This window comes from Podarcis raffonei, chromosome 13 (genome assembly GCF_027172205.1).
Source record: "Podarcis raffonei isolate rPodRaf1 chromosome 13, rPodRaf1.pri, whole genome shotgun sequence".
In the NCBI taxonomy this organism is placed as follows: domain Eukaryota; kingdom Metazoa; phylum Chordata; class Lepidosauria; order Squamata; family Lacertidae; genus Podarcis; species Podarcis raffonei.
Window position 1 is genome coordinate 47,069,291 of NC_070614.1, and position 71,434 is coordinate 47,140,724.

A 71,434-nucleotide genomic window follows, 5' to 3' on the forward strand; every position below is an offset into this window, starting at 1 on the left:
TGTCACTCTCATTTATTTATTTTTAATACTGATACCAAACTTCTACACTGCTCCTCAATTGAAAATAACAGGAGGGCTCACATGGACAATATTAATGAGTTAGAAGCAGAGTGTGGCCCCAGCCAAGATGAGGGCTTCTAAAAATCCCTCTTTCTGCTGCTTCTGGTGCTGGGAAAACAAGGACCAATGAAAGTGTGTGTGTGGACCAGAGGGCTTCTTTAAATGACGGACCCACTTTCCGCTGGTGGAGGAGGTGCTCTGAGCATATTCTCAGTTTAGATCACCTCTCTTTATCTGATTCCCACCACTGGATGCAAAGTTGATGCAAATTCCCTGTCCAAAAAGCTTTCTATTTAAAAAGCTCCACCCACACCAAGTCTTCAGGTGCTCAGCTGGACCAAATTAGTTGTCAATCCAAAGGGAGGAGTTTCTCTCTGCAAACAATGAAGGCCCCCTTTCTTTTCCTTTCCTTGTTAACAGTGCCGCTGTGTGAGTATCTTCCAGATAAACATTTTAAAAAATCAAATGTTACAGATGGACAAATGAGATGGTAACCCAAGTCTTATTGTTTTCTTTAGGTGTCCACTGCAGTGTCCAGCTTGTGGAATCTGGACCAAGAACTGTGAATCCTGGAGGGTCCCTGAGACTAACCTGCACTGTCACTGGGGATTCTGTCGAGAGTTATTACTGGGAGTGGGTCCGACAGGCTCCTGGAAAAGGACTGGAATGGATGGGCCAGATAGACTGGAGTGGCAGCAAATGGACATTATACTACAGCCCATCTCTCCAAGGCCGAATCACCCTGACTGCTGATGCCTCCAGAAATACATACGATCTGGAGCTGAGATCTGTGACAGCTGCAGACACGGCTATATATTATTGTGCCCGCAGACACACAGTGAGAAAATCCAAAGAAGAAAGTGTACAAAAGGGTAGAGGCATTTCTTACTGGGTGAAGTGTAGGAGCATCTCCTAAGATTCTTTGCATTTCTCACAAGGGGGCAGCAGTGATTTAAAGAATAAGAAGCCATTGACCACAACTGAAATACCGTATTTTTTGCTCTATAAGACTCACTTTTTCCCTCCTAAAAAGTAAGGGGAAATGTGTGTGCGTCTTATGGAGTGAATGCAGGCTGCGCAGCTATCCCAGAAGCCAGAACAGCAAGAGGGATTGCTGCTTTCACTGCGCAGCGATCCCTCCTGCTGTTCTGGCTTCTGAGATTCAGAATATTTTTTTTTCTTGTTTTCCTCCTCCAAAAACTAGGTGCGTCTTGTGGTCTGGTGCGTCTTATAGAGCAAAAAATACGGTAAATCCTAGTGTGATGTTTTGTGGTTACAGCTGTGAGGCCGACTATTGTTTTCTTAGCTGCCTCAACTTCACCAGCTGCATGATAGTTTGATTCCAAAACCAATTTCGGTCAGTATATTGAAGAATCACACAGTGCTAAAAAAGACCATAAAACTTGAGATATTATCATGCAGAAATAACCCCCCCTCCAAAAATTTGAAGATGAGGTAAGGGATGGGCCTGCAGACCTTCTAGGTGCATTCTGAGGAGCCACAGATTCCCCAGACCTCTAATTGTGAACCACTGCATTAAGCCACTGAGAGTTCATAAGACAGAAATTGATCCAAGCACATATACGCACATCTTTTTTTGAATCATCTGCAAAGAAGTTATGTATAAAGAGTCACACCACACCTTTTCTTCCAATTTAAACATTACTTTATAGCACGCAGAACCAAGTACAGTGGGACCTCTGGTTACAAACTTAATTCGTTCCTCAGGTCAGTTCTTAACCTGAAACCGTTCTTAACCTGAGGTACCACTTTAGCTAATTGGGCCTCCCGCTGCCGCCGTGCGATTTCTGTTCTCATTCTGTGGCAAAGTTCTTAACCCGAGGTACTACTTCCAGGTTAGCGGAGTCTGCAACCTGGAGTTTTGTAACCCGAGGAGTTTGTAACCCGAGGTACCACTGTACATTGAAATTTGGATAAAGAATGTATGCACAATTTATGAAATCACCATTCCAGGTTGATAAAATAAGTGCAAAAATCAAGGGCAGACTGTGGCCTTTCAAATTTCAGTGGTGCCTTGGGTAAGGCCAAAATTTGGTGGCCACAGCCTCTCACCTTCTGTTCTGCCCAATTCATTATATCATAGTTATTACATCCTGTAATAGGCTGAGCTCCCAGTGCAGCAAACCCAGTTGCACTGCCTGAACTCCACCTCTGCAAAAATCAGTACGACCCAAACCAATACAACCAAAGTTGTCAATGTGTTGCTCTTTTTATTCTGAGCTGTATGTAAATAGAGGGACAGTTTCCTGTTTAAAGGAGTCAAGCCCTCTTTTGCCCCAGCTCCATCCACACACCCTGTGTGACTGGGATCACTTTCAAGGCCACCTTTCCCAAAACAACTAGGGGAATGATGTGATTACTTCAATTAGCTTGCTTTTTGGCAATATTCAGAGGTTATTGTTGTGTTGTTACATCCAGTTCAGCGCATAATTTCTTATACTGATCCCAGTATAAGGGATGACACCTTAGATTATAAATATAATTCATCCTAGGCTTAAAATCAAAGCCCCATCCCTACTCCATTCCAGCTTCCACTAGCCCCAGACTGTTTGCTGGAAACCAACAAAAAGCACACATCCATTCTCTACAGCCTCCTGTCACTTGTGTGCTTCACCTCCCTGTTGCCTTCTGTAGCAGTGTGGGAGGGGAAAACCTTCCCTATTCCTTTGGCAAGCAGATGGAAGTGTGGATGGAAGTACCATGGTTAACCACATACCCACCTCCTTCTTGCTCAGAGTGCTCTGGAGGGGTATGTGGGTGGGACAATGCCAGAGGAGGGAAAGGAAAAACTCCAGGCAAAAAGGGTCCCTGTTCCTTTAAAGCAGTGATAGTGATGTAGAATAGAATGTCCCTATTTTCATTTGAGGAATGTTGGAGGTAATGGAAAGGTCTGGAGAGGTTTTGTGATTTGTACAGCTTGGAACCACAATAAGGATTGCCTCTCTCCACAAAGCTGACCCCTGGTTTCTGTGTTCATCATCTGAGGCCCTTCCTAGTTTGTCTTTCATGTGAGGTCTAGAAGGTGGCAATAGAAGAATGGGTCTTTTCTGCAGTGGCTCCCCATTTGTCGAATGCCCCCCCCAGCACGTCATTACAGTATATATATTTAAGGCAGCAGGCAAAAATGTTCCCTTTCAACCTCAAATCATTAATATTCAACAGCCTTTTAAATGTGTTTACTGTTTTGTTGCTTCTGTTTTGAGTATTGTTTGTGCTTTTATCTTGTGAACAACCCTGAGATCTTTTGAAGAAGGGCAGTATATAAATTTTATAGATAGATAGATAGATGATAGATGATAGATGATAGATGATAGATGATAGATGATAGATGATAGATAGATAGATAGATAGATAGATAGATAGATAGATGATAGATAGATAGATGATAGGTGTTGATCTGATGGGGGACATTGAGAAGCTGTATCAGGATCCCCTTGAAAACAGCAGGTATGGTGGGTTCCAGGGACCAACTCCTTTTTTGTTTGAGTTGAGGGCCTTCTTGGTAGTGGCGCCTGCCCTGAGGAATGCTTTTGCATCAGATGTCAAGGAAATAAACAACTATCTGACTTTTAGAAGACGTCTGGAGTCAGCCCTGTTTAGGGAAGTCTTTAATGTTTGAAGTTTTATTCTGTTTTTAATGTTCTGTTGAAAGCCACCCCACCCAGAGTGGCTGTAGAAACCCAGCCAGATGGGTGGGGTATAAATACTAAATTTATTATTATTATTATTATTATTATTATTATTATTATTATTATTATTATTTATTATTTATTACTATTGTAATAAGACTTCCACACTGGACCTCATATAAGCTTTGCCCAGGCCTGCTTCCAAGTCCATACCTTCCAACATTTATCCAATAAAAATAGGGACATCCAAAATAAAATAAAATAAGATGGTATGATAAGGTCAAAGCACATAAAGCATTTAAAAACCATATTGTCAGGAAAGCATTGTTTAATGTTTGGATAAGATATAAAGACTTGTTGGAAAATAAAACCCCAAGGTGGCTGTCACCAATGGAAGCAAAAGCTCTGAAAAAGCTCAATATGGAGGCCAAATGGCCGACATATTGGGAAATTTAGGAACAAGAAGGAGACAAATTGAAATTGCAGAGTTTCAAAAAATTAAAAAACAAAGTGAGAGATTGGCTTCATTACTATCAGATAATGGAGGTATATAATTTGGATAAGAAAATTGGCTTCCAGGTGGAAAAGTCAAAATTAGAAACAGAACTGTTAGAACCTAAAACTAAGAATCTGTCAAGAATGTACAACTTGCTGTTGAAATGGAATACTCAGGATGAAACGGTGAAATCTGTTATGATTAAATGGGCACAAGATCTTGGACATAATATTATGTTTGCTGACTGGGAACAGTTATGGACCACAGGTATGAAGTTTACGGCATGTAATGCCTTAAGAGAGAATATTATGAAAATGATATACAGGTGGTACATGACCCCCGTCAAGCTTGCAAAAATCTATCATTTGCCCGACAATAAATGTTGGAAATGCAAGGAAACTGGAGGTACATTCTTTCACCTTTGGTGGACGTGCCCTAGGATTAAGGCTTTCTGGGAAATGATATATAATGAATTGAAAAAGGTATTTAAATATACCTTTCTGAAGAAACCAGAGGCCTTTCTTCTGGGCATAGTCGGCCAATTGGTGCCAAAGAAGGATAGAACTTTTTTCATGTATGCTACAACAGCAGCAAGAATACTCATTGCAAAATATTGGAAGACACAAGATTTACCCACTCTGGAAGAATGGCAGATGAAGGTGATTGACTACATGGAATTGGCGGAAATGACTGGCAGAATCCAAGACCAGGGAGAAGAGTCGGTGAAAGAAGATTGAAAGAAATTTAAAGACTATTTACAGAAATATTGTAAAATTAATGAATGTTAGAAGGATGTTGGATAGAAAATAAGTGGTTTCCAGCTGTAATGCTTTAAGATATATGAAAAAAAGGTTTACAAATGGGTCAAAGTTTAATGGTAAGGATTTGCTGAACTAACAAACTGAACTGGAATACAAAAAAGGGAGGTATGAGGAGGTCTGGGGAAATAAGAGTAAGGAAGATATGTTATGAAAATTAATGTGTTTTTAACTGTTTTTATTTTGTATGTTTCTTTTTATTTTTCATTTTTTCATTTTTTTTTGTTATACCTTAAAAACTTTAATAAATATCTTTTTTAAAAAATAAAATAAAAAATAAGGACATCCCTACCATACCTTCCAACATTTCTCTGATGTCCTAAGGAAAAGTGGGACATTCTGGGATCAAATAAGGAATTGGGATGGCTTTTGTAAATCTGGGACTATGCCTAGAAAATAGGATTTGCAATTCATGTGTTTCATATGAGGCTAAACCAGTGGCGTAGAGTGGGTTGTCAGCACCCGTGGGCAAGGCAAGTAATTTGCGCCCCCTAACCTGTGGAGCCAGGTAGGGGCAGAGAGCTGCGAGTGCGAGCGCGCCCCCCCCCCAGATGTTGCGCCCGGTGCGGCCAGCCCCCCCTGCACCCCCCACGCTACGCCACTGGGCTAAACAGATCTGCTCCGTCAAAGACCAGTGTTGCTCTTTTATCCTGAGCTGCATGTAAATGCAGAGGCAGCTTCCTGTTTAAAGCAGCAGCCCAGCCTACACCCAGAGGTAGAACTGCTGAACCACTGTCCAGTCAGTTCCTCTCAGAGCAAAATCAGGAGACAAACATGACACTTTGGCTTCAATTTGTTTTTGTTTCAGCAATTTTGGGAGGTAATTTTATTCCCGCTTTAAACAGAGATGACTAGTATAATCCAGGGCTTCATATGTAGCAGATCTTTCAAATATGGCTTTCCCCCCTTTCTAGGTGTCCAATCAGCAATCCAGCTGGTAGAGTCTGGAGGGGATGTCAAAAGGCCTGGAGACTCCCTCCGCCTCTCCTGTCAAGCTTCTGGATTCACCTTCAGCAACTATGACATGAACTGGGTGCGACAGGCTCCTGGAAAGGGACTGGAATGGATTGCATGGATAAGCAGTGGTGGAGGCTCACAATATTATGCAGACTCAGTGAAAGGGCGCTTCACCATCTCCAGAGACAACCCTTCAAACATGCTGTATCTACAAATGAACAGCTTGAAATCAGAGGACACTGCTGTTTATTACTGTGCAAGAGACACAGTGAAAGGAAGTGAATCTGAACTCAGCCAAAAACCTTCCTTTGCCAGCTGTCTGGACTGGTTCAGCTGCAACCACAAAGAACTAAATGAAGAAGTTTGGAGAAGGAAGATAAATTCAAGATAAATTGTCTTGATTTTGTTGACACAAATGAGGCATCATGCGTAGTGTTCAAAATGGAATGCTCAGCGAAAACCTAGGCTGCATTCAGACACCACTTTATTCTATTTCCCCAGGAATTCATTTCTGACTTAGTTCCACTTCTTATGTGACCTTTTATACAATGTATAATTCATTTCTGGTAATCTAACAGAATCTTGTTGAAGCTTAGTACTCATTCCTATGTGAATGGCTTCCATGAAATGTGTGATTGCATGTTTGCAAATTTGCTATCTGAGAAGATTTTGGTAGATTTGAGTTATAATTTCTCTACTGTTTTAATGGCTTACATAATATGATGAAATTTGGGGAAGAATTCTGAAAAACCATGTTAGCCAGCTTTGGTGGCGATAGAGATGGACTGTTTAAGTCCACTTTGCCCCTCAGTTTCCCTGTCTCCAACTTTGTAATCCCACCATTCTGCTCTGTGTGTATATGAAACTGTGTAGGTCTTACTGTTCCTGACAGACAATCAGTGTAATGGACACAAAGGGAGAGCCATGATAATTTGGTTGGAAATTAAAGCAGACCTGATGCCTGAACACACAGATTTGAGCATAACTGGAATTAATCAGGGTCACTTTCATATATATATTTGTATGTGTGTGTGTATGGCCCCAGCCAAGCTGAGAGCTTGTAAAATAAATTCTTCCTGCTGCTTTCTGGTAATGGAAAGCAAGGACCAATGAAAGGGTGTGTGTGGTCCCGAGGGCTTCTTTAAATGACAGACCCATATCGCACTGGTGGTAGCAGTGCTCTGAGCATATTCTCTGTTTAGATAATCTCTCTTTATCTGATTCCCACCACTAGATGCAAAGTTGATGCAAATTCCTGTCCAAAAAGCTTTCTATTTAAATAGCTCGACCCACACCAAGTCTTCAGATGCCTAGCTGGACCAAATTAGTTGTCAATCCAGAGGGAGGAGTTTCTCTCTGCAAACAATGAAGGCCCCCTTTCTTTTCCTTTCGGTATTAGCAGTGCCGCTGTGTGCGTATCTTCCAGATAAACATTAAAAAAATCAAATGTTACAGATGGACAAATTGCATAGTAACCAAAGTCTTATTGTTTTCTTTAGGTGTCCACTGCAGTGTCCAGCTTGTGGAATCTGGACCAAGGATTGTGAATCCTGGAGGGTCCCTGAGACTAACCTGCACTGTCACTGGGGATTCTGTCGAGAATAATTACTGGGAATGGGTCCGACAGGCTCCTGGAAAAGGACTGGAATGGATGGGCCAGATAGACTGGAGTGGCAGCAAATGGACATTATACTACAGCCCATCTCTCCAAGGCCGAATCACCCTGACTGCTGATGCCTCCAGAAATACATACGACCTGGAGCTGAGATCTGTGACAGCTGCAGACACGGCTATATATTATTGTGCTCGTGAACCACAGTGAGAAAAACCAAAGGAGAAACTGTACAAAAGGGTAGAGGCATCTCTTACTGGGTGAAGTGTAGGAGCATCTCCTAGAATTCTTTCCATTTCTCACAAGGGGGCAGCAGTGATTTAAAGACTAAGAAACCATTGACCACAACTGAAACAAAGTCTAAAATAAATCCTAGTGTGATGTTTTGTGGTTACAGCTGTGAGGCTGACTGTTGTTTCCTCAGCTGCCTCAATTTCACTGGCTGCATGAGAGTTTGATTCCCCGAGAGACATTCTCACAACTTTCTATTTAGAACCAAGAAAACATTACCAATACTACCCCAACCATCATTTCCCAATGTATATACTAGGCAGAATTTCTATTTTACTACATATTTTCCAGCTCTTTGGCATATACTCCAAAAGGAGCAGAAAGGGAGATACAAATCTCTGTAAACATTATACTGTAATAAATGTCTTCATGTTGGCCTTAGATGTCCACTGCAATGTCCAGCTTGTGGAATCTGGACCAGAGACTATGAATCCTGGAGTGACTCTGAGACTAATCTGCATTATCACTTGAGATTTTGTCAGTAATGTTGACTGGGAATGGATCCGACAGGCTAATGGAAAAGGACAGAAATGGATAGGCCTGATACATCAGAATGGCAAATCATGACATGTTCAAGTGGAAGGGGATGGGGATGGGGGATGCATCAAGCCACCATCAGCTGGGCATACAGCCCTGGCAACCAGTGAAGATACATGCCCACTGTGGCTGCTGCTGCTTTCCTGCTGACTGAGAAAAGCAGCTCTGCCTCAGTGCCAGGAGAAAGTAGTGCCACAGTGCCTTGAAGTGAGAGCGATCAGCTTCCCTGTTCTCTATCAGCGTGAGGGGAAAGCAACACCTCACAATCAGCTATCCTGTTTTCCTTCAGTGTGAGGCATAGCTGCCATGGGGGTGTGTGCTGGGTGCTGCAGCCCCCACAATATTCCCCGTGAAGTGGCTGGCACCCACATTTTTTTGCACCAGGGCTGCACACACAAGGGGGGTGGGGCGCAGAGGGAGCCCACTGGACGCAGCCCAGCATGAGAACGCTGCCTGGGCAACATCCTTGGGTGGCACTGCCCAGCCGCAGAAACTGGCAGCAACACTGCCTGCTTCCTTATTTTTTCAACCTGGCACAGTTTTATTATATTTATTACACATACAACATCAAAGCAACATTATTCTTTGGTCATGGTACCTTTGTTTAAAAGCTAAAATCACTGGAAAGTTAAACATAATTAAAAGAGAAATGCAGTGCTTCTGGCTGAATATAATAGGACAAAATGGGCATGGGGAGGAGAAAGAGCATGCATCTATCTCCACCTCAGATCAAAGAAAAAGAAGCCTTGACTGCACTCAGTTCCACATGCTGTGGTACAGGTTTATTGAAAGCCCGGCTCCCAAGCGGAGCAAGTGATTAAGGCAGGAGGGTCCAATCCAGGAAACAAGGCCACACAAGAACAAGTAAGTTCTGTCCTTAGCAACTCAAGTCCTAGAGGGTATGTGCAAAGTGTTTTGAGGGTTCAGTTATGGAGAGAAATTGAAAAATGACACTTTGTTTTTTCTAGGGTTAGGAAAAGCATGCCCAGTAGTAACGTTTTATATTGCTTAAGTAAATAATAGTTTATTGCTAAGCAAGTCAATAAAATACAAATGTATCTATACTAAGAAGGGGGGACACCCCTGGTCTTTTCTTTCTGGCAGCATATCAGCACTGAAACCTTTTGGAAAGGTTTGGAGAGTGGGGCACTGAACTATCCTTCTTTGCACTATTCTTGATGCTTGCCCATCTGGAAGAGAGTCAACAAACAGGATCTGTGACTTCTGATCTATATCTTATTGAACCTTTAAGATATATCTGCCTTCCTTCCTCCTGCTTTAAACTCATACTTACAGGCCCATTCCAGCCTATAAATCTGGGTAACCATCTCTCAAGTTGTGTCTATTCTGTATGTACAAGGAACAGTTGCCAAAAAGCACAACAAAAAATTTTTTTCCTTCCAGTAGCACCTTAAAGACCAACTAAGTTAGTTCTTGGTATGAGCTTTCGTGTGCATGCACACTTCTTCAGATATACTGAAACAGAATGCCAACAGTGTCCTTCAGCTCTCTATATTGGACAAACAGGCCAAACCTTACGCCAAAGAATAAACGGACATAAATCGGACATCAAGAATCACAAGACAGAGAAACCAGTAGGAGAACACTTCAATCTCCCAGGGCATTCTATACAAGATCTCAAAGTAGCTGTTTTACTACAAAGGAATTTCAGAAATAGACTGGAAAGAGAAGCTGCTGAATTGCAACTCATTACCAAACTTAAAACCATGGAGAGACCTGGTCTGAACAAAGACATTGGATTCTTATCTCATTATACATGACAAAGACATTTTTCACCTTCTCACCCCTTGTTTTTTCTTGTAAGACCTATTGCAGTTGTTAAGAGTCGTCAACAGGCTCATCACAGCTATCTGCCAATCACCCATTCCCACCACCCTTCTGAGTAATACCCCTCCCCACCTTCTCACTATATAGAAGGATCTGGCAACTTCTGTTTCAGTGTATCTGAAGAAGTGTGCATGCACACGAAAGCTCATACCAAGAACTAACTTAGTTGGTCTTTAAGGTGCTACTGGAAGGAAAAAAAATTTTTTTGTTTTGACTATGGCAGACCAACACGGCTACCTTTCTGTAACTGGAACTACAAAAGGCACAGTGAGAGGATGTGAATCTGAAGGCTGGAAAACAAAGCCTGTTTGCCTTCTCACCATAAATAAGTCTTGAGACAAACTATGTTAAGAGCAAACAGGGGAGATTCATTCAAATATATATAAAAGACTAGGATCTGTAATTCAACCAACCTGAACCAATTAACCAAGTCACAATTCACATGCAGGTGAGCTTTAATCAATGGGGATACACAAGCCCCCCCCTTTCCTGACCAATTTACAGCCACATACTGTGATCATATAGGAAGGCTAGCACACAGCGAGATGTGGAGCCAACTGTCTCTGCCTAAGGCTGTTCCCACACCCCTAGTAAAGTTCAAACTGCTAATTTCTGGGGGATTAAGCTGTGCCCCTTCCTTCATTCATCATTTGTGTTGTATTGAGAGTATTATTATTATTGGGCACATGGAATCCTTAGGATGAATGAAAGCTCACTCTTGTATTCAAATAACAATCACCTGGGGGGGGATGTGGTTCATAAGCTTTACTTACAGCAGTTAACTTTGAAACAAATTTAAAAATAATTACGTGTTAAATAAATAAATAAAGGTTGATCTGATAGGGGACGTATCAGGATTCCCTTAAAGACAGCAGGTGTGGCGGGTGCCAGGGACCAACTCCTTTTTTTGTTTGAGTCCTAAGGAAAAGTGCGACATTCTGGGATCAAATCAGGAAACAGGAGGGCTTTTGTAAACTATTGACTGTACAACAGAACACTTGAAGGGTCAGCAAGTCATGTGTTTAGTATAAGGCTAAACAGATCTGCTCCGTCAAAGACCTGTGTTGCTCTTTTATCCTGAGGGGCATGTAAATGCAGAGGCAGCTTCCTCTTTAAAGCAGCAGCACACTCTCTGCCCAGCCTACAGCCAGAGGTAGAACTGCTGAACCACTTTCCAGTCAGTTCCTCTCAGAGCAAAATCGGGAGACAAACATGAAACTTTGGCTTCAATTTGTTTTTGTTTCAGCAGCTTTGGGAGGTAATTTTATTCCAGCTTTAAACAAAGGTGACTAGTATAATGTAGGGCTTCATATGTAGCAGGTCCTTTAAGTACTGTATGGCTCCCCCCCCCTTTCTAGGTGTCCAATCAGCAGTCCAGCTGGTAGAGTCTGGAGGGGATGTCAAAAGACCTGGAGAGTCCCTCCGCCTCTCCTGTCAAGCTTCTGGATTCACCTTCAGCAGCTATGGCATGAACTGGGTGCGACAGGCTCCTGGAAAGGGACTGGAATGGATTGCAGTAATCTGGTATGATGGTAGCCAACAATATTATGCAGACTCAGTGAAAGGGCGCTTCACCATCTCCAGAGACAACCCTTCAAACATGCTGTATCTACAAATGAACAGCTTGAAATCAGAGGACACTGCTGTTTATTACTGTGCAAAAGACACAGCGAAAGGAAGTGAATCTGAAGCCAGACAAAAACCTTTCTTTGCCAGCTGTCTGGACTGGTTCAGCTGCAACTACAAAAAACTAAATGAAGAAATCTGAAGAAAGAAGATAAACTGAAGTTAAATTATCTTGATTTTGTTGACACAAATGAGGCATCATGCGTAGTGTTCAAAATGGAATGTTCAGAGAAAGCCTAGACTGCATTCAGACACCATGTTATTCTATTTCCCCAGCAATTCATTTCCTACTAAATTCCACTTCTTATGTGATCGTTTATGCAGTGCAAAATTCAATTCTGGTAATCTAGAAGAATCTTGTTGATGTTTAGTACTCATTCCTATATTAATTGCTTCCATGAAATGTCTGTTTGCATGATTGCAGCTCTGTTAGCTCAGAATATTGTGGCAGATTTAAGCTATAATTTCCCCATTGCTTTAATGGCTTAATGGCTTACATGATGTGATGAAATTTGGGGAAGAATTTTCAAATACCATGTTAGCCAGTTTTGGTGGGGATAGAGATGGACTGTTTAAATCCACTTTACCACACAGTTTCCCTGTCTCCAACTTTGCAATCCCTCCTTTCTGCTCTGTGTGTATATGAAGCAGTGTAGGACTTAATGTTCCTGGCAGACAATCAGTGCAATTGATACAGTGGGAGAGTTGAGTTATATTGGTTGGAAATAAAAGCAAGCGGTTTTATGACCTGATGACTGAGCACACAGACTTGAGCATAGCTGGAATATAGCAGGGTCACTTTCATTATTCCTTTTATACTAATATCAAATTTCTATACCACCCCTCATCTGAAAATCACAGGATGGCTCACATTGGCAGTGTGTGGCCCCAGCCAACATGAAGGCTTGTAGAAATTCCTCTTCCTGCTGCTTTCTGGTAGTGAGAAAGCAAGGAACCCATAAAAGGGTGTGTGTCGCTGGGAGGGCTTCTTAAATGAGAGACCCACTTCCTGCTGGTGAAGGCATTGCTTTGAGCATATTCTCAGTTTAGATCACCTCTCTTTATCTGATTCCCACCACTAGATGCAAAGTTGATGCAAATTCCCTGTCCAAAAAGCTTTCTATTTAAATAGCTCCACCCACACCAAGTCTTCAGATGCCCAGCTGGACCAAATTCAGCTGTAAATCCAGAGGGAGGAGTTTCTCTCTGCAAACAATGAAGGCCCCCTTTCTTTTCCTTTCTTCGTTAGCAGTGCCGCTGTGTGAGTATTTTCCAGAGAAACATTTAAAAAATCAAATGTTACAGATGGACAAATTGCATGGTAAACCAAAGTCTTGTTTTCTTTAGATGTCCACTGCAGTGTTCAGCTTGTGGAATCTGGACCAAGAAGTGTGAATCCTGGAGGGTCCCTGAGACTAACCTGCACTGTCACTGGGGATTCTGTCAAGAATAATTACTGGGAATGGGCCCGACAGGCTCCCGGAAAAGGACTGGAATGGATGGGCCAGATATACTGGGTTATCCTCAAATGGAGCTTATACTACAACCCACCACTCCAAGACCGAATCACCCTGAGTGCCGATTCCTCCAGAAATACATATGACCTGGAGCTGAGATCTGTGACAGCTGCAGACACGGCTATATATTATTGTGCCCGCAGGACACACAGTGAGATAAACCATAAGAGAAACTGTACAAAAGGGCAGAAGCATCTGTTACTAGGGTGAAGTGTAGGAGCATCTCCTAAGATACTTTCTGTTTCTCACAAGGGGGCAGCAGTGATTTAGGGACTAAGAAGCTATTGACCATAACTGAAATAAAGCCTTGTGTGATGTTTTGTGGTTACAGCTGTGAGGCTGACTACTGTTTTCTCAGCTGCCTCAACTTCACTGGCTGCATGAGAGTTTGATTCCAAAACCGAATCGCATAGTGCTAAAACAGACCATAAAACTTGTGATACAAAAATCCCCCCCCCCAAAAAAGTTGAGGGGTAGGCAAGGGATAGACCTGCAGACCTTCTAGGTATATTCTGAGGACCCACAGGTGTCCTCAGACCTCTAATTGTTAGCCACCGCATTAAGCAATAGAGAGTTCATACGACAGAAATTGGTCCAAGCACATATACACACACATTTTTTTATTAGTCATCTGCATAGAAGTTATGTATAAAGAGTCACACCACAGCTTTTCTTCCAATTTAAACATTACTTTATAGCAGACTGACCCAAATACACTGAAACCTATTTCAGAATATGGATAAAGAATGCATGCACAATTTATGAAATTGCCATACCCAGATGATAAAATAAGTGCAAAAATCAGAGGCAGACTGTGTTCTTTCAAATTTCAGTGGTGCCCTGGGTAAGGCCAAAATTTGGTGGCCTCAACCTCTCACCTTCCCTTCTGCTCAATTCACTATAGATAGATAGATGATAGATAGATAGACAGATAAAGTTTATTTGCATTAGCCAACAGCCACAGCAACATAAAACAAGCAATATATACAATTAAAAAAGACAACAATGGGTAAAAAGGACAATCAAATGACCAAGATTATCATTCAGATAAAAGCTAAAGGGACCCCTGACCATTAGGTCCAGTCGTGACCGACTCTGGGGTTTCGGCGCTCATCTCCCTTTATTGGCCGAGGGAGCCAACGTTTGTCCGCAGACAGCTTCTGGGTCATGTGGCCAGCATGACTAAGCCGCTTCTGGCGAACCAGAGCAGCGCATGGAAACGCCGTTTACCTTCTCGCTGGAGTGGTACCTATTTATCTACTTGCACTTTGATGTGCTTTCGAACTGCTAGGTTGGCAGGAGCTGGGACCGAGCAACGGGAGCTCACCCCATCGCAGGGATTCGAACCGCCAACCTTCTGATCGGCAAGTCCTAGGCTCTGTGGTTTAACCTACAGCGCCACCCGTGTCCCTATCGTCCAGATAGTTGCCCTTAATATCATTTCACCCTTGATAAACCTAGCAACCTTTGCTGTTGTCTGATCATTTTGATCTGATAAAAGAAGGAACAATGTGGCTGCAGATGGGCGGCCTGGGATGGTAAGTAAGAGTGGGGTGATGATCTCATTCCTCAGATCTTTATAAAGGGGACAGGACAGGAGAACATGAGCCACTGTTTCCAGATTGCCATCTCCACAGGGGCAGAGTCGTTTCTCAGGTGGAATCTTTTGGTATCTGCCCTCAAGTACGGCAGAGGGCATCACATCCTATCTGGCCAGTGTGAAGGCACGTCTGTATATTGGGATGGTTAATTTATACAAATATGGTTCCATGGAATCAAACTGAGAAGAGGGGAAAAAGGCATAGCAAGGACAGAGTTTCTTTATAATGGCAAGATTGTTCTGTTCCTCTAAGTCCTTCAGACGCTGTCCAATTAGCCATTTTGCTTTAATAAAGCCCATCGTGAGAAGCTGATGTGGGTGGAGTCTGCAGGAGAGGAATTTTTGGTGCACAATTTTAGACCACGCACTTTTATGAGGGTCTTGTGTCACTAAGGGCAGTAGACCGGGTGGATGTAGATTTAGACAGAGCCAATAATTAAGAGTTCTTTGCCAGGACCGAGCTTCTACAGAGGGAAGACTTGCCTCTAGTCGTAATGCTGCAGTTGGGACACAAGGTGGTACAGAAAAAATCTGCCTTAAAATTTGGATTGGACAGTTTCAAGAATGCTACAATGCCCCATTTGTGGAGTGCCCCCCCCAGCACTTCATTACAGTATATATATTTAAGGCACCAGGCGAAAATGTTCCCCTTCAACCAGGTCCTTGACTCATTAATATTCTACAGCCTTTTAAATGTGTATACTATTTTGTTGCTTCTGTCTTGAGTATTTGTTTCTGCTTTTATCTTGTGTTTTTATCTTCTGAACAACCCTGAGATCTTTTGATGAAGGGCAGTATATGCATTTTATAGACAGATAGATACATGATAGGTGTTGATCTGATGGGGGACATTGAGAAGCTGTATCAGGATTCCCTTGAATACAGCAGGTGTGGCAGATTCCAGGGACCAACTCCTTTTTTGTTTGAGTTGAGGGCCTTCTCTGTAGTGGTGCCTGCCCTGTGGAATGCTTTCGCATCAGATGTCAAGGAAATAAACAACTCTCTGAATTTTAGAAGACATCTGAAGGCAGCCCTGTTTAGGGAAGTTTTTAATGTTTGAACTTTTATTCTGTTTTTAATGTTCTGTTGAAAGCCACCCAAACCGAGCAAGATGGGTGGGGGAGAAATAATAAATTTCTATTATTATTATTATTATTATTATTATTATTATTATTATTATTATTATTATATTATTATTATTATTATTAATTTATTACTATTGTAACAAGACTCCCACCCTGGGCCTCAGATAAGCTCTGCCTGGGCCTGCTTCCAAGTCCAACCTTCCAACATTTCTCCAATAAAAATAGGGGCATCCCTACCATACCTTCCAGCATTTCTCTGATGAAAATAGGAATGTTCTAAGGAAAAGTGGGACATTCCAGGATCAAATAAGGAATTGGGATGGCTTTTGTAAATCTGGGACTGTCCCTGGAAAATAGGGTCTGCAACTCATGTGTTTGTTATAAGGCTAAACAGATCTGCTCCGTCAAAGACCAGTGTTGCTCTTTTATCCTGAGCTGCATGTAAATGCAGAGGCAGCTTCCTCTTTAAAGCAGCAGCACACTCTCTGCCCAGCCTACAGTCAGAGGTAGAACTGCTGAACCACTTTCCAGTCAGTTCCTCTCAGAGCAAAATCAGGAGACAAACATGACATTTTGGCTTCCATTTGTTTTTGCTTCAGCAATTTTGGGAGGTAATTTTATTCCCGATTTAAACAAAGATGACTAGTATAATCCAGGACTTCATATTTAGCAGATCCTTTAAATATGGCTTTCCTCCTTTTCTAGGTGTCCAATCAGCAGTCCAGCTGGTAGAGTCTGGAGGGGGTGTCAAAAGGCCTGGAGAGTCCCTCCGCCTCTCCTGTCAAGCTTCTGGATTCACCTTCAGCAACTACTGGATGGCCTGGGTGCGACAGGCTCCTGGAAAAGGACTGGAATGGGTGGCATGGATAAGCTATGATAGTGGAGTTATATACTATGACAACTCTGTGAAAGGGCGCTTCACCGTCTCCAGAGACAACCCTTCAAACATGCTGTATCTACAAATGAACACCTTGAAATCAGAGGACACTGCTGTTTATTACTGTGCAAGAGACACAGTGAAAGGAAGTGAATCTGAAGCTACACAAAAACCTTGCTATGCCAGCTGTCTGGACTGGTTCAGCTGCAACCACAAAGAACTAAATGAAGACGTTTGGAGAAGGAAGATAAATTCAAGATAAATTGCCTTGATTTTGTTGACACAAATGAGGCATCATGCCTAGTCTCCAAATTGAATGCTCAGAGAACGCCTAGGCTGCATTCAGACACCATTTTATTCTATTTCCCCAACAATTAATTTCTGACTTAGTTCCACTTCTTATGTGACCTTTTATACAATGTAAAATTCATTTCTGGTAATCTAGCAGAATCTTGTTGAAGCTTAGTACTCATTGCTATATTCATTGCTTCCCTGAAATATGTGTTTGCATGTTTGCAACTTTGTTATCTCAGAAGATTTTGTTAGATTTGAGTTATAGTTTCTCTACGGTTTTAATGGCTTACATAATGTGATGAAATTTGGGGAAGAATTCTGAAATACCATTAGCGAGTTTTGGTGAGGATAGAGATGGACTGTTTACGTCCGCTTTGCCACACAGTTTCCCTGGCTCCAACTTTGCAATCCCACCTTTCTGCTCTGTGTGTATAGTCATACCTCATGTTAGGTTTGCTTCATGATACGTTTTTTTCAGGTTGTGTGCCGCAGCGACCTGGAAGTACTGGGAAGGGTTACTTCTGGGTTTCGCCGCTCGCACATGCGCAGACACGCAAAATGATGTCAAGCACATGCGCAGAATTGGTGAATCACAGCTCACGCATGCGTAGATGTGCCACTGCAGGTTGCGTTCCTTTCATGTTGTGAATGGGCCTCCGCAACAGATCCCGTTTGCAACTAGAGGTACCACTGTATATGTAGCAGTGTAGGACTTACTGTTCCTTTCAGACAATCAGTGTAATGGACACGAAGGGAGAGTCATGTTGATTTGGTTGGAAATCAAAACAGACCATTTCCTGACATGATGCCTGAACACACAGACTTGAGCATAGCTGGAATGCTGGGATATATATATATATATATATATATATATACACACACACACTGATATCAAATTTCTACAGGGCCCCACATCCAAAAGTCACAGGATAGCTCACGTTGGCAGAGTGTGGCCCCAGCTAAGTTGAGGGCTTCTAAATAAAATTCTTTCTTCTGCTTTCTGGTCATCGGAAATCAAGGAACCCATAAAAGGGTGTGTATGGCCCGGAGGGCTTCTTTAAATGACAGACCCATATTCCGCTGGTGGTAGCAGTGCTCTGAGCATATTCTCAGTTTAGATCATCTCTCTTTATCTGATTCCTGCCACTAGATGCAAAGTTCATGCAAATTCCCTGTCCAAAAAGCTTTCTATTTAAATAGCTCCACCCACACCAAGTCTTCAGATGCTCACCTGGACCAAATTAGTTGTCAATCCAGAGGGAGGAGTTTCTCTCTGCAAACAATGATGGCCCCCTTTCTTTTCCTGTCTTTGTTAGCAGTGCCGCTGTGTGAGTATCTTCCAGATAAACATTTTTTTAAAAAATCAAATATTACAGATGCACAAATTGCATGGTAACCCAAGTCTTGTTGTTGTCCTTAGATGTCCACTGCAGTGTCCAGCTTGTGGAATCTGGACCAAGGATTGTGAATCCTGGAGGGTCCCTGAGACTAACCTGCACTCTCAAAAATAATTTCTGGGAATGGGTCATTTCTGGGGATTCTGTCAAAAATAATTTCTGGGAATGGGTCCGACAGGCTCCTGGAAAAGGGCTGGAATGGATGGGCCAGATAAACTGGAGTGGTGGCAAATGGACATTATACTACAGCCCATTTTCCCAAGGCCGAATCACCCTGACTGCTGATGCCTCCAGAAATACATATGACCTGGAGCTGAGATCTGTGACAGCTGCAGACACAGCTATATATTATTGTGCCCGCAGGACACACAGTGAGAAAAACCAAAGGAGAAACTGTACAAAAGGATAGAGGCAACTTTTACTGGGTGAAGTGTAGGAGCAGCTCCTAAAATTATTTCCATTTCTCACATGGGGGCAGCAGTGATTTAAAGACTAAGAAGCCATTGACCACAACTGAAATAAAGTCTGAAATAAAGCCTTGTGTGGTGTTTTGTGGTTACAGCTGTGAAGCTGAGTATTTTTTTCCTCAGCTGCCTCAACTTCACTGGCAGCATTAGAGTTTGATTCCCCAAGAGACATTTTCATAACTTTCTATCCAGAACCAAGAAAACCAGCTCACCATCGTTTCCCAATCTATAGACTATAATAATAATAAATAATAATAACAAATATTTTTTATTTATACCCCACCCTTCCCGGTTCAGAAAGCCGGGCTCAAGGCATCTAACAACAAATTTAAAACACTTAATTGTAAAAACAGCATAAAATACAGTATAAAACATGAATAACAATAACATTCAAAAATCAATTTGGGGAAAATCCATCTAACAAGCATTAGATAGCCTTCAGGGCTAGCTGGCTGAATTAGTCCTACTTGGGTCGGCGAGGAGGCCAGGGGAGAATTAGCTGTGGGGTCTCAGAGTGGGTAATCTTCATAAAAGCAGAGGGGGAAGGAAGATCAGGCTGAATTCAAATTAAAGGCCAGGTGGAATAGCTCTGTCTTACACCCTGACGGAAGGAGGTTAAATCCTGAAGGGCTCTAGTCTCATGGGACAGAACATCATTCCACCAGGTCGAAGCCATCACTGAAAAGGCCCTGGCCCTGGTGGAGAATAGTCTGGCTTCCTTAGGGCCTGGGACGTCTAAACTCTGGATATTCTGCAGGGCATACCAGGAGAGGCGGTCCCATAAATACGAGAGCCCTAAGCCACAAAGGACTTTAAAGGTTGAAACCAGCACCTTGAACCTGACCCTATACTCCACTGGGAGCCAGTGCAACTGGTAAAGCACTGGGTGAATATGCTCCCATGGCAGGGACCCTGTGAGGAGCCTCGCTGCAGCATTCTGCACCTGCTGGAGTTTGTGGGACAGTTTCAAGGGCAGCCCCACGCAGAACGAATTACAGTAGTCAAGCCTGGAGGTGACTAGACAGAATTGCTATTCATTCCATACTTTCCAGCTCTGCAACACACAGAAAGGGGCGTACAAATCTCTGTAAAAATTTTTGTTAAAACTATGCTAATTCATATCTATAGATGCACATTCAGAAATCATAGAAATAGAATTAATAGCACTATAGTGCATCTTATCATTGTGTCTCTCTGTGTGTATGTATGTATGTGTGTGTGTGTGTGTGTGTGTGTATGAGCTTTTAAACTGAATCTGCCTTCCTGCCACATACTTTGAATCCATTTTTCCGCCACATTCCTCCCCTTAAATGCAGGTCCACTATCTCTCATACTGTGTATGTGCAAAGAACAAACATTGCTAACGTGTTTCTCTTTTTATCCTCAGCTGTATGTAAATGCATGGACAGCTTCCTGTTCCACTGGGTCATAACACTCTTTGAGCCCCATCTCCATCCAGAACCACAAGCACTGTGTGATTGACATCCCATTCCAAGCAACTTTTCCCAAAGCAAGCAAAAGGAATGATTCCTTTACTTCAATTAGTTTGTTTCCTGGCATTCTTCAGAGGTCAATATTTTTAATTATCCTCCGGCATGCAAAGACACACTTGCAGTTTATTGATTAGACGTGAATCAATAAGATTAGAGCTTTATAATATCTCTTGCTTTACAGGTATTCAATCACAGTACCAACTGGAGGTGTCAGGAGGCGACACCAAAAGACCTGGAGAGTCTCTCCGCCTCTCTTGTCGAGCTTCTGGCTTTGACTTCAGCATCTACTGGATGAGCTGGGTGCGACAGGCTGCTGGGAAGGGACTGGAATGGGTGGCATGGATACGCCATGATAGTGGAGAAATATACTATGACAGCTCTGTGACAGGACGCTTCACCATCTCCAGGGACAACCCATCAGCCATGCTGTATCTGCAAATGAACAATCTGAAACCAGAGGATACGGCTATGTATTACTGTGCAAGATTACACAGTGAGAGGAAGTCTGGCAAAAACAACCTCTTCTTGCTCAAGACAGTGCTCCAATTTGTTTCTGTAGGACACAACTGATGGTGGAAACGAGGAGGAGGGATATGAGTCAGGACATTAGAAGATATTTGGACTTTTGAGACCAAAGCTCCACCTAATTCAGGCTTCTTTCCCCCACATTGATTAGTCAGAATCTTCTGGAAAGTACAACAGGAGATGCAGGCAATTCCACCTTTATTCTCCTTGAGCATGAAGGGGAAAGTGCAGGTGGGCATACAAAGTGCATCTGTTCCTGGGTGAGGTGAGGTGAGGCCAATTGCCATGGCAGGTAGACAGATGTTGCAGCAGCATGTTAGCCAGTTTCAGGGGAAAGGAAGTGGACTGTTTCAATCCACTTTGCTTCAGAGTGTCCCTGTCTCCAACTTTGCAGTCCCACCTTCCTGCTTTGTGTGTATATGAAGCAATGTAGGATATATTGTTCCTGGCACACCATCAGTGTAATGGACAGAAGGGGATAGCCATGTTAATTTGGTTGGAAATAAAACAGACCATTTTCTGACATAATGCCTGAACACTCAGAATTGAGCATAGCTGGGATAAATCAAGATCACTCACATTTTTATTTTTTTTTAATAGTGATATCAATTTTCTACACTGCCCCTCATCTGAAAATCACAGGATGGCTCACATTGGCTTCAACCAGGTCCTTGATTAATGGATATTCTAGATGTTTTCGTGGGAGGGGGGATTACTGTTTTTTTGCTTCTGTTTTGACTATTTATTTGTGCCTCTATCTTGTGAACCATCCTGAGATATTTTGATGAAGGGCAGTATATAAATTAAATAAATTAAATAAATAAATAATAAATGTTGATCTGATGTGGATGTTGAGATGCTGTATCGGGATTCCCTTAAAAAACAACAGGTATGGCAGGTGCCAGGGACCAATTCATTTTTGTTTTAGTTGATAATTTTATTATAACAAGACTTCCACCCCGGGCCTCAGATAAACTCTGCATGGGCCTGGTCCCAAGTCCACACCTTCCAACATTTCTCTGATGAAAATAGGGATGTCCTAAGGAAAAGTGGGACACTCTGGGATCAAATAAGGAATTGGGATGGCTTTTGTACAGTAATCTGGGACTGTCCCTGAAAAGTAGGGTCTGCAAGTCATATGTTTGGTATAAGGCTAAGCAGATCTGCTCAGTCAAAGACCTGCGTTGCTCTTTTATTCTGAGCTGCATGTAAATACAGAGGCAGCTTCCTGTTTAAAGCAGCAGCACACTCTCTGCCCAGCCTACAGCCAGAGGTAGAACTGCTGAACCACTTTCCAGTCAGTTCCTCTCAGAGCAAAATCAGGAGACAAACATGACACTTTGGCTTCAGTTTGTTTTTGTTTCAACAGTTTTGGGAGGTAATTTTATTCCTGCTTTGAACAAAGATGACTAGTATAATGTAGGGCTTCATATGTAGCAGATCTTTTAAATATGGCTCCCCCCCCCCCTTTCTAGGTGTCCGATCAGCAGTCCAGCTGGTAGAGTCTGGAGGGGATGTCAAAAGCCCTGGAGAGTCCCTCCGCCTCTCCTGTCGAGCTTCTGGATTCACCTTCAGCAGCTATGGCATGAACTGGGTGAGACAGGCTCCTGGGAAGGGACTGGAATGTGTTGCATGGATAAGCAATGGTGGAAGCTCACAATCTTATGCAGACTCAGTGAAAGGGCGCTTCACCATCTCCAGAGACAACCCTTCAAACATGCTGTATCTGCAAATGAACAACCTGAAACCCGAGGACACGGCTCTATATTACTGTGCAAGAGACACAGTGAAAAGAAGTGAATCTGAAGCCAGACAAAAACCTTTCTTTGCCAGCTGTCTGGACTGGTTCAGCTGCAACCACAAAAAACTAAATGAAGAAATCTGAAGAAAGAAGATAAACTGAAGATAAATTGTCTTGATTTTGTTGACACAAATGAGGCTAAATTCCATTTCTTATGTGATCTTTTATACAGTGCAAAATTCAATTCTGATAATCTAGCAAAATCTTCTTGTTGTTTAGTACTCATTCCTTTATTAATTGCTTCCATTAAATGTCTGTATGTTTGCAACTCTGTTAGCTCAGAAGATTGTGGCACATTTGAGCTATAATTTTCCCACTGTTTTAATGGATTACATAATATGATGGAATTTTGGGGAAAATTCTGAAATACCACGTTTTTTCTTGGTTGAATCATAAAGCAACAGAACCTCGCATGCACTTAAATGGTGGTACCCAATGTTATCTGATGTTGTGTGACACTGGCATGAATGAAATTTAGCATGGCATGGTTGTTTATTTATAAAAAAGCTGCAGTTCCATAATGCAACAGGTGCAAAAGGAATATTAGAAACCAGGAAAAAAGCACCAGCTATCTAATTTGAACTTCCTGTAGTAGAACATCAGAATAAAAAGAAAATAAATGGGTTTCTGAACAAGAATAAAGCAGAGGTTTTATTCTTCACTTCTCAGTTATATAAACTTTTCACATATTGGTTTAGGTTACTTAGAATGTATGAAGAAAACAAAATCTATTAGCATATATAGTAACAACCCAAGTGGAAGTCTTGAATAAGCCCATGGTATCCATTCCATTAATACCACATTGGGAATATATATAAAAGGGCAGTTGATGCTCTATATTTTCCTCTTTATTAGCTGCTCCCTGCTGTTCATGTCAGGCCTCAGCAGAATAATGTAGCATTTTGGGGAAAATATACAACCCAGTAGCCCAGCACTGGAGGCCAATATAGAGAAGATCTCCACAGCCACCATGTATTTCCCTTTGGTGCTCAGGTAGGTTGGGACAAATGACAACCAAACACTGCAAAACACCAACATGCTGAAGGTGATGAACTTGGCTTCATTGAAAGTGTCTGGCAGTTTCCTTACTAGAAAAGCCACCGTGAAACTAATGATAGACAACAGTCCCATGTAGCCCAGGACAAGATAAAACATGGTGACAGAACCTTCATTGCATTTGGCTACTATGATTTTGGTTAATGATACCATGTCAAAATCTGGGAATGGGGGAGAAATAGCGAGCCACACTACACAGATACCTGCTTGAATAAGAGAGCAGGAGAAGACAATGGAGTTGGTCAGTCTTTTACCCACCCACTTCCTCATGTTGGAACCTGGTTTTGTAGCCATGAAAGCGAGAATCACAGTGACAGTTTTGGCCAACACACAGGAAACAGCAACTGAGAAGATGGTGCCAAAAGCAGATTGACGGAGAAAGCAGGTCGCCTTACTTGGTTGTCCAAGAAACAATAATGAGCAGAGGAAGCAGAGCAACAGAGAGATGAGCAGGGTATAGGTGACATCCCGGTTGTTGGCTTTGACTATGGGAGTATCTTTGTGTCTAATAAAAATCACAAGCACTAAAGCTGTGATCACTGCTAAAAAAGCAGCAACCATAGCAAAGCTGATCCCCAAAGGTTCTTCAAAAGAGAGAAAATTTATAATCTTGGGGAGGCATCTTTCTTGATCTTTGTTCGGATACTCGTTTTCTGGGCATCTGAAACAGTCATCCATGTCTGAAGGGAGAAAAAAAATGTTGCTCACATAACTATACTTATTCTATTGTTGACTGAGGTTTTTCTTTTGTCCCAGGGACCTTTGACCTGGCAGTCTCTGACCATTAGTTCCCAGTGTGAGAGCTGGTCTTGAAGAAAGGCATTTTAGTATTATCTAACTATTCTTCTGCTTATCCTTGTTCACCATCTGCATCTATGTTAATTAACATTTCCAAGTAACAGAGGAAAATACCACTAAAATATCAAACATAAATACTACACACAGACACACACAAAAAATTCTTATAAAATGTTAGGGGAAAATAGTAATTTGAGACTGATGTGATGTGGCAAACTGAATTTAAGATTCATCCATCTCTTTTAAAGGGATTGGAGAGCTTTTCTTTTTTTAGACAACACATCTTCATACTGTATAAAGGAAAATACAGGAAAATACAATTTTGAGTTATTTACTATCCTTGGTACAACCAAGTTCCCAAGTCTTCAGCAAAGGGGTGGTTCACACATGCATTTACCATAGCTTTTAGCATTCCCCCCCATCACTTGATGACTTTGGACTGTGTAAACTAACCTTGACCTATGAAAATCCCAATATGCATGTGTAGTCACATTCCATTAATCTTTTACCTGTAAGATATATTGCATGAAATTTAATCTCCATTTACACTGGTCATATTTGCAGCAATGCATCACCCACCCTTTCGGTGTGAAATCTTCCCTTCTGCGCACTGAGCACAGCTGTAGCAGCAAAATTTCTCCCCCTCCTTCTTTTTCTTCTGATAGCCAGGGCGGCAGGAGTCACTGCAGACAGAAACAGGAGGTACCTATCAATAAACAGGACAATCAGATAAATCCAGAATGCTTTTGTTCAATAACTGCTATACAAGGAAACAATTGATCAGTCAGCACAGAATAATGCAAAACATGGCTGATAGCATGATTTAGCTAGTTCTTTCCTAATCATGACAAATGCCATTTTTGCAGAATTGTATTGGTTGAAGGCAACCTAACAATTAATGAAATGACATTAACTGCTCCACAGGTACTTAATCCAATAGGAACTGTTTTGACCAGCTTGTTGGTGACTATAAACAACTTTCTTCATACTCTCCCACAGCCCAGCAAAATTTCATTATTCATAAGTGCTTCACTTCTGTACAAAATAGTTGTGAGCAACTGATATATTTTTCACTTAATAAGAGTCTTTCAAGGTCAGGTCAAAGTCCAATCTAGACCAGCATTATCTTTGCATGGTAGCCACCTGGATGCCCATAGGAAACCAACAAGCAAGACCTGAATGCAACAGCACTCTCCTCACTTATGATTAACAGCAGCATAAATCCAGAGACACACTGCTTCTAACACTGTTAGTAGAACAAAGCCAACATGTTTAGCAGATTGAAAGTCATATCTCCCATGAATTTGTCTAATCCCTCTTCAAACTATCCTAATGGGTAGCCATCACTACGTGCATTATAAATGCACACAATACATACGCGTAAACTTACATACACTTCAGGTTACATACACTTCAGGTTACACACTCCGCTAACCCAGAAATAGTGCTTCAGGTTAAGAACTTTGCTTCAGGATAAGTACAGAAATCGGGCTCCGGCGGTGTGGCGGCAGCAGGAGGCCCTATTAGCTAAAGTGGTGCTTCAGGTTAAGAACAGTTTCAGGTTAAGAACAGACCTCCGGAATGAATTACTTAACCCGAGGTACCACTGTACAGACTGATCTTGGTAGAGCTGTTCACAATCCATTTTCAGTGTTTAACTGTTAAAGCCCTAAATTACTCCCCCCCCCCCCGGTTGCTTAGATAATCATTTTTTGCAGGCCCTTTCCCATGACCCTGTCCCAGCTAATGAAATGAAGCAGAGGAGAGGGCCTACTTGGTGGTGGCACCCCACTTCTTGATTCTCCTCTCCAAAGAGTTTTGCTTTGCCCAAACAATACTAACAGGTAAGCACGTTCTTATTGTTCTCTCCCTTCTGGTGCTTCAGCATTTCCCACCAAGTTTCCTTTGGACAGTTTCATGTTGTCCTTAAATTGTTCCTGTGTTCATACAGATTTTAGATGGAGTTTTGCTGTCGTGATTTAATGTGTGGAATTATCACTTGCATTCTGTATGTTAACATTTTTGTGCACCAGCACTGGAGCTGTTTAGTATACAAATGTGATATTGGGATAGGTGATAATGGGAATGTAAGAGTCATTGTAGGCTTCACAAAAGGAAGCATACAGCCCCAATATCATCCATTCTGCTGCATGGAACACACACACACAAACACACACACACACCAATATGCCCAAGAATACACAACCTGGTTAAAAATTCTGCTCCACACAATTGATGATTCATTGATGGTGAATTCTTTCCCCTCAAAGGCATTGGGATTCACCTGTCCCACCATTACTCGAAGAAAGGAGGTGTTTGGAAATATGACCATATTGGTTAAATCAAATCCTGCAAGCAATTCCCCTTTCTTATTAAAAGCCACTGTTTCCCCAGCAGCATTGTTAAATGAAGTGCCTTGAAGAAATTGGTGGAGCTAATTGACAGGGGGAAAGGAGACATTAGTTTTATATAACTGATGTGCTGAGAAAGGTCTGCCCACATCAAATAAATAACGAGACCTTGAAGTTTAGTATGGGTGCGCCACCAAGACCCTGCATAGATCTTGTCCCCATCTCTTCTAGTCTCCTGTCCTTTCAGGAGAAGCTTTGATGAAGCCATCCTCTGATGTCCAAGATGGCTTAGCAGGTTCACCAAATTTTGTTTTCATTTTTCTTCCCCCTCCACTCACATTCTTTCTGCATAGCATGAAGCTACATACAGATAATGGTCTTCAAATAAGACTTTGGTCCAAGTTAGTACATCATAGGTGAAAAAATGGCTATATATCCATTCTCAACCAATAAAGCTAAGCATTCCCAGATGGCTGACATAACAGGTGATCAGGTCTTCCCACACTATTGGATGGCTTGATGGTTGGTGCAAAGCAGCCCCCAAATTACTCACTGACAGAGCAGGTGAGGCAAATAACACTATTGCAGTGGTGAAAGACTAGAAATTCGCAGCTCACTTTTCCCATGCTCCACGCATAGGTAGAAATGTGAACCCCCGTGACTATCTCAATCATTAATGTGTGCATAATTTCTACAGGTATTCAAGGAGGACACATTTTGATGCTTTTTCTCTATGTATGAATGAATTCCTAGCAATGAAGACATTCTGTGGTGACAACATTACCTGCCAAGGCTGGAGATCTTGAAATTCAGACCTTTTCCTCCCCACCATCACTCGATCTTTCAATGTAGATGAGTTCATGGAATGCAAAGCATGTGCCACAGCATAGACAGCATTGTAGACACTGTAACTATGACCTGTCATGTCCATTTCAAAAACAGGTCCAGGAAGACTCTCCAGCCTCTCCTGTCCAATACATGGTGTATCTACCTCCAGTGTTATGCTGGGGTTGGAAAATGTACATCCGAATGCTTGTTCCCAAAACCCTTGGAGAAAACCATCTCCTCGTGTCTGATAAGGTTTTATGTTGTGAAGATAAGCCTGGAATCCCAGATGTCCACTTGCATGTATAGCAAAAGAAATAGCCCCCTGGAATATTTGAAAATTACGACGTGTTATAAAGCCTGTTACTGAAAAATCAATCTGGGCTGTTGTAATCCAGACCTTCCCAACAGATATATTTCCTCCATATTCCAGATCTGCTATTGGCACTAAAGTGCTCAGCCACAGAAGGGTCATGCTTTCACCATAGATAATAATTGCTCTAGCTTTTCTATCCATGAAAGAATGATAAATGTTTGATGCCATATCGCTCAGAATATCAAGGGAAATGAATCGTCCTTGTTTCTGGAGCCTTTCTGTGAAAGCTGAACATATCCCGTGCTGAGAAAGCAGTGGCTCCAGGTTCTGCAAGAAATGGTCTCCACTGTCATCAGCAGCAGCTAGTAGCCCAACCCAGGTCCATCCAAAATGCTGAAGCAACTGGATAATCCCACTGTACTGATGGGTTTCGCTTGGGACCATGCGGTAAAAGGAAGGGGAATTCTTTGTGCTACTTTCCTCTGGGGCAAATGAGCCGAATGTGAGCTGAAAGAAAATGTACAGATAGTTTAGAGATGGGTTGCAATTTGTGGTGGGCAAAAACCCCTCACTTACCTTTCCAGAAACTTTGCTCAGAAATGAAAGTGGTGCCAGAGCTGTCCTGGGTGCTTATGGAAGCTTTTATAACTCAGGGATTTAATTACATGCAAAAGAAGGGGGTCCTACTCTTGAAAAAGTTGGGTCTTGCTTTTTCAATATCCAATAAGGCTTTGCATATCTTCTCCATGAACAGATGTTACCTGTGGAATCTTGTAGAGAGTTAAGATGTCTGCCATGTGGAAAGAAATATCAGAGCTCATTCCCCCAATGACAGCTATGAGTTTTTTCTGAGTGCCACATTTGTAGTTGGGGATAAATCTATGTGAATTGAAGAGCTGGTTCAGAGTGGTACGGTAGGTCATCCTTGCATCATAGTAGCTGTCACAGATGTGGAACCCAAGTGTGACATTGGGCAAGATTTTTGGGTTCTTGTTGACCTCATTTACAGCAAATGCCAAGGCCAAGGCATGCTGGTAAGACTTTTTGTCACTACACTGCAATGAAAGTTACATTTTCTTTCAGTGGAGAATTCTAAAGCAAAAGAAATTGTTTTGTCACAATACATTTCTGTTCAGGCTTTCTGTAAAGCAATCTAATTCAGCCATGCAAGACCATCAAGTTCCCGCCACCATTTTGGGGGGGAAATTAGCAGAACAAACTCAACAATGCTTGAGAACTATAGAAAAAGAGGGTTGGTTGTGGGGAAGATGGAAGAAATGTGGGTGGGTGGGGAGGGGATAAAATAAATTAAAATGATGGATCACATTGACATGGAGAATGAATGACAATTTGTCCTCCAACACCACAATGCCCCATTTGGGACTGAAGGACGAGATTTATGAAATGTAAATAACTGAATAGAGATGTGCTGATGATGTTGACATATTGCTTATAGGTGTCTTCTGAGGATTCTATTTCTTACAATTTCTAAGCTGTCTTACCTGATATGAGATGGAAGGTATCTTACCTTGGAAGATCGAAGCCCAAATCATTAGAAGGATGTTGTTCGAAGGACACTTCAGGGAAAAAGAAGATGATCTGAGAAGAAATGGCGCCAATGAGGAGGTCCCCAGGCTCATACCATTCATGGGGAACAGGAAGGGGGTCATTTGTTGGACATTTCAGGGTATCTACTTTGCACACCATGTGTGGTAGCAGAAGCAGAAACACCACTAACACCACCATCTGAGAGCAATTTCCTCTAGATGCAGATGTTGCTGTGCCTAGCCTATCTGCAGCCTTATTCCTGACACTACCCTAATCAAACAATGCACATCAGGATATAGCTGACTCTGCCAATATGCCTGGTAAAGAGAAGAATATCACCTTTACACTTAATATCTATACGCTTGCAAAACAAAACAAAGCAGATGGTACATGTGATAACAGGACTCTGGAATCAAACTGATGGAATCCTGGTTTCCTCTTGCCCTCAATCCCACCTCTCAATGACAACACTGGTGGGATTTATTGAGCTACTTCTAGTTTGTTTTTCCTACTCCCTTCTGGAAAGTTGGTGGAGATTTGCCAAGGAAAATGAATGGCAGTGAGCCAGATAATTACAGAGGAGGTAATTACCCCTGGCGAGGAGTTTGGTTTCTAAGGGATGACATGTTTTTTGCTCTCTCCCCCACCCCCGCACCTTGTTTTTTTAGTGCAACAGTAGCTGGGATGGAGGTTTAGGTGGTCACAGAACAAACAACAACGATACCAGTAGGACAGCTAAGCCCAACCCAAAGGAGAAGACAGAAAGAAGGATGGAATATTTGGCCTAGAACTGATACAATTTTGAACCTCTTTCTATGACAGGAAATGTCAAGTGTCTCTTTCCATGGTTCCTCTCAATATCTTGACTGATTTGGGTGTTATTTGCTTGTGAATATTGTACATTTGAGAGTCACTCTTTCCCCCCCCTTCATATATGTAATCTGGTCTGCTACCTACAGTACTGACATGGTCTTTCCACTCAGAAATGTTTCAATTATATAACTCTGTGAAGCATTTTGAGAACTGCATTTTACACAGACACACAAAATATACAACAGAAGATGGACCCTGAGATTTTCCTACAGGACAGAATTGAGGGAACATAGAAAGCTGTCTTATTCTGAGTGTTCCATCTAGTTCTTATACTAAGTGCTCCATCTAGTTGTTTACTCTGTTTGGGAAATTTAATTTCCCAGGGTGCCAGACAATCCCACTTTCCTGCATTGTTCTCCTCTGTGAAAGAATGATTGACTCACTCACTTTGAAAGGACCACTCATCCTGGTGGTCTTTTGATTAGATTTTTTTGGTCCTTTTTGTGTGGGGGTGGGGGGATTCTTTCTTCCTTTCTTAATCTCCCCCCACCCAATTTTTGAAGTGGTGGCATGTGGTTTATCATTTGTTAAATAATTGTTGTATATTTTTCTTATGTCTACCATCTTCATTTGTCACTTTTCATTCTGAAAATTCAATTTTTATATTACAGTACTCTCATTTTACTCAACATCACCATCCTGGCTTGTCCCCACCCACCTTCACCAGTCCCTGTTGGCTTGCCCCAATTTTTTACCTGGCAGACAGGATGGCAGCCTGCCTGTGCCTGGACTATCAGATATGTCACAGTGGGAGTGCTATCTCCTCTAATGAAATATTTGTGGTACTTCGAGACAGTTCTACCCCTTTTGCCAGTTCACGTGACTGGGCTGAGCAGAGTTACTTAGGTCCCCTGTGTCCAGTCACATCCTTGCCATGTCACTTTTGGGGGACTTACACTGGTCGCAGCTCAGCCAGCTTCTGCTGAGACGAGATGATCAAATTAAATCAGAATATCTTCATCTGAACGGGAGTTGAGGACTTAACATCTCTGAAGATCCACCACATCCTAACTTGCTAACCCTAGTAGCCTTTGTCACAGGATTGCCCCCTAAGTAGCTATTCTAACTGAAGACAAAGATTAATAGAATTTGTACTCACTTCAACACAATAATAACTCTCTGCAATGTTGTGGGTCCTTCCCTTTGTATTTTTGTGTTCAGGCAATGTCCTTTAGAAGGCGTCCCAAGGGCTCTAGGAATAATCAGACCTCCCTCTCCAAGGGAAAATTGATTCTCCATCCTCAGAGAAGTTGATGCCAAGTCAGAGTCCCCTTCTCCTCCATTGTGGGGTATGGAGATGAGGGATCCTACATCTTCCCAGTCCCCTAACACCTTCCAGACAACAACAGCTACTGATTGGGAACTGGTGGAGCTCAACTCATTTCCTGTTGTTTCCAATAAGACAGAAATGTGTGTTTTGTTTTGTTTTTTTAAAAAAGTTCAACCCCAACAGCATATGGGTCTTTCAAAGGGACAGGTGAACTCTCCATACCCCAGTCTCATGAGTGCAGCTTAGAATAGATAGATACATATATTGTTGTTCTTTTTATCTTTTAAAAACCACTGTCTACTGTCCATATTTTTTTAAAAAAGGTTATAAATTACTTATCGTTGATAATGATCCAATAGTAATAATCTCCCTTCTTATGCTCACTGATATATGCAAAGTCACAAGAACTTGGACTTCTTGCTTCAGCCCTTAGCATTACACCTCTCACTTCACACATAATGCTTGGAACGGCGCATTAAGTCCCTTTAAGAGCCAGACCATCACACCACTAGGCGGTCTTTATTGCCAATGTTCACTGCACTAGTGGCTTCATTCTCGTGTATGTATGGCTTTACATCTTATTCTTTCCCTCACCCAATATGCTTTTCATGTCATAATTAGGGGCTCTTGCCTTTTCTATCTCATCTTTCCTGTTCCCATTCCAGGTGCCCTCACACGGGTTGTACTGATAGAGTCGGATCTAGTATTGAAGAAACCTGAAGGATCCCATAAACTGACCTGTGCTGTCACAGGATTTGATATTAAACACTACTATATGGACTGCGTCCAGCAAAAACCTGGGAAAAGCTTGGAATGGCCTCTTCACTACTATAGTGTTGGGAGCAAATACTACTACTCTACAATCCAAGGGGCTAAACTGAGACTGGAGGATTGATAGCTGGTATAAGGACCCCCCAAATGTCTGTTCTAGGGGACATGGCAAGGCCAGGACAAGATGGGAAGGCGGGAACTAGTCTCAATCTTTATTCCTTTTGAACCAGTCTGATACATATATTCTTTTTCATTATTTAACAAAATCTACTGTTCTTTTTTTAAAAAATCATTTTTGAAAATTACCTATATTACCCATCGAGTCTGATACTTTTGTGGATAAGCATTGCATGTAATCTGTGGCATAGATGTTTTAAATGCACACTTGATGAAAAGACAAGAGATATGGTTCCATATTATATTGGCTCCTCCCCTCTTAAATTCACTGATTTATGCAAAGATGCAAAAAGGAGTGTCCTTCTTAAGCCTTCAAAGGCTCATGCCTCACACCGACTTCCTGCAACGGAACATTAAGTCTCTTTCTGATCCAGACTATCCCACCATTATGCTGTCTTTACTGCCAGTGCTCATTTCTCTGGCTGCTTCTTTCCCATGTATGTTGAGGTCTTTTTCCTTCCTTAATTCATTCATTATGAGTTTCATGTGATAACTGTGGGCTGCTGCTTTTCCTATTTCAGCTATTTTTCCTGCCTTCCTATTCCAGGCACGCTCACACAAATTGTTCTGACCCAGTCGGATCCAGTACTGAAGAAACCTGGAGAATCTCACAAACTCACCTGTGCTGTCACTGGGTTTGATGTTAACAGCTACTATATGGGCTGGGTCCGACAAAAACCTGGGAAAGGATTGGAATGGCTTGTTCGCTACTATAAAGCTGGGAGCGATTATAGATATTCCCCTACAATCCAAGGGCGATTCACAGCCTCAACAGACAGCTCCAGCTTCTATCTGCAAATGAACAATCTGAAAGCAGAAGACACGGCTGTCTATTACTGTGCGAGAGACACAGTGAGTGAGATCCCACTAGACCTCAGGCAAAAACCTTTCACTGCATTTCATTTTATGACAAATAACCAGAGGGGGAAACAAAGGGCAACAAACCAGAAGTGATCAATGGTCCACTGATTTCATTTATTGGCCACACTCCAGTCTGCAATGAGTTGCTCTAATTTTGTCTGCTGCAAAAGAACAGCTGTGACACAGTGCCCCCCCCCTCATTTCCCCCACCTGTGCCTTTCTCTGAGAGAGCTTGTCAGCTTCCTTCTAGGACAAAAGATATTTTCCTTTAACAATGTCCAGGAAGGCAGTTTTTCTAGTATGGTATTTTTCATGATCTTTTGTGCTGTTGGAAACTGAACCCACTCATTAGGCTGCAGTTGTGGATGTTCTATTAAGGCCTTCACAAGCAGATTTGTAGGCCCAGGTAGGTTGATTGAGGGGGGGGTAGGACATAACCTAACCCCTACAGATACCAACCAATGAAGATGTCCAATCTACACTATGTTGAAATGGTCCTTTAGTGTGGCAGCTTCTGCGCTTTGCAACTCCTCACCATTATATATCAGACAGGCACTTCCTTTGTTGTCTTGGCAGCAACTGCTAAAGACATTCCTCCATCAAACATTTTAAAATGAGATATTTATCCCAACTGGAAACATTATAGAACACAAATTGATTGGAGATGTATATAAGTGCTTTCTCAGCTAGCAGTCCTGGAGCAGAATACACTTTGATGAATGGGATCAGAATGCAGTGCCTCACCCAAATCCACAGCTGGAGAAATGTTATCCTACCTGAGCTGTCTGGATGCAACATGAATCCAGGTGGCTGAACAGAGGCTGGAGGATCTACAGTTTGTATGAGGACTCCCCAAATTTCGTTATAGGGGACATGGCAAGGTCAGGACAATGCAGGAATGGGGAAACTAGTTTAAATTTTTATTCCATTTGAACCAGACTGATACATATATTCTTTTTTCATAATTCAACAAAATCTACTGTTCTTTTTTTTTAAAAAAATCATTTTGTAGATTACCTATGTTACCTACTGAGTTTGATACCTTTTTTGAGAAGCATTCTATGTAATCTGTGGCATAGATACTTTGAATGCACACTTGATGAAAAGACAAGAAATATGGTTGCATATTATATTGGTTCCTATCCTCTTATATTCATTGATTTATGCAAAGCTGCAAAAAGTAGTTTCCCTCTTCAGCCTTAAAAGTCTCACACCCCAACCAGACTTCCTGTAACGGCACATTAAGTCTCTTTCTGATCCAGACTATCCCACCATTATGCTGTCTTTACTGCCAGTGCTCATTGCCTTGGCTGCCTCTTTCCCATGTATGTTGAGGTCTTTTTCCATCCTTAATTGATTGTGAGTTCCATGTGATAACTTTGGGCTGTTGCTTTTCCTATTTCAGCTTTTTCCCCTGCCTTCCTATTCCAGGCACCCTCACACAAATTGTTCTGACTCAGTCGGATCCAGTACTGAAGAAACCTGGAGAATCCCATAAACTCACCTGTGCTGTCACTGGGTTTGACGTTAACAGCTACTATATGGAGTGGGTTCGACAAAAACCTGGAAAAGGGTTGGAATGGCTTGTTCACTACTACAAACCTGGGAGCACTGATTATTATTCCCCTACAATCCAAGGGAGATTCACAGCCTCTAAGGACAGCTCCAACTTCTATCTGCAAATGAACAACCTGAAAGCAGAAGACACGGCAGTCTATTACTGTGCGAGACGCACAGTGAGTGAGATCCCACTAGACCTCAGACAAAAACCCTTCACTTCATTTCATTTTGTGAGAAATAAGCACAGGGGGCAGCAAAGGGCAACAAACCAGAAAGCCACAAACCAGAAATGACTGATGGTCCACCGATTTCATTTATTGGCCACACTCCAGTCGGCAATGAGTTGCTCTAATTTTGTCTGCTGCAAAAGAACAGCTCTGAGGCAGTGCCCTCCCCACATTTCCCCCACCTGTGCCTTTTTCTGAGAGAGCTTGTCAGCTTCCTTCTAGGACAAAAGATATTTTCCTTTAACAATGTCCAGGAAGGCAATTTTTCTAGTGTAGTTTTTCTCATGATATTTTGTGCTGTTGGAAATTGAACCCAGTCATTAGGCTGCAGTTGTGAATTTTCTGTGAAGGCCTTCTGATGCAGATTTGTAGGCCTAGGTAGATTGATTGAGGGGAGGAAGGACCTAGTCTCAATTTTTATTCCACCTGAACCAGACTGATACATATATGTATTTATTTATTTTGTAATATCTACTGTTCAATTTTTAAAAATCATTTTGTAGATTACCTGTGTTACCTATCGAGTTTGATACCTTTGTTGATAAGCATTCTATATAATCCCTGGCATAGATGTTTTAAATGCACACGTGATGAAAAGGCAAGAGATATGGTTCCATATTATATTGCTTCCTCCCTACTTATATTTGCTGATTCATGCAAAGCTGCAAAAAGGAGTGTCCTTCTTAAGCCTTCAAAGGCTCATGCCTCACACTGACTTCCTGCAACTGCACATTACTCCTCTTTCTGATCCAGTCTATCCCACCATTATGGTTTCTTTACTGCCAGTGCTCATTGCCCTTGCTGCTTCTTTCCCATGTAGGTCAACGTCTTTTCCCTCCCGTAATTCATTGTGGGTTCCATGTGATAACTTTGGGCTGTTGCTTTTCCTATTTCAGCTATTTTACCTGCCTTCCTATTCCAAGTACCCGCACACAAATTGTTCTGACCCAGTCGGATCCAGTACTGAAGAAACCTTGAGAATCTCACAAACTCACCTGTGCTGTCACTGGGTTTGATGTTAACAGCTACGCTATGGACTGGGTCCGACAAAAACCTGGAAAAGGATTGGAATGGCTCGTTGAGTACAATAAAGGTTGGAGCAATCAATATTATTCCCCTACAATCCAAGGGCGATTCACAGCCTCAACAGACAGCTCCAACTTCTATCTGCAGATGAACAACCTGAAAGCAGAAGACACGGCAGTCTATTACTGTGCGAGACGCACACTGAGTGAGATCCCACTAGACCTCAGACAAAAACCCTTCACTGTATTTCATCCTGTGAAAAATAACCAGAGGGGGCAGCAAAGGGCAACAAACCAGAAAGCCACAAACCAGAAATGATCAATGGTTCACCGATTTCATTTATTGGGCACGCAACAGTCTGCAGTGAGTTGCTCTAATATTGTCAGATGCAAAAGAACAGCTCTGTGACAAGCACAGGGACTAGGTTGGTTCATATGGGAGAGGTAGTCCTTAAGGCCTTGAGGTCCTGAGCCATGAGGCATTATAGATCAGCACCAGCACTTTGAATTGGGTGCAGAAACTAATTGGCAGCCAGTGCAGTTTGGCCACGATGAATCCTTAGTCCATTCAGATTGGTCTGAAACATATATTGTTTTCTTTTTTCCTTTTAAAGTCCCCTACTGTTTTATCATTAAAAACATATACAGTGGTACCTCGGATTACATGCGCTTCAGGTTACATACGCTTCAGGTTACAGATGCTTCAGGTTACAGACTCCTCTAACTCAGAAATAGTACCTTGGATTAAGAACTTTGCTTCAGGTTGAGAACAGAAATTGTGCTCCGGCAGCACGGCATCAGTGGGAGGCCTCATTAGCTAAAGTGGTGCTTCAGGTTAAGAACAGTTTCAGGTTAAGAACAGACCTCCAGAACAAATTACGTACTTAACTCAAGGTACCACTGTACAAAGATTTCATGGATCATCTAATATAGGGAGCAATTTGGGTTTGATAATTTTGTTAATGCGCATGCATAGAATCTATGGCATAGATGTTTTAAGTGCACACTTGATGATAAGGCAGGATGTGTAGAGTTTGGATTCCATATTAATAGTCTCCCTTCTTATGCTCACTGATTTATGCAAAGCTACAAGACACTGGGCGTCCTACTTAGGCCTTCAAAGTCTCACTTCTCACACAGACAGCATATTAAGTCCTTTTCAGAGCCAGAGCATTGTATCACTATGCCATCTTTATTGCCAATGCTCATTGCACTGGCTGCCTCTTCCTCATGTGCGTTGAACTTTACATCTACATCTCATTCCTTCCTTCATTTATTGTGGGTTACAGGTGGGCTACTGCTTTTTCTATCTCATCTATTTCCCGCTTCCAATTCCAGGGACCCTCACATAGATAGTTCTGACGCAGTCGGACCCAGCATTGAAGAAACCTGGAGAATCTCACAAACTCACCTGTGCTGTCACTGGGTTTGATGTTAACAGCTACGCTATGGGCTGGGTCCGACAAAAATCTGGAAAAGGATTGGAATGGCTCATTGATTACAATAAAGCTTGGAGCAGTCAATATTATTCGCCTCCAATTCAAGGGCGATTCACAGCCTCAACAGACAGCTCCAACTTCTATCTGCAAATGAACAACCTGAAAGCAAAAGACACTGCTGTCTATTACTGTGCGAGAGACACACTGAGCGAGATCCCACTAGACCTCAGACAAAAACCCTTCACTGCATTTCATTTTATGACAAATAACCAGAGGGGGCAGCAAAGGGCAACAAACCAGAAGTGATCAATGGTCCACTGATTTCATTTACTGGCCACACTCCAGTCTGCAATGAGTTGCTCTAATATTGTCTAATGCAAAAGAACAGCTCTGAGACAGTGCCCTCCTCTCATTTCCCCCACCTGTGCCTTTTTCTGAGAGAGCTTGTCAGCTTCCTTCTAGGACCAATGATACTTTCCTTTAACAATTTCCAGGAACACATTTTTTCTAGTGTAGTTTTTCTCATGATCTTTTGTGCTGTTGGAAACTGAACCCACTCATTAGGCTGCAGTTCTGGAAATTCTGTTAAGGCCTTCTGGTGAAGATTTGTAGGCCTAGGTAGATTGACTGAGGGGAGGTAGGACATGACCTAACCCCTACAGATACCAACCAATGAGGATGTCCATTCCGCACAATGCAAAATTGGTCCTTTAGTGTGGCGGCTCCTGCCCTCTGCAACTCCTCACCATTGTGTGTCAGATAATCACCTCTATTGTATTTTCAGCAATTGCTAAAGACATTCCTCCTACATCACAATGGAGTGCATCACCCAAATTCACTCAGCTGCAGAAATGTCATCCTATCTGAGCTGCCCGGGTGCTGAAGGGATCCAGGTGGCTGAACCGGGCCTGGAGCATCTAAGGCTGGCATAAGGATCCCCAAATGGCTGTTCTAGGGAAAATGGCAAGGTCAGGACCTAGTCTCGATTTTTATTCCATTTGAACCACACTGATACATATATTCTTCTTTTATTAACCATATCTACTGTCCTATTTCTTTTTAAAAAATCCTTTTGTAGATTACCTATGTTATCCTTCTAGTTTGGAACGTTTGTTAGTATGTATTCTTTATAATCCGTGGCATAGATGTTTTAAGTGCACACTTGAAGAAAAGGCCAGAGATAAGATTCCATATTAATATACTCCCTTCTTATATTTGATGATTTATGCAAAGCTGAAAAAAGGAGTCTCCCTCTTTAGGCTTAAAAGCCTCACACCACACCCAGACTTACTGCAACGGCACATTAAGTCTCTTTCTGATCCAGGCTATTTCATCACTATGCTGTCTTTACTGCCAGGGCTCATTGCATTGGTTGCTTCTTTCCCATGTATGTCGAGGTCTTTTTCCCTCCTTAATTCATTCATTGTGAGTTTCATGTGACAACTGTGGGTTGTTGCTTTTCCTATTTCAGCTATTTTTCCTGTGTTCCTATTCCAGGCACCCGCACACAAATTGTTCTGACTCAGTCAGATCCAGTACTGAAGAAACCTGGAGAATCTCTCAAACTCACCTGTGCGGTCACTGGGTTTGATGTTAACGGCTACGCTATGGACTGGGTCCGACAAAAACCTGGAAAAGGATTGGAGTTTTTTAACCAGAGGCGGCAGCAAAGGGCAACAAACCAGAAAGTCACAAACCAGAAATGACTGATGGTCCACCGATTTCATTTTTTGACCATGCTCCGGTCTGCAGTGAGTTGCTCTAATATTGTCAGATGCAAAAGAACTGTAGAAAAAGATATTTTCCTTTAACAATGTCTAGGAAGGCAGTTTTTCTATTACGGTTTTTCTCATGATCTTTTGTGCTGTTTGAAACTGAACCCACTCATTAGGCTGCAGTTGTGGATGTTCTATTAAGGCCTTCTGATGAAGATTTGTAGGCCTAGGTAGATTGATTGAGGGGAAGTAGGATAGAAGCTAACCCCTACAGATACCAACCAATGAGGATGTCCATTCTGCACAATGCAAAATTGGTCCCATAGTGGGGCAGCTCCTGCCCTTTGCAACTCCTCACCATTGTATGTCAGACAAAAACATTCTCCATCGCCTTTTCATCAATTGCTAAAGACATTCCTCCTTCATCAAACATTCTAAATTGAGGCATTTATACCAACTGGTAAGAACATAAGAGATTAATTGATTGGTGGTGTATATGAGTGCTTTTTAGCTGGCTGTCCTGGAGCAGAGGACACTTGGATGAATGGGGTCACAATGGAGTGCATCTCCCAAATCCACTCAGCTGGAGAAATGTCATCCTACCAGAGCTGCCCGGGTGGAGCAGGAATCCAGCTGGCTGAACCGAGCCTGGAGCATCTAAGGCTGGCATAAGGATCCCACAAATCGCTTTTCTAGGGAAAATTGCAAGATAAGGACATTACTGGAAGGAGGGACCTAGTTTCAATTTTCATTCCATTTGAACCAGACTGATACATATATGTATTTATTTATTTTGCTATATCTACTGTTCAATTTTTAAAAATCATTTTGTAGATTCTCTGTGTTACCTATTGAGTTTGATACCTTTGTTGATAAGCATTCTATATAATCCCTGGCATAGATGTTTTAAAAACACACTTGATGAAAAGGCAAGAGATATGGTTCCATATTAATATACTCCCTTCTTATAATCACTGATTTATGCAAAGCTGCAAAAAGGAGTGTCCTCCTTAAGCCTTCAAAGCCTCACACCCCACCCAGACTTCCTGCAACAGCACATTACGTCTCTTTCTGATCCAGACTATCCCACCATTATGTTGTCTTTACTGCCAGTGCTCACTGCATTGGCTGCTTTTTTCCCATGTATGTTGAGGTCTTTTTCTTTCCTTAATTTATTCATTGTGAGTTTCATGTGATAACAGAGGGCTGCTGCTTTTCCTATTTCAGCTATTTTTCCTCCCGTCCCATTCCAGGCACCCGCACACAAATTGTTCTGACTCAGTCGGATCCAGTACTGAAGAAACCTGGAGAATCTGACAAACTCACCTGTGCTGTCACTGGGTTTAATGTTAACAGCTACGCTATGGGTTGGGTCCGACAAAAACCTGGAAAAGGATTGGAATGGCTTGTTAGTTACTATAAAGGTTGGAGCAGTCAAGAGTATTCCCCTACAATCCAAGGGCGATTCACAGCCTCAACAGACAGCTCCAACTTCTATCTGCAGATGAACAACCTGAAAGCAGAAGACACAGCAGTCTATTACTGTGCGAGACGCACAGTGAGTGAGATCCCACTAGACCTCACACAAAAACCCTTCACTGCATTTCAGTTTGTGACAAATAACCAGAGGGGGCAGCAAAGGGCAACAAATCAGAAAAGATCAATGGTCCAACGATTTAATTTATTGGCCACATTCCAGTCTGCAATGAGTTACACTAATATTTTCTGATGCAAAATAACATTTTTGAGACAGTCCCTTCCCTCATTTCCCCCACCTGTGCCTTTCTCCCAGAGAGCTTGTCAGCTTCCTTCCAAGACAAAATATATTTTCCTTTACCAATGTCTAGAAAGACAGTTTTTCTAGTGCAGTTTTTCTCATGACATTTTGTGCTGTTGTAGACTGAAGGCACACATTAGGCTGCAATAGTGGATGTTTAGTTAAGGCCCTCTTATGCAGATCTGTAGGCCTATGTTGACTGATTCAGGGGAGGCATGACATAACCTAACCCCTGCAATCGAAACAAAACAAAATAAACAAAATAAAACAAAATAGTTTTTTTTAAAAAAAATCCTTTCAGTAGCACCTTAGACACCAACTAAGTTAGTTATTGGTATGAGCTTTCGTGTGCATGCACACGTCTTCAGATACCTACCTACCTGTAACTAACCCCTGCAGATACCAACCAATGAAGATGTCCATTCTGCACAATGGTAAATTGGTTCTTTAGTGTGCTGGCTCCTGACATTTGCAACTCCTCACCTTTATATATCAGATAGGCAACTTCTCTATTGTCTTTTCAGCAATTGCTAAATTGCTTAAAAAACAATAGAGTCCAGAAGATACGGCTGTCTGAGGTATTTAAATATACCTTCCTGAAGAAACCAGAGGCCTTTCTCTTGGGCATACTCGGCCAATTGGTGCCAAAGAAAGATAGAACTTTCTTTAAGTATGCAACAACAGCAGCAAGAATACTTATAGCAAAGCACTGGAAGACCCAAGATTTACCCACTCTGGAAGAATGGCAGATGAAGTTGATTGACTGTATGGGACTGGCAGAAATGACTGGCAGAATCCGCGACCAGGGAGAAGAGTTGGCAGAAGAAGATTGGAAGAAATTTAAGGACTATTTACAGAAACATTGCAATATTAATGAATGTTGAAGGGGGTTGGATTGAAATTAAGTGGTATCTAGCTGTTACGGTAAAAGAAAATGGAAGAAATGGTTTTGTATAAGTAATGTTTAAGTTATAATAATTTAAGAAGTTGAATAGAAAACAAGGTGTTAGTTAACTGCGATGCTAAGAGACCAGGATTTGCTGGATAAATAATTTGAACTAGAAAACAAGAAGGAGAGGTATGAGGAAGTCAAGGAAGTATGTTATAGAAGACAGGTTTTGAAATTTCTGTGTTTTTAATATTTTTTCTTTTCTTTTTTATGTTTCTTTTTTTTGTATAAAATGGAAAATTCTAATAAATATCTTATTAAAAAAAAACAACAGAAGATACGGCTGTCTGTTACTGTGCTAGAGTCACAGTGAGTGAGATCCCACTAGAAAGTCTGATGAAAGCATTCAGTCTCCAACAACACAAAATTTCATCTGAAAAGTTGCACCTGGGGAACTTTTGCCTTCCTCAATATTTGTAAAGGAACAGGGGCCTTTTCTGGAAGGAAGTTTAAAAAAAAATCAAAGATGGGGAAATGGGGGGAGAGGATTGTCTCAGAACTTACCTTTTGTATTGGAACAAGAAAGATGTGGAACAACTTACTGCAGGCAGAACCTAGGCTAAAGAATTGCAGCTGTTGGGCATTTATAATTTCTCAGCTTTATACATCCATTCTGCAACAAGTTTTACTGGTTTGTGCATCTTTGGTACTCCCTCTGGCAATTAGTCACCAAATCAAAGGCAGTGAAGCGTTTTTGTCATCATTCTGTATTTGTGTGCATTCTGTTTGGGCCTTCTTATAAATTTGTGTTCATTAAGATTGGATACTAAGTAGATTAAATGTGGGGAGCTTTGCAGTAACATAAATCCTACAGATAATGATAATAAGAATAGCAATAGTAATAATAATAATAAATTATTCATTTTTTATACAGCGTTTTATCCAAAGATCACAGGCCTGTATGCAACATTAAGAACATAATTTACAAAACATGATGCAGTGCATAATATTACAAAGCATAATAAGAAAATGATCAAAATAACAGTCTCCACCACACAGACTTTTAACACACCATAGATTATTTAATAGCTGAAGGCCTGGGTAAGGAGGAATGCATTCACCAGGCACCCAAAGACCTGCAGTGATGGAGCTATTCCACAGATGAGGAGCCACCAAAGAAAAAGTCCATTTTTTTGGGGGGTGGGATACATACAACCCAGTAACTCAGCACTGGAGGTCAAGATGGAGAAAATCTCCACAGCTACCATGTATTTTCCATGTATTTTCCCTTGGTACTTAGAGAAGAGAAGACTCCCTGGAAAAGACCATGTTGTTTTCTTTTAAAGAACTCTACCTTCTGCTTTACTTTCCATAGGTTATATATAAACACACCTATCTAATTCAAGGAATCATATGGGTTTCTTACATTTGTTGAGATGCTTGTAATCAAATCTATGTCACAATTGTTTTAGGCATGCAGTAGAAAAGTATGTGGAAAATTTGGATCTTATTAATACACCCTCTCCCAATGCTCACCAATTTATGCAAAGCCATGAGAATGATGAGTTCCTACTTAAGCCCTCAAAGCCTCTCACTTCACATAGACTTCCTGGCAAGGCACACAGGGTCCTTTTGAAATCCAGTCCATCGTTCCAGTATGCAGTTTTTCTTTTCCGTGCTTATTGCACTCACTGCCTCTTCCTCATGTGTGTTGGGCTTTCGTTTTATTCCTTCCTTCACTCAGTCTGGGTTTTATAATGTGCTTTTGTATGTCAGCTATTTCTTCTTCCTTTTCCCCTCATTCCAGGTGGCCTCACACAGAGAATTCTGACCCAGTCAGAATCTTCAGCATTGAAGAAACCTGGAGAATCCCATAAGTTGACCTGTGCAGTCACTGGATTTGATACTGACAAGTACTGGATGGGCTGGTTCCGACAAAAACCTGGAGAAAGTTTGGAATGGCTTGTCCATTATGTACACTATGGTTACACTGATTATTATTCCCCTACAATCCGAGGGCGATTCACAGCCTCTAAGGACACCTACACCTTCTATCTGCAAATGAACCGCCTGAAATCAGAAGACACGGCTGTCTATTACTCTTGCTTGTTTATTGCTTGTTTATTTACTCTTATTTACTCTTGCTTGTTTATTGCTCATGCGTAAGTTGCCGCCACTCCTGGGTAGGTGGCCTGGTTAAACCTTTCCTGGCTGGGCAGCCCCTCACTTCGTGGCTGCTCAGTCGCTGGCAGAATCCGACAGTGGGCGTTTCTTCAACCTTTTCCAACATAAAATTTGTTTGACGCCCAGTCTCCTCCTAGCCTCCCTGCGCGGAAGCCTTCTGCACAGGGTGGGCGTGGGTATCGGAGGACCTGTGCTCTCTCCGCTGGTGTCCAGTGAAGAGTCTCTGAGCCTGCTCTCCGCTTCCCCCATTGGCCCCCCTCCATCCCTGGTGTCGCGCTGAATTTCTTCCCCAACAGGAGACCTGCCTCTCTCCCTACTTGGCCCCTCTCCAGCATCGTCGTGGAGCCCCTCCTCCTCTCGTTCCGATGGCAGTTCCCTGACAATTACTGTGCAAGATTCACGGTGAGAGACATCCCAAGAGACCTCAGACAAAAATTCTTCCATTTGGTGGCAAATCATCACAAGAGATGGCATCAAAGAGCCACAAACCAGAAAGGCATGGTACAGAACAGATGCATAAAGGAAGGGAAATATCAATGATTCACAGCTGTCATTCTTTGGCCAAGCTCCAGCCTGCAGTGAACTGTTCCAAGATCTTCCTCTTCCAATGCTAAACATCTGTTCAGAGACAGTGTCCTTCCCCCACCTCCCTTTCTCTCAGGCATCCCACCCAAAACAATGTGGCTAATATGTGCACTTTTTAATTGTAAATTTTGAAACTGCACTTATTGTCGTATTTTAAAATGTAACCTGATAAATTTGTCTCCCCGCTTCTTTTGTTTTTCAGTTTGGTTGCAAAAGTTAAAAAGGAACAGTCTTAGCCTTCATTGTTAAATAATACTTTTATTTCTTGAATTTGTTCAGATATGTGACAAAAATGAAATGAATCAGCTGGTATTATATCCTGAACTAACTGATATGGGAGGTCCACAGTTTTCATTGCACAAGAAATGCAAAATTAATATCAGATTAGCATTATAATATAATGAAATATAATGGTAATGGTAATTATAATATAATAAAATATGATAATGAAATCATATTATGACATAATTTAATAATTTTTCTTTATCTGTTGTTCCTTAATGTTCAACTTAGGCTTCAGCAGAATAATGTAACATTTAGGTCCAAAGATACAACCCAAGAGCCCAGCACTAGAGGCTAAGATAGAGAAGATCTCTACTGCTACCATATATTTCCCCTTGGTGCTCAGGTAGGTAGGGACAAAGGACAGCCAAACACTGCAAAAGAGCAACATGCTGAAGGTGATAAATTTGGCCTCGTTGAAAGTGTCCGGCAACTTCCTGGCCAGGAAAGCCACATTGAAGCTGATGATAGCCAGAAGGCCCATGTAGCCCAGGACAAGATAAAACATGAGGACAGAACCTTCGTTGCATTCAACTATGATCTCTGTCGCCTGGGATTGCAGGTCCAAATCTGGGAATGGAGGAGAGGTTGCCAGCCACACTACACAGATTCCTACTTGAATAAGAGAACAGGAAAAGACAATGGAGTTGGTCAGTTTTTTGCCCACCAATTTCCTCATGCTTGACCCTGGCTTTGTGGCCATGAAGGCGACAACTACCGTCACGGTTTTGGCTAGCAAACAAGAAACAGCTACAGAGAAGACAATGCCAAAAGTAGTTTGACGGAGAATGCAGGTCACCTTCGTAGGTCTTCCAAGAAACAGCAAAGAACAGAGGAAGCAGAGGAGGAGGGAGACAAGGAGAATGTAGCTGATGTCCCGATTGTTGGCTTTGACTATAGGGGTATCTCTGTTCTTGATGAAAATTCGTAGCACAAAAGCTGTGGTGAATGAAAGAGAAACAGAAACCAAACTAAAGCTGATCCCCAAATATTCTTCAAAAGATAGATATGTCATAACTTTGGAGATGCATCTGTCTCTACTCTGGCTTGGATACTGCTCATCTGGGCATTTAAAGCATTCATCCATGTCTGGAAAAAAAGAAAGGATCCATCATTGTGCCAATTTCTATGTAAATTGAGTCTCATTCTTAGAACTCTGTTCAATGTGGGATTTGTTGGTCATTCTGTCAACTTATTATTATATTTGTATCCTACTTTTGCTGCAGGGAGTTGGCCAAGAGACCAATCCAGCATCAGTGCACTGGGCCCAGAACATCCTATTGACATTTCTGCCTGACACTGTCAAAAAATGATAAGAACAGGGCAAAAGTGAACCCACTGTTGAACATGCTCTTAACCCAACAGACTTCAGTGGAAGAATGATTTCTGTAATTTGGGGGGCTGGAGGTTCCAGCTCAGCTTAACCGAAATACAAATCCTCAATTGGCTTGAATAGGCAGAATTAGATCCTGCAGTTTGGAAAATGGCCAGTGTGGCTAATCTTTATGTCACCTTTTCTTCCTGAGTATTTGCAAAAGTGCTCAAAACACACACACAAATGGCAAATTGTTGGCTAGAATAATTAGTGAAGTGCATCACCTACCTTTTTGGTCCGATATTTTCCCTTCTGGGCAGGGAGCACAATCATAGCAGCAAAACTTCTCCCCTTCTTTCTTTTTCTTCTGATAACCAGGAGGGCAGGAATCACTGCATACAGAAATAGGCACCACCTATTAGGGGCAATGAAGAGAGACTGGAGTTGGAAAATTTGTGTGTAGGGCACCAGGGGCAGGGGGGAATCTTAATTTGCTGGCAGGCAAAGAAACAAGAAAATAGTAGACTAGTATACTAGAAGGAAGCTGGGAATCTCACTTTACATACCCCTCAACTATCCCACTTAAAACGGGACATCTTGAAAATTACAGAAGCTACCCCAGCTTCTGATTGGCTCCTGGGATGTCCTGTTTTGGCTCCCACAAGACCATGGCCCTGAAAAACATACATTTTTGGGCACCATGATCTTGCACATCTCACCTGGCTCACCAAGGAGCGTGGCCCAAAAGACGCACATCCTGGTTTTCCTTCTGGGCATGTTGGAGGGTGTGACCTTCACAGATGCACTATCAAGCGGCAAAGGTACAGAGGGGATTTATTGGGTGACACGTTAAATGTTTTTCATATTTTGGGATGTTGGATTTTGCTATCTCAGGAAAGAAGCAGCAGTGATGCTAGAATAATCATTTACTGATCCAGAGCCATTTTGCTCCACAGTGCTACAGGATTCCACCCCACTCAGGTGTTTTCCTACAAAATAGCATGGCTGCAGCTATATAGCTCCCTCCCCCAAAATTAATGTGGCATTTTTATTCATTTTGGCCATTCACATAACTGAATTCAGAGAGAGGGAGAGGGAGAGGGAGAGGGAGAGGGAGAGGGAGAGGGAGAGGGAGAGAGAGAGAGGGGGGGTGGAGGTGTTTTGTGTTCCAAGTTCTCTGGTTATGGAGGAGGGAAGATGGCCTGTTGTGAATGGAGTTGCACTCTCCTAGAAGGAGCAGGTTCTTTACTTGGGCGTACTCCTGGATCCAACTTTGACATTTGAGGTCTAGGTGGCCATGGTGGCTAGCAGTGAGTGCTTATTTTCAGTTATGGCTGGTTGGCCAACTACTGCCCCATTTTACAGAGAAATTAATTGACTATGGTACTTCTATATTGGATAGCTGCAATGCATTCTGTTTGGGGCTGCCCTTGAAGATTTCTGTGTGTGTTTATATGTAAATGAAGTAGATTGGCCAAAATGCTGAGTTGCTGAGGTCTGTTATGCAACTGTGCAGACTCTGTGGATCCCTAAGTGTTCCAGTGTCGGTTGGCATCAGTCGCTATGATGTTCAGGCTGAAGAAAGTTTATGAAGCTCCCGAACGATCGACCAGGAGAGAGGGAACATGCCAGTCGAGCATGTGCCTCTGCCAGGGTCCTACTCGAGTGTAGGCTGAACTCCTGATCCAAAAAGCAACAGCCAGGTTACTGGCTAGCTAGGGTTTCCTTCAGAGCACGTAGAATCCCTATTTCTAAAACAGCTGCATGGATTGCCAGTTCATCTCTGGGCTGCATTTAAGGTGTGTCAAAAGCTGCAAACAACATAGGCAACACTATCTGCTTCTTTACAGAACTCTCAGGTATTAAGATCAGAAGAAGGGGCCTCTTTGGCATTGTCACTGTACTCAGAAGTGGGGGTGATGTTGGCTTGGGAAACAGCATTCTCTGTGGAAGCCACTCAATTGCGGAAATTCCTCCCCTGGAATATTCATTATAGAGGTTTCATTGCAGGCTGAAGGAACATCTTTTTTCCAGGGCTTTTGATACATGTTATTTGTGATTTCAGGACTCATTCTATTCCTGTTACTATAATGAGATCTTTATATCATACCCAATCAACAGTGCCTTCAGGGTGGTTGAAAGTGAAAGTGAAAAGCCATCAATAAAAATAATTCCCCCCCTCAAGCCCACCCACCACCTCACTCAGGGTTTATCTTTCTCCTGCTCAGTCCTACCCAAGTTGAAAAGGGCCTGGTAAATATTCCCATTTAGCATGTTGTTACATGTACAGAGCATATCAAATTGCTTTCATTTATTTGCTGCATAAGTTCTAGAATGCAATAGGTGCCAGCAACTCTATCATGGGATCAGTACATGGTAAAGTTAGTTAGTAAAGGAAACTTTTAGCCCCACCTCTACCCCAATCACCTATCCTGAATTGTCTACACTGATACTGGAGTTCTTGCCCAGAGTATCGAAGAATCCACACCTGATTAAAGCTCCTGTGCCACACAATGAATTTGTCATTAATGATGAACTGTTTCCCTTCACCAGCATTCAGATTCACCATTCCAACTTTCATTTTAAGGAAGGAATTGTTTGGGAATAGGTCCATACTCATGATATCAAAGCTGGCTATTAATTCCCCACAATCATTTAAAGACACATTTTCTCCAGCTGAGTTGTTAAATGAAATGCCTTGAAGAAATTGGTGGAGCTGGTGGGAACAAAACAGGGAAATATAGTGGAGTCTCCTTTTTTGGTATAGTTTTATGAATATGTTCCTTGCTACTCAAATTGAGTACACACACACACACACACACACACACACACACACGGAGGACCCAAGAGTGAAGAACATTGTTATAAGGTCCTTTGGGCACAAGCCAATAAGAACGACAACAAGAAATGCATCACTACATTGATGAGACATGCTCTTTCATTTCATGCTGATTACTTCATTATAATGAAGCCATTTCACTGAGGAAATATTACCTGCCAAGGTTGAACACTGCGAAGGTCAAGCCTTGCAAACCCCATCACTGCTCTGTATTTGATCCAAGAGGATTCCATGGCATGCAGCGCATAAGCTATGGCATAGACAGCATTATAAACATTGTAACTGTGGCCAGTCATGCTCATTTCAAACACAGACCTTGGAAGGCTCTCCAGTCTCTCTTCTCCAGTACATGTTATGCTCAACTTTGCTGGCAACCTGGGATTTGGAAAAGAACATTCAAATGCCTGCTCCCAGAAAACCTTGAAAAATCCATCTTCTTTGGGAGGATAAATCTTTTTGTTCTGGATATATGTGCGGAACCCACAAGGCTCATTTGAGTGAATTGCAAATGATATTGTGCCATCAAATATTTGAAAGTTCCATCTCCTTAAAATGAATGTTACAGAAAAATCTATCTGAGCTGTCATAATCCACACTCTTCCAGCAGATGTGTTTTTCCCCAAGTCGGGGATTAAAAAAGCTACAATGGTGGTCAACCACATGAAGGTCATAGTTTCACCATAAGTGACAAATGCTTTGGCTTTGCTCTCCATGAAAGGCACGTTAATACTCCATCCCATATCAACAAATTCATCAAAGGAAAGGAAATCCCCCTGGTTTGGGATTCTTTGAATGAAAGCTGAACAAATTTTATTCTGAGAAAACAGGGGCTCTATGATCTGCAAGAAATGGTCTCCACTGTCATCATCCACAGCAAAGAGCCCAACCCAGGTCCACCCAAAATGCTGAAGCAGAAGAATAATTCCTGTGTACTGCTGGTTTTCACTGGGTGCCATGTGGTAAAAGGAACGGACCTGTTTTGTATGACCCTCTTCTGGGGCAAATGCTCCGTATGTAAGCTAAACAATTTTTTAAAATGCAAATATTTTAGAGCTTTGTTACTAGGCATACTTGAGTGCATTTTTATTTGAGTTCCTTTTTACAGAGAGTTTCTACTTTTGCAGTGTTTACTTCAACAACTCTGTGACAGAAAGCTCAGTCAGACCAAAGTTTGGTGATTTAGTGCCTCATAATTCTATCCAACTGCAACCTCCTTCTGTTTGGCTGTGGGTACAGCTAGCAGGAGGGTACTTTGGTAGTACTGACTCCCAAAGGGGGGGGGCAGAGGCTGCGCAGCCACAGAAATTATTTTGTGGGTGCTGAGACCCCCCCAGGGGCCCCTGGAGTTGTTGCCTCTTCTCCTGGGGAGATGTTGAAACACTGGATTAGCAGCAGCAAAATGACCTTCCTGGGGCACAAGCCTGGGCAGTGTGTTCGTGGGTCCTGGGCTGCCCAGATGACAAGACCCCCCTCTCAGCCTCACCGATGTAATCCAAAAGAAAGCAGATCAATATGTTTGGCACCAGCTTGACTGCAGAAGGCATGCAAAACACCATCCAACTGTCTTAGCGACTCCACTCTTGATTTGTGTAGCCTTTTCTTCTCAGAAAGATATCACGCAAGGCAGTGGCATTTTAGGACCAGCGTGTTCCTTGTCCTAGATGGGCTACCTTCCCAGGTTGACAAGCCCCATCTGCTCCTCACTTCCTCCTACAGGATGTGCAGAAACTGCCTTCTTGGCTGTTGGATCCATTATTGCTCTCGTCCTCTCAATCTGCCAGAGCCTGTCTTCCCTTGCAGGTTGAAGTCCTCCAGTCACTGGTGGTTTGAGACCTATCAGCTACCCTCACTTGACTTATCCAGTCAGTTGAAGACATTCTTGGTTGTGGCCGCTGTTGCGTACTGACACCTTCTAGGAGCCACAGGTGAGAGCTGAGTGCAGGGTAGGGACCAAAGGGTGGGGACTCTAACTACCCCAAGAGAAGCATGACATGTCCCTCATCAGAGGCACTACCCCTCCCCTAACACCCCATGTAATGTCTGAGCAATGGACATGATTTGTTTAAAAAGAATCTGCTAGAATCACCTGACTCTGCCCTTTGAAATGTTCACCAAACTTTCAGAAGTCATTCTCATTCTGATTTGGAACTTCAGATATTATACAGAAAATACTTTCTAGTTCGTTTTCCTCTCCCATCATAACCAGATAATCACCCTCAGTATTAGAAAACATGCATCAATTACCGGTATAATATTAGTGCAAACTCCAGCCCCTTATTACCTGTGGGATCTTGTAGAGGACTAAGATATCTGCCATGTGGAAGGAGATATCAGAGCCAAGTGCCCCAATAATGGCTACTAAGTTCTTCTGGGTGCCACATGCATAGTTGGGGACAAACCGGTCTGATTTGAAGAGCAAGTCTAGAATAGTGCGGTGGAATATCTTCTCCTGATAGTAGCTGTCGTAGATGTGGAACCCAAGTGTGACATTGGGCAAAATCTTAGGGTTCTCGTTGATTTCATTGATGGCAAATGCCAAAGCCAGGATGTGCTGGTAGAACTTGGTCACCATGCTGCAAAGAGAGTTATATGTCCTTTCAAAAAGGAGTTCTGCACTGTGCACAATGGTTTTGTCGGTGCTCAAGGACCATGCTGGTTTGCACAACCCAACCAACATTTTGAAATACTCCTATGTAAATATAGTACAATAATGCTTCTCCACTGTTGTCAAAACCCATCATTATGGCTGCAAAAAGAACTATAGTCAGGAGCTTCAAAAGTTACTGGAAACAGAAGGGAGGATAAAGCAAAGAGAAATGGCAGTGGGAAAAAAGTTGAATGGCAACTGAAAAGAGGCACTATCTAGAAATATATATGCCATGTAATGACAGACAGATAGACAGACAGACAGGCTACATCCACATTTTACCTTTAATGGTTTCCCACAGAGACATAAGGGAACTGGAATTTGTTAAGGGTGCCAAGAATTGTTGGGAGACTCTAATCCTGTCACAGAGATACAATTCCCACAGTCCCCTGGAAAGAGGGATTGTTTATTAAAACTCACTTGAATTGTGTCACTAAGCAGCTACAGTTCCCAGGATGGTTTGGAAGAAGCTAAGACTGTTCAAAGTGGTATGAACAAACTTTAAGTATGTAGTGCAGGTATAGCCACGGATAGATGGCATAATATATGATGTATTTGTGTAGCTATCCAAAAGTAGCTATCCAACGTTTTTCTGTTAACCATGCTAGCAGTTCCCAGGAACTGAAGCTAAGAACTTATTGATGTAAAGTGAATGCTTTATGATGAATTAATGACCAGTTCTTCTCTGACAGGTTGAAAATCGACCTCTTAAATGTGGTTGAATTTGGAAAACAATTGTAGCATTTTTCATCAGGGAGGGAGTGTTTTTCTTAAAAAGAAAATCATATGGAGTTGCCACTGGGTGAATGGGTTATTCTTAGTTTTCCCAGGCCCCAGTGTGGAACAGTTATAAATCAGTTTTATCCACTGTGCTGACTTTCTCTTCATAGTTTCCCGGAAGCTATTATTATTCCCCATTTTTCCCCTGATGCCACTCAATATGGTTCACCACAACCACTTCCCCCTCTAGAGACACTAGACACTAGACAAAGAACTCTAAGCATATATGTAGATAGGCAGATAAATAGTTAGACAAACTGCAAATGTAAAAAATGGAAAGTGTTAATGGCTGTGCAATAAAGAAATATGCTGAGGTAGATGTTGATGTTTAAGGCTATTTCTTGTATTTTACAAACCCTACATTTCCCGGCTCAAATGATATGAGATATAAAGAGGGGGTCCTTACATCGGAAACTCAAAGCCCAGCTCCTGAGAAGGATATACCTGGAAGGAAACTTTGGGAGAAATATAAAGTATCTGAGAGGCAATCCCACCAATGAGGAGGGTTCCAAGACGATGCCACTCGTGGGGAACAGGGAAGGAGTCCATTCCAGGACACTTCATGGCATCTATTTTGCACTCCTTCAGAGGGAGAAGCAGCAGCACCAGGAGAAGAAGTGTGACCATTTTTGAGAAAAGGATTTCTTTTGAACCGAGCCTCCTGTGTCCACCTGTGGTATCACCACTGGCACCAGTATCAGTTTTAAAAGAAGCTGACAATTGATACCAACACACACTTCCAATATACAATGAAAAAAGAAACATGGAAAAGCAAGGTTTGAATGACAGGAAGCACACATGGATTTGAAGCCAGAAGCATATAATGAAAGGTGCTGAGTGTGGGGAGCTATCTCAGTTCAATCTGACAGAGCCCTACTGGGCTCTTGCCTTCATCCCAGCTCTATATGTCACAAAAGGAAGGTTTTATAGACACTTTCTGAATTACTTATTGATGTTGTTTCTAGTGTCTTCTGGAAAACCGAAGTTGCACTGAACTAATTATGATGATGTGGATAATTGTAGAGAAATATAATTACCTCCTCTGAGCTCTAGTGCTGAAAGGCAGTTGGTATCAGGTGTGTCTATTGTCACCCTAATTGGAGACCACGTGGGAGATGAGTTGGAGTTGAGTACAGATAGAAGGGTCTTTGAACTTTGAACAGTTGAACTTTCTTATCCCCCATTCCCACTTTCAGAATCCATCTGCACCATACATTTCAAGCAGTAATATACCACTTTATGCAGCCATGGATTCCCTCAAAGAATCCTGGTAACCACAGTTTGTGAAGGGTGCTGTTTCAAGACCCCCTATTCCCTTCGCAAAGCTACAATCCCTCTTTCACAGGGACTCTAGGAAATGTAGTTCTGAGTGGGAAATAGGGGTCTCTTAACAGTTCTCAGTACTCCTTAAATACTACAGTTCCCAAGATTCTTTGGGGGAAACCATGGAAGTTTAAAGTGGCATAACAGTGCTTTAAATGTTTAGTGGCAATGAACCCTATCACAGAACATGTCATCAATGAAAGTCACTCTTCCAAATTTCGATCTGCTAAAATCTGTTTTTCCTGTTTCTTGCTAGGGGATAGTGACAGTCACTCTTAGTGAGAGCAGTGTGGAGCAGTGTGGAGCCAGTGTGGTGTAGTGGTTAAGAGCGGTAGTCTCATAATCTGGGGAACCGGGTTCGCTTGTCTCCGCTTGTTACCGGAAAAATCCGAGGGCTCCCTTGGACAAAAAGTAAAGACACCAACCAGGATAACTTGGAGCAAAACAGCAGCCTGTAGGCTTGGCCTTTATTGAACTGTTGCAACAGGGTGTTCCCCTCACTTGCAAGAGAGAGGAAAGACCCAGAAAAATAGTGTGCAAGGTCTTATAAAAACTTTTTGAAATTCCCCTCCTCTAGGTCAAGCCCACCCCCAGAAACATCATGCATACATTACAGAAAGGAGGGGTTGAGGGAGGAGTTGGTGGTAACCTGAGTGTCTTGTCACCTGGCTAGTTCCTCCTTTCCCCCCTCCCCATGAGTCACTTTCAGGAGACAAAGGGGAGTTTGCAGTTTCCTACCCCCAGAGGGAAGATCTGATCATTGTCCTTTGTTTCAGTCCATGCTGAATCCACTCCCATATGCAAGTTCTTTGTGATCTTGATTGTCTTCTGTCTGGGATCATCAGGGTTGGCATAGCAACTGGGCAGGGCTCCTGTGGATGTGCTGAGACGGTGAAGGGATTATGGCTGACCAGGACCAAGCCACCCCCCTTGGATAGTTCTTGTCATATGGAGTAAAATAAAATGGAACAGTGCAAATCCGATGTATGGTTGATTTTCTATGAATTTATAACAGAAATGTGGCGTATGTAGTGCGTATGTAGTGTGTGAGTGTGTGTGTGTGTGAAGTTTGTACAAACAGAATGATTGGGGTGGGGGGGTTCCTGCTACACGCTCCTCCACATGCAGCTGCTGGGTGACCTTGGGCCAGTCACACTTCTTTGAAGTCTCTCAGCCCCACTCACCTCACAGAGGTTGTGGGGGAGGAAGGGAAAGGAGAATGTTAGCCACTTTGAGACTCCTTAAAGGGAGTGAAAGGCGGGATATCAAATCCAAACTCTTCTTCTTCTTGGATTCATATACGTAGCGTGAATGTGGTCTACTATTTGCCGATCTTGCCTACAACGTTGAAATGGGTGTTGAAAGAGGTGTTCCAACTGAAAGAGGGATAGTTCTTAATTTCCTGAACTCCTTCCTGAAAACCTAGAGAGTTACTGACACTCAGTATCAACAGTGCTGATCTAGATAGTCCAGTAGTCTGATTCAGCATAATGCAGTTTCCTATTTCCTAGTTGTACGCCCTGTAGCCCTAAATGACTTTGGGAGTCGGTGACCATTTAAGACATAGGTTACTTGGGAAGATGCCACATACCAAGTCAGACCATCTGTCCATTTAGGTCAACATTGTCCATCCAGATAGGCATTGGCTCTCCAGGAGTTCAGGCAGGAGCATTTCCAAGCTCTCCTTGGTGATGCCAGCAATTGGTCCTGGCAGCCTTTGCCGAACAGCATGCACTCTGCTCTGCCATTGAGCTCTGCATCCTTTCACCCGAACTTCCAAAGCAGAAATATATCTCCCCCAAACCAGGTCTTAAAACTTCCCTCATCCATCTAAAGGGGAGGGGGAGCAAAACTCCATTTACCATGAGAGAAACAAAAGAGACAGATGAGCAAGCTGGCTTGTGGCATCAACAGTAAGACAATAGATGTACCCTTGATCACAAACACTGTGTGGTTCCCTTGAGATATGGACTCCCCAAGAGAGTTTCCTATGCTTGTCTCTTAATTGCTGAAGAAGCTATTTCTAAAGAACTCGTTTTGAGAATACCAAAACCAACACTATTATTTATTATTTATTTATTTATTTATTTATTTATTTATTTATTTATTTATTTATTTTTTTCTCATATTAGCATAGTTTTAATCTGTCCTTCACAAAATGGTCCCAGGACAGAAATTCAGTGATGATAAATGGAAACACAATTTTGTAAGATACTGGGTCAGGGCCCACTACTGGGTCATAGGCATGATGGAGAATTTGCAGCACAAGAAAATGGGATTAGAAATGGATGATATTCACTTATTAATCCCCTAACCAGGCTGGAAATCAATGAATATAATCACAACATTGTAGAGCTGGAAGGGACCCAAAGGGTCATCTAGTCCATTGTTGTTGCTGGCATCCAACTGTCTTGAGAGACAATGAGGTGCAACTCCAGGAGTGAAGTCAAACTGTGGGAGAGTCACAGCAACTGTGTTTCCAGGTCCAATTCAAAATGCTGGTTTAGATTTCTAGTACAAATATAATTAATGTCCCTAGTTGGTGCTAGTGGTATCAGAGCTATGTAAGATAGAATAAAACAATTGAAAAGTTGGAAAGGACTGTGTATCAAAGTGTCATTTGACTCTGTGGTCTAAACCACTGAGCCTACGGCTTGCCAATTGGAAGGTTGGCGGTCCGAATCCCCATGATGGGGTGAGCTCCCATTGCTCCGTCCGAGCTCCTGCCAACCTAGCAGTTCGAAAGCACATGAAATTAGATAATTAGGTACTGCTTCGGCGGTAAGGTAAACGGCATTTCTGTGCACTCCTCTGATTTCGCCAGAAGCTCAGTCATGCTGGCCACATAGCCCGGAAAAACTGTCTGTGGACAAACGTCGGCTCCCTCGGCCTGTAAAGCGAGATGAGCGCCGCAACCCCAGAGTTATTTGTGACTGGACTTAACTGTCAGGGGTCCTTTACTTTTACCTTTTTAAGCACAGTGTGTTTCTGCTCTTTCCTACACAGCATTCACAACAGAACATTACACTCTGCACCTATTGTAGTTCAAACTCACTCCTTCAAGAGGCCTGTTCAATTGAAGATGCATATGACTTTAAATTTGCTAATTCTTTCTCCTTGTTAGCTGCTCCTTGGTGTTTAGATCAGGCCTCAACACAATAATGTAGCATTTTGGGGAAAAGATACAGACCAGCAACCCAAGACTGGAAGCTATGATGGAGAAAATCTCTACAGCTACCATGTATTTCCCCTTGGTGCTCAGGTAGGTTGGAACAAAGGAAAACCAAACACTGCAAAAAATCAACATGCTGAAGGTGATGAACTTGGCTTCATTGAAAGCATCCGGCAAGGTCCTGGCAATGAAAGCCACAGTGAAGCTGATGATGGCTAGAAGTCCCAGGTAACCCAGGACGAGATAAAACATGATGGCAGAACCTTCATTGCATTCCACTATGATCTGTTTAGTTAAGGACTCCATATCCAGATCTGGGAATGGAGGAGAGATTGCTAAGCACACCACACAAATGCCTGCTTGAAAAAGTGAGCAGGAAAGGACAATGGAGTTGGCCAGTCTTTTCCCCACCCACTTCCTCATGCCAGACCCTGGTTTGGTGGCCATAAAGGCAACAACCACTGTGATGGTTTTGGCTAATACACAAGAAACAGCCACCGAGAAGACGATGCCAAAAGCAGGCTGACGGAGAAAGCAGGTCACTTGGTTAGGTCTTCCAAGAAAAAGTAAAGAACAGAGGAAGCAGAGCAGGAGAGAGAACAGGAGAATGTAGGTGAGGTCCCGGTTGTTGGCTTTGACTATGGGAGTATCTTGCAGCTTAATAAAAATCCCTAGCACTGAAACTGTGATCAGGGAAAAAGCAAAAGCAATAGAGGCTAAACTGATCCCCAAAGGTTCTTCAAGAGACAGAAAGGTTACAGTTTTGGGAATACATTTATCTTGGTCTCTGCTTGGGTATTCCTTTTGGGGGCATTTGAAACAGTCATCCATATCTGAAAAATGAGAAGAATTGCCATCTCAGTGCCAAAATACATATGTGTATATATACCTTCTCTTTTAAAAATGCTTATATATATATATCTGGCTGTTTTTACTGTTTTTCTATATGTAACTCTTTTAGATATGTTTTATTATATTGTAAATCATATCAGTATGCTTTATAGGATTATTTATTTATCTATTATTTATTTATTTAATATGTATACTGCCCTATATTTGTAGGTCTCAGGGTGGTTAAAACATAAAATCACATATGGGATGCAATCCATAAATAAAATTACAGCAGCAGAAACAACTGGCTGTGAACTGACAATACCGGAAATCTTTGAGGGGCATTACTTACCTCTCTGTGTTGAAATCTTCCCTTCCGGACATGATGCACAATCATGACAGCAAAATTTCTCTCCTTCTTTCCTTTTTTTCTGATAACCGGGATGACAAGAATCGCTACACACAGAAACAGGCTTCACCTGCCCATAAAGATGAAGATTGAAGAACAGCTTAGTAGGATGCCCATCTGCTCATTTATCCAGTAAATGTCATTTTCTCTAATGGTGAGCTTTCAGAGGAGCTGAATAAGAAACAGTTTCATTAAAGGACTATGTACAACAGGTCTCCCCCACCCCTTTTGCTTCTTTCTCTTTCTGCCTCCAGCCCTGCCTCCTTCTTGACCTTCCCTCCTAAACTAGATACAAGAGATGCCTTTAAATATATAGTCACATTTACCCTAACAATAAACACATGATGAACTGGCATGGAAGAATTTGGAACGTTGTGCATGTTACATGCGAATGCCACAATTTACAAAAAAAAATCCTCAGCACATCAGAGCTTATTTTTTGCAGTTTACTGTTTGGTTGAAGGCAGAAACTGGAGCAACACTCAACCCAATGACTTCTCTCACTCCTGTTCCTCACTCCTGTTCAGCGCTGGATTTAGGTTTGATGAGGCTTTAGCTAGTGAACGTAATGGGGCCCTTTATATGTCCAGCTGTCCTTTGTCAACAACAAATGGTTGCTGTTTTTTGTGTTGAATATATGCTATATGGTATATGGTAATATACCATATATATGCTATACGGTAATTTATGGACCTAATAGGTATCTAAAGCCATTTGCATTAGATAAAATACGTATTTTATCAAAGTAATTGTTGAACCGAAATACAATTAAGAAGAAGTATATTAATAGTGAAATACAATTAAGAAGAAGTAAATTAATAGTGAAATAATTATTAACCTCTAACTTAAAATTATTTCTTATTCATAACAAACCTAATAATGCAAACACATTGGCCTTTGGCAATAACATAAGTTCCTTTAGAAACACAATTTACAAAGACTCATAATCTAGTCTCTAGAAAATTGCTATGACTTGAAATAATAATAGGTGTAAATATATGATGCAAGCTGCTAATAATTATAAATAGCAGAATGTAGGCACCCTATATATAGAAATGAGCAAACCAGTGACATTTTAGGGAGCAGGTGAGCAGGCTTACTTACATCATAGAAACCTACACAACACAAAACACTGTTGCTGTATGTAGGTTTTATTTTATTTGTTTTTTTATCTTATATTTTAGAAATGTACATCCAGGTTTTTTTCCTTTAATTTTTTAGAGTGGGGCCCTAAGCTATAGCTTGTTTAGCTTATATGTAAATCCGGCACGGCTGCTGTTCCTTACTCTTGTGTGTGTTAGAATGTTTCAAAAGCAAAAAATTAAAAAAAAGTAGGAGGGTGTTAATCTGGCAAATTCAAAATCTGAAGAGCCTTCAACAGGAATATCCTGATGATCAATATCTTCTCTGCTGAAACCTAAAACAGGCATGGGGGATCCAACTCTCTTCAGCTCCAGGTACCCCAGTCCAATGGTCCAGGGAGCTGCAGTCTAGCAACACTGGTCTGGTAGTGGGGAGGCTGTCTCAGGTTCTCCATCCTTCGCCTCCATCCCTGAAGTCGAATATCAGGTACCCTGCACTGCCCTTATGGAGAACACCCACCCATTAAAATACCCTAGAATCCAGACCTGATTGAAGCTCCTGGGCCATGTTATTATCTCCTCATTAATGAGTAATTCTTTCCCCTCAAGAACAGTTCCAACTTTCACTCTCTGGAAGGACCTGTTCGGAAATGTGATCACATTCATTATATCAAATCCACCCTCCATTTCCCTGTTATTGCGGAAGGACAATGTTTCTCCAGCTGAGTTGTTGAACAAAGTAGCTTGCAAAAAAGTGTGGAGCTGGTTGGACAAGAAGGGAAAGACAGACAAAGAATAAACACTTTGCAGAGTTTTGGCTAAAATCAAGGATAAATATTTGCTAAGTTGAAGTTTACATGTTGTTGTTGTTTAGTCGTATAGTCGTGTCCGACTCTTCGTGACCCCATGGACCAGAGCACGCCAGGCACTCCTGTCTTCCACTGCCTCCCGCAGTTTAGTCAAACTCATGCTGCTAGCTTCGAGAACACTATCCAACCATCTCATCCTCTGTCGTTCCCTTCTCCTTGTGCTCTCCATCTTTCCCAACATCAGGGTCTTTCCCAGGGAGTCTTCTCTTCTCATGAGGTGCCCAAAGTATTGGAGCCTCAGCTTCACGATCTGTCCTTCCAGTGAGCACTCAGGGCTGATTTCCTTCAGAATGGATAGGTTTGATCTTCTTGCAGTCCATGGGACTCTCAAGAGTCTCCTCCAGCACCATAATTCAAAAGCATCAATTCTTTGGTGATCAGCCTTTATGGTCCAGCTCACACTTCCATACATCACTACTGGGAAGTCTACATATATCAGCATATATGTGCACAACCCTACACCTCCATTTGCCCCAGCTGCAACAAATCATGTCTCTCCCTTATCAGTCTCTACAGCCACAGCAGACGCCGCAACCTGCCAACAGTTTGACTTCACCCCCAAGGACACACTCCTCCATTATCTCCCAAGACAGATGGTTGCCAGCAACAACCAAGATGTATTGCTTCATGCTACACCAATCTCTGAGCAGTGTGAGGATTCAGGTGGGACGGAGGCACGTTTGACACCCTGGTGCCTTTATGATGTATCGTTTATTCACACATATAGACAATCTGAGCCTAAAATGGATGGGCTTCACATCATTAGCTCCCCATTTCCATGATCACTTCCCCCACTTCCATATTGCTACTTCCATAATCACAGCCTTGGCTTCTAGCAAAACTCAAACATGGCTCTCACTCGCTGGCTTCTGCCTGCTTCTAGTCCTGCTCTGTCGCACACTTCTCTGGCTTTTGCCTTACTCACTACCAGCCAGGGGAGGGGGGCATCCATTTGCTGTGTGGCACAGAGCAGCTTCCCTTGTCAGACTAATAACCATCTTGCTTTTGGTCTTCCCATATTGCATGTCTGGTTTGACACTCATCACTGAGAGATGGATTAGATGAGCTCCAATGTCTCTCCCAGCTCCATGATATTATGACATGTGATCCCTCCCAATGAGTAAGATGTACAACACCATCATATCAATTATCCATGCAGAGTAACATTGGAACCACTCTAGCCTAGTACAAATCTGTTTACATATATAAGATTATTTCATTACCTTCCATGGCTGGAGAACTTGATGTTCAAGGCTCTTGCCTCTGGCCATTGCTATGTCCTTGGATGTAGATGAGTACATGTCTTCCAGAGCATGTGCTATGACATAGACAGCATTATAGATACTGCAGCTGTGGCCACTCATGCTCATTTCAAAAGCAAACCTAGGAAGGCGCTCCAGCTTCTCCTTCCCAGTACATTTTCCATCAGCCTCCAGTGGTTCTTCAGGATCTGGAAATAAACAGTCAAATGCTTGCTCCCAGAATACTTTGAAAAAACCATCTCCTTGTGCCCAGCCTGGTCTTATGGTATGAAGGAATTGCTGGGATCCTTGAATCTCATTGGAGTGGATTTTGAAAGAAAGAGCACCTTCAAATAACTGAAAATCAGTGCCTCTCTCAAAACCTGTCAATGTAAATTCAAACTGGGCAGTCACAATCCACACCTTTCCAAACGATCTATCTTCCTTATATCCAGGAAATCCTAGGAATACATAAGTATTCAGCCACAGAATAGTCATGGATCCACCATAAATGACAAATGTATTGGCTTTGCTCTCTGTGAAAGCTAGATAAATATCTGAGACTATATCATTGATCTCATTAATAGTATTCATATTGTTTTGGTTGGGGATTTTTTGAGTGAAGGCTGAGCACATCCCATTCTGAGAAAGCAACCGTTCCAGGGCCTGCATAAAGTGTTCTCCATTATCATCATCCACAGCAAACAGCCCAACCCATGTCCATCCAAAATGTTTAAGCAAGCTAATGATTCCCATGTACTGATGGGCTTCATTTGGGACCATGCTGTAAAAGGAAGCTATCCTCGTTTTCTCTCTTTCCTCTGGGATAACTGAGCCATAGGTGAGCTAAAAGAGAAGGTACACATATTTTAGTTGGTGTATCTCAATGCACATGCCTAGGAAAAGAAGGAACATTTGCAGATTGAGCACATAAGTTTTTCAAGAATTACACTTAGGGGCCCTCCTGGCTCAGTTTGCTAAAATTGTCAAAATATGATACAATTTCAGGAGAATTGTCATATGTCTCATCAAAGCATAATGCATGATCCTGTACTTCCTCTTTCAGCTGCATTATTTTATGCTATTCTGGTTCTTGTTCTTTTTTTAAAAAACAACAACAGGTAAAACTAATCTTCTCCCTGCCATTCCTCCTTCTTCTATCTTTCAAAATCATTCTCAGCATTCCAAAAGAATAATATAATTTGTGAATATCTCCCATCCATCCATGTATAAAGCCTACCTGTGGAATCTTGTAGAGACTCAATATGTCTGCCATACGGAAAGAGACATCAGAGCCAAGTCCTCCAATGATGGATATGATCTTTTTCTGGGTGTCACATTTGTAGTTGGAGACAAACGTCTGTGATTTGAAGAGCAGCTCAAGAGTGGTATGATACGTCAGCCTCGCATCATAGTAGCTGTCAAAGATGTGGAACCCAAGTGTGAAATTGGGCAAGATCATTGGATTCTTATTGATCTCGTTGATGGCAAATACCAAGGACAAGATATGCTGGTAGTACTTTGTCACAACACTGTAAAGAAAGTTAAGTACTCTTTTGGAAAGGAATTCCTCAGTGCAACGAGCAGATATAGAGCAATAAGCCTCTACCTGGCTTCCTTTGCCTAAAATATAACAATAATCATGATACCAATATTTTATTTTCCATTTATCATTAGTATTAGTGTTAGTTTTATAGCAGCAGCAGGATGAGTATCATTCCACTCTTCCAGAGCTGCATGCACCATGATGTCAAAACCTTACAATACAGAAGGATATCTATCTATCTATCTATCTATCATCTATCTATCTATCTATCTATCTATCTATCTATCTATCTATCATCTATCTATATCTATCTATCTTCTATCTATCTATCATCTATTTATCTATCTGTCTATCATCTATCTAATCTATCATCATCTATCATCTATCTATCATCTATCTATCATCTATCTATCTATCTATCATCTATCTATCATCTATCTATCTATCTATCTATCTATCTATCATCTATCTGTCTAAAAACTAGTGCTGGTAGAATCTGTTGCTTTATGTTCTCTCAGTTTTTTTAAAAAAAATATTATTCCAATATGCAGTTTTCTATTTTTACACACACACACACACACTTTATTGGTTTTAAAAACTATGTAACATAAGTAATCAACAGAAAATAAAAACAAAAATAAACAAACATTCATTCCATCTGAAGAAGTGTGCATGCACACGAAAGCTCATACCAAGAACTAACTTAGTTGGTCTTTAAGGTGCTACTGGAAGGAAAAAATTCATTCCATAGTTGGTGTTTGCTGTATGTAACAATTTGTAGCTGGATTCAACAGGACCTCTGGTCCCCCCATTGTGCTTAACAGATTACATTCTTTATCTGCACACTAAACTTTGCCTCCTCTTGATTATCCCTGCATTTCCAACAGGTGTTTGGCCTAGATCTGAACATTTTGGACAGCTTGGCAGGTGTTAAATACCACCTGTAGAGCATTTTCACGCACTTCTCTCTTAAATCATAGCATGCCATGAATTAATATCTTCCCTCCAAAACCTCTCCCATGATTTCATTTGGATATTGTAGCCAAAATCCCAGGCCCATTACACCATTACAGATTTGACTTCGTCCTCCTTGACCTCCCAGTCAAGGAGTAGCCTATACATTTTAGAGAGTGGTTTATATTTAATTTAAATGAAATCTTTTTTCAAGTCTCGAAGGTTCTGTGGAAAAACTGATTTATTTATTTTTTGGAAGGTCTCATTCAAGTGGAAATATTGCATCCAGTCTGTCAGGTGATTTCAGATTTCTTTAAAAAATAATAATAATTTTAGCCTATCATCTTTTTCTTCCAGCAGTTCTTTGTAGGTTGGCCAATTACCTCTCATATTCCTCTTTTTAACTGCAGTTTTCTATTTTTCACTAGCAATTTACAATTTTGTTCCCCCCTATATTCCGTCTATACTTTTAGCACCCCGGGCCAAGCTCACAAGAAGCAAATCCTTACTTTGGTACATCAAATATATCCCGAGAAGGAGGCTCGCTGAAGAATAGTTCACGGAAATTGTAGGAGATCTGAGAAGTCATCTCACCAATGAGGAGGTCAGCTGGCTGATACCACTCATGTGGAACAGGGCAAGGTTCCTTCATAAAGCACTGATTAGTATATACTTTGCATGCTACAAGCAGCAGCAATAACAACACCTCCAGACTCACCAACATTGCAGTAAAGTTGCTCTCTGCATTGCCTTGCTCTAGCGTTCAGCCTGGCATGAAGAGGCTACATAGGATGAGACCTGTCAATAAAGAGAAACTCATCACCTTATATTTAGCATCATCAAGGGAAGACCTTCATACTTTGGAAGGCCAGCAGAGACTGCCCAAGCATACTCTGAAGCCTATCCCATTAAATGGAAAGGCTCCTGTATCATAGATCTAGCTGACAGAATGCTACCTGTGTGCCTATTGCCATTCATCTCTATTTTATTTGCCTTCTACATCTCCTTTCAGATACCTTCATTTTTAGTGCCATTGGGAACAGCTTCAGTCAGGTGCGCCAATTAGTGTAAACTACATAACAGCAGGGGGGAATAATTACTTGTATAGAGTTTGGACCAGGGGGTCACTTTGGGTAGTCAACATGTTTTTCCCTCCTTGGATAAGAGCCCAATTCTGTATACAGGTGAAACTCGAAAAATTAGAATATTGTGGAAAAGTTCATTTATTTCAGTTTTTCAACTTAAAAGGTGAAACTAATATATGAGATAGACTTATGACATGCAAAGTGAGATATGTCAAGCCTTTATTTGTTATAATTGTGATGATTATGGCGTACAGCTGATGAAAACCCCAAATTAACAAGCTCAGAAAATTAAATCAAACCAGCAAAACAAGGATTGCAAATAGAGCAATATTTGACCTCTGAGAAGTAGAAGCATTCATATGTACTCAGCACTTGGTTTGGGCCCCTTTTGCATCAATTACTGCCTCAATGCAGCATGGCATGGATGCTATCAGCCTGTGGCACTGCTGAGGTGTTATGGAAGACCAGGATGCTTCAATAGCAGCCTTCAGCTCTTCTGCATTGCTCAGTCTCATGTCTCTCATCTTTCTCTTGGCAATGCCCCATAGATTCTCTATTGGGTTCAGGTCAGGCGAGTTTGCGGGCCAATCAAGCACAGTAATCCCATGGGCAGTGAACCAGGTTTTGGCACTTTTGGCAGTGTGGGCAGGTGCCAAGTCCTGCTGGAAAATGAAGTCAGCATCCCCATAAAGCTCATCTGCGGAAGGAAGCATGAATTATTATTATTATTATTATTATTATTAATAATAATAATTATTTATACCCCGCCCATCTAGCTGGGTTTGCCCAGCCACTCTGGGCGGCTTCCAACAAAATATTAAAATACAATAGCCTATTAAACATTAAATCTTCCTTAAGCAAGGCTGCCTTCAGATGTCTTCTAAAAGTCTGGTAGTTATTTTTCTCTTTGACATCTGGTGGGAGGTCATTCCAAAGGGCGGGTGCCACTACCAAGAAGGCCCTCTGCCTGGTTCCCTGCAACTTGGCTTCTCGCAGCGTGGGAACCGCCAGAAGGCCTTCGGCACTGGACCTCAGTGTCCGGGTAGAACAATGGGGGTGGAGACGATCCTTCAGGAATACTGGACCACACAGCCATTTAAAGGTCAGCACCAAAACTTTGAATTGTGCTCGGAATCGTACTGGGAGCCCGTGTAGGTCTTTCAAGACTATATGGTCTTGGCAGCCACCCTCAGTCACCAGTCTAGCTGCGGCATTCTGGATTAGTTGTAGTTTCTGGATCACCTTCAAAGGTAGCCCCACACAGAGCGCATTGCAGTAGTCTAAGCGAGAGATAACTAGAGCAAGCACCACGCTGGTGAGACAGTCTGCAGGCAGGTAGGGTCTCAGCCTGTGTACCAGATGGAGCTGATAAACAGCTGCCCTGGACACAGAATTGAACTGCTCTTCCATGAACAGCTGTGAGTCCAAAATGACTCCCAGGCTGAGCACCTGGTCCTTCAGGGCACAGTTACCCCATTCAGGACCAGGGAGTCCTCCACATCCGCCCGCCTCCTGTTCACCAAAAACAGTACTTCTGTCTTGTCAGGATTCAACCTCAATCTGTTAGCTGCCATCCATCCTCCAACTGCCTCCAGACACTCACACAGGACCTTCACCACCTTCACTGGTTCTGATTTGATAGAGAAGTAGAGCTGGGTATCATCCGCATACTGATGAACACCCAGCCCAAACCCCCTGATGATCTCTCCCAGCAGCTGCATGAAGATGTTGAAAAGCATGGGGGAGAGGACAGAACCCTGAGGCACCCCACAAGTGAGAGCCCAGGAGTCTGAACACTCATCCCCCCCCCATCACTTTCTGAACACGGCCCAGGAGGAAGGAGCGGAACCACTGTATGACAGTGCCCCCAGCTCCCAGCCCCTCAAGACAGTCCAGAAGGATGTTATGGTTGATGGTATCAAAGGCCGCTGAGAGATCCAGCAGAACTAGGAAACAGCTCTCACCTTTGTCCCTAGCCCGCCGGAGATCACCAAGGCAGTTTCAGTCCCATGATGAGGCCTGAATCCTGACTGGAAGGGATCCAAATGGTCCACTTCTTCCAGGTGTGCCTGGAGTTGTTGAGCAACCACTCACTCAGTCACCTTTCCCAAGAATGGAAGATTTGGGACTGGGCGATAGTTGGCCATATTGGCAGCATCTAAAGATGTTTTTTTAAGAAGCGGTTTGATAACCGCCTCTTTCAGCGGGTCTGGGAAGGCTCCCACACAGAGAGAAGAATTCACCACCCTGCGAAGCCCATCGCTCAGCCTTTCCCAGCTAGCTTTTATAAGCCAGGGTGGGCAAGGATCAATAAGACAGGTGGTTGGTTTCACTCGTCTAAGCAGACTGTCCACATCCTCGGAGGTAACAGATTGGAATTGATCCCACACAACTTGACTAGACAGGACTCTATCACTCTCCTGCCCTGCTCCCATGGGGGAGTCTACCTCTTCCCGAATCTGTGCAACTTTATCTGCAGAAAATTTTTCAAAATCATTGCAAGAGATCATATGGCCTGTACTGGGCCCCAATGTAGCAGGTGGTTCTGCTAAATTGCGAACCACCTGAAAGAGTCTCCTGCTGCTGTTTTCTGCAGATGCAATAGAGGCAGTGAAGAAAGTCTTCTTCACCGTCGCTACCACCACTTGGTAGGCTCGACATTGAGCTCTAACCTGTGTCCAGTCAACTTCAGAATGAGTTATCTGCCACCGGTGCTCTGGCCGCCTCAGCGATTGTTTCATTGCCCTCAGATCTGTGGAAAACCACGGGGCTGTCCGGGCTCCATGAAATCGGAGAGGGTGCTTCGGAGCCAAACAGTCAATAGCCCTGGTTAACTCCACATTCCAGCGGGCTACCAGGAAATCAGCTGAAAGGTCATCAACATGGGATAGAGCATCCCCTACCACTCTCCGGAAACCATTTGGATCCATTAAGTGGCGGGGGCGGACCATCCAAATCAGTCCCACCTCCATGCAGAGGGGAAGGGTCACGGAGAAGTCCAGTTGCACCAGGAAGTGTTCTGACCATGGCACTTCTTTAGTTTCGCTTTTACTTAGTGTCAGATCACCAACATCCATAGAGGTGAACACCAGGTCCAAGGCATGTCCGCAGCTATGAGTTGGGCCAGACTTTTTCAAGGACAGCCCCATGGAGGCCATGCTTTCCATGAAGTCCCGAGAGGCCCCTTGTAAGGTCGTGTCAGCATGGATGTTAAAATCCCCTAGGAAAACCAAAATAGGTGTCTCCAGGAGAACATCCGCCACGACCTGAAGCAGCTTGGGCAGGGAATCATTGGTGCAGTGGGGAAGTCGGTACACCAAAAGGAATCCTGTACTGCCCCTATTGCCCAACTTCCAGAACATGCACTCAGAGAACTGGGTTTCCCCAATAGGATGCCTGGTGCAAGCTAATGACTTCCTAAAAATCACTGCATCCCCCACCCCTCCCCGCCCACAAGGCCTGGGTTGCTGTGCGTAAGAGAAACCTGGTGGACAAGCAGTCGCAAGGACAGGCCCATCTGCTTCATCCAACCAAGCATAGTGGACCAACACCAGCTGATGACATGGCTCCCCAAATCAACACAGACTGTGAAAACTTCACACTGGACTTCAAGCATCTGGCATTGTGTGCCTCCCCATTCTTCCTCCAGACTCTGGGTCCTTGGTTTCCAAATGAGATGCAAAAGTTGCTCTCATCAGAAAAGAGTACTTGGGACCACTGAGCAACAGACCAGTTCTTTTTTTCTTTAGCCCGGGTAAGACACTTCTGACGTTGTTTCTTGTTCAGGAGCGGCTTGACAAGAGGAATATGACATTTGAAGCCCATCTCCAGGATCTGCCTGTGTGTGGTGGCTCTTGATGCACTAACTCCAGCCACAGTCCACTCCTTGTGAAAGTCCCCAGCATGTTTGAATGGTCTGTTTAATTAATATATCTCCATTTTAGAGATGAAGCCTGGTGTTATGTTTATTGCTTGTTCTCCAGGCAGGTCTGCCATTTCATGCTAAGTTTGTGTGTGGCACTTCTACATGTGGGCACACAGTGACACCATGATGTCTGGCACGTGCTTTCTTGAGGAATCATAGGAGAGCATTGAAAAGAAAAGACTGTATAGTTCAGTGGTAGAAGCACATACAGTTGGCACACAAAAACAGATGAAATGCAAATATCCACAGGTGGGTGGAAGAAAAGGTGAAGTGCAAATATTCACATTTGGGTGGGAAACCACATCATTGATATGCTAAATCATGATAAGAAAGGGCCATAGTTCAATGGCAGAGCATCTGCTTGACAAAAAGACTGTTCAAGATTCAATCTTCCATGGCTGGGAATTTATCCTGTCTCAATTCCTGGAGATTTACTCTTAGTCATTGTAGTAATGCTCTGTAAACTAATGCTCTGACTTAGTATAAGCCAGGTTCAAAATTGTGAGATAATTCCTGATTATTCCTCTGTTAATAGAAGCTTTAGCTGTTTCCAGTGGCCAGCAAGAAGCATTTGTGTTGCAGGTAACATAGTATGCATAATTATCTGACCACGCTGATCCTGTTTTATAATCTTGCTCGTATGAAATAGTAGATCTAAATGTCATAAACCCCCGCCCCTTGATTTTGAACCTACTCTGAGTATGACCAATAGAACATATATTTCACTGACTAGGGCTGCAAACCTATATCTAATTGCCTGGGAGTAAACTCCACTGAACTGAATGAGGATGACATTCAAGAAGACATGGATGGTATTGCTCTCACAATTATACATTATGTTCAAAAGTGAAACTAAAGGGAGAAAAAATCACTGTACAATAAACAGCCATTACTAAATTGATTTAACATGTATTTTATTTCTTGCACGTTTCAGGTATTTTAATAAATTTTATTGTGTTATAATTAAAATGGTTGCAAGTCACCCTGACCAGTACATGGACACAAGAGGGATGAGATTCACAAATTGTATGCTAAACTTTCACATTTTGTGAATTTAAGATATATATGTTCCATCGGCTTAGGACAGGAGTGCACATTAAAAAAACAACATTTCTTTTACCATATATAGGAACAGGTGCTTACTGCTAGATCAAGCTCACAGTCTGGAATCCATAGGGCAGCAAACATATAACACAGTGAATTGTACTCTAATCTTTTCTTCTGATTAGCGGCTCCCTCTTTTCACAAAAACTTGGCATACGGAGATCTCTACAGCCACCATAACAAACAAAACATTTGCTAATCAATAAACAGTCATCATTCAAAGATTTTGTTCTCCAATATACCGGTATGTTGGTCCCATTCATGTAGTGCATACTTGTAAGTTCAGGGTGTGTTTGTACAACATGGGCCTCCCCAGTGCCTCATTCCTGACCCTCATAGTAAGCAACAACCCATCTAACATAACTCGGGACAATCCAGTGAACCACTTCTATGTGAAACATATGCATTGCTTGATGCTTACTCCTAGGATAAGCTGTAAGCACCCATTCCATAGTATGAAAACATATAATTGGCAAATACAGTGATCTAAAACTTTCTTTTTATTAGTTGTTCCTTGCTGTTCAGTTCGGGCCTCATAATAATAATGTAGCATTTGGGGGAAAAGATACAACACAGTAAACCAGCACTAGAGCCTAAGATGGAGAAAATCTCCACAGCTACCATGTATTTCCCCTTGGTGCTCAGGTAGGTTGGGACAAAAGATACCCAAACGCTGCAAAACAGCAACATGCTGAAGGTGATGAACTTGGCTTCATTGAATGTGTCTGGCAACTTCCTAGCCAAGAAAGCCACAGTGAAGCTGATGATAGCCAGAAGGCCCAAGTAGCCTAAGACAAGATAAAACATGAGGACAGACCCTTCATTGCATTCC

General features: G+C 42.3%; 4 protein-coding genes and 3 gene segments (V, D, J or C); 3 read left to right on the forward strand and 4 right to left on the reverse strand.

Moving 5' to 3' along the window:
- The first annotated feature begins 5,753 nt into the window (after positions 1-5,753).
- LOC128399953 (immunoglobulin heavy variable 3-48-like) lies at positions 5,754-6,401 on the forward strand. The segment is given in 2 exon segments: positions 5,754-5,844; positions 5,939-6,401. Coding segments are annotated over 2 exon segments (480 nt in total).
- Positions 6,402-11,427: 5,026 nt separating this feature from the next.
- LOC128399143 (immunoglobulin heavy variable 3-33-like) lies at positions 11,428-12,037 on the forward strand. The segment is given in 2 exon segments: positions 11,428-11,527; positions 11,628-12,037. Coding segments are annotated over 2 exon segments (456 nt in total).
- A 10,334-nt stretch (positions 12,038-22,371) lies between these two features.
- On the forward strand, positions 22,372-23,156 carry LOC128399955 (Ig heavy chain V region 3-like). The segment is given in 2 exon segments: positions 22,372-22,528; positions 22,626-23,156. Coding segments are annotated over 2 exon segments (456 nt in total).
- A 629-nt stretch (positions 23,157-23,785) lies between these two features.
- LOC128399144 (vomeronasal type-2 receptor 26-like) lies at positions 23,786-30,004 on the reverse strand. Its single transcript, XM_053360402.1, has 6 exons — positions 29,826-30,004; positions 29,059-29,236; positions 27,941-28,804; positions 27,012-27,239; positions 25,385-25,511; positions 23,786-24,687 (listed from the first exon to the last, which is right to left on the reverse strand). The coding sequence occupies exons 1-6, from the start codon at positions 30,002-30,004 to the stop codon at positions 23,786-23,788; spliced, it is 2,478 nt and encodes an 825-aa protein (XP_053216377.1).
- Positions 30,005-45,667: 15,663 nt separating this feature from the next.
- Positions 45,668-53,688, reverse strand: LOC128399145 (vomeronasal type-2 receptor 26-like). Its single transcript, XM_053360403.1, has 6 exons — positions 53,468-53,688; positions 51,916-52,207; positions 49,790-50,653; positions 49,284-49,511; positions 47,084-47,210; positions 45,668-46,569 (listed from the first exon to the last, which is right to left on the reverse strand). Exons 1-6 carry the CDS (start codon positions 53,686-53,688, stop codon positions 45,668-45,670), a joined length of 2,634 nt encoding a protein of 877 aa, XP_053216378.1.
- Positions 53,689-57,487: 3,799 nt separating this feature from the next.
- LOC128399146 (vomeronasal type-2 receptor 26-like) lies at positions 57,488-65,077 on the reverse strand. The gene is made up of 5 exons (XM_053360404.1): positions 64,998-65,077; positions 63,229-63,520; positions 61,971-62,834; positions 58,740-58,866; positions 57,488-58,389 (listed from the first exon to the last, which is right to left on the reverse strand). Exons 1-5 carry the CDS (start codon positions 65,075-65,077, stop codon positions 57,488-57,490), a joined length of 2,265 nt encoding a protein of 754 aa, XP_053216379.1.
- A 6,011-nt stretch (positions 65,078-71,088) lies between these two features.
- LOC128399147 (vomeronasal type-2 receptor 26-like) overlaps positions 71,089-71,434 on the reverse strand; it is a 4,814-nt gene continuing 4,468 nt past the window's right edge. The window contains exon 5 of the mRNA XM_053360406.1: positions 71,089-71,434. This exon is cut by the window's right edge and continues 556 nt beyond it. Within this exon, the coding sequence (XP_053216381.1) occupies positions 71,089-71,434 (346 nt within the window).

Excerpts from the sequence above, each read along its gene's own strand:
- LOC128399145 (XM_053360403.1), bottom strand. The coding sequence starts at position 53,688 with ATGGTCACACTTCTTCTCCTGGTGCTGCTGCTTCTCCCTCTGAAGGAG. Across the intron at positions 52,208-53,467 it reads CTGGGCTTTGAGTTTCCGAT|CATGGTGACCAAGTTCTACC; the intron begins GTAAGGACCCCC and ends CTCTCTTTGCAG. Across the intron at positions 49,512-49,789 it reads GCAGTGTTCAACCTTGGCAG|CTCCACCAATTTCTTCAAGG; the intron begins GTAATATTTCCT and ends TGTTCCCACCAG.
- LOC128399144 (XM_053360402.1), bottom strand. The coding sequence starts at position 30,004 with ATGGTGTGCAAAGTAGATACCCTGAAATGTCCAACAAATGACCCCCTT. Across the intron at positions 29,237-29,825 it reads TTGGGCTTCGATCTTCCAAG|CTACTATGATGCAAGGATGA; the intron begins GTAAGATACCTT and ends CATCTGTGACAG. Across the intron at positions 28,805-29,058 it reads CTCTCTACAAGATTCCACAG|CTCACATTCGGCTCATTTGC; the intron begins GTAACATCTGTT and ends ATTTTCTTTCAG.
- LOC128399146 (XM_053360404.1), bottom strand. The coding sequence starts at position 65,077 with ATGACTTCTCAGATCTCCTACAATTTCCGTGAACTATTCTTCAGCGAG. Across the intron at positions 63,521-64,997 it reads GATATATTTGATGTACCAAA|TGTTGTGACAAAGTACTACC; the intron begins GTAAGGATTTGC and ends CTTTCTTTACAG. Across the intron at positions 58,867-61,970 it reads AAGTTCTCCAGCCATGGAAG|GTGAAGCCTGTTTCTGTGTG; the intron begins GTAATGAAATAA and ends CTTTATGGGCAG.